Source organism: Zingiber officinale, chromosome 1A (assembly GCF_018446385.1).
Source record: "Zingiber officinale cultivar Zhangliang chromosome 1A, Zo_v1.1, whole genome shotgun sequence".
In the NCBI taxonomy this organism is placed as follows: Eukaryota; Viridiplantae; Streptophyta; class Magnoliopsida; order Zingiberales; family Zingiberaceae; genus Zingiber; species Zingiber officinale.
In genome coordinates, this window is record NC_055987.1 from 58945200 (window position 1) to 59011208 (window position 66009).

The following is a 66009-nucleotide window of genomic DNA, read 5'->3' on the forward strand; positions in this document are numbered from 1 at the left end:
GGTTAATCAAAAATATACATAGAACAATCGATTATCTTTGAATTAATTGGTACAAATTGAATATATAATGTCAATTATAAAAATTGATTAGGATAATTGAAGTGGAATATGTTCATTAATAAGAATAAGTATTCAGTTAAAATTAAATTAATTGAAAATTAAATAAATCGATTTTTTAATTAACAGAATTGATCAAATTTTTTAATAAAAATTAAATAAATTAAAATTAATAAAATATCGATTAATTTAATTAAATTTTCAGTTTAATTGTGTGTATTTTGATTTATTCAATTTCTATCAAATAAAGAAATTAAAAAGAGAAACTCATCCGAATAAATAAAAAAAATTATTATTTTCTTAAAAAATAAATTATCGGAATAATCTAATTAAATTCTTCCGTCAGGCTTCACGAAGGTCGAACAGTCGATGGGGAAAAATAAAAGGCCCCTCTGGAGCCCTTGGCATGAGTTGTTACCCGGTCTCCGATTTCCTCAGCTTCCTCTTGGCCGCCTCCTCCTCCTCTATCATCATCCTCTCTTCCTCTTCTTCTGCTATCTCTCCGCTTTCACCTGTCTCAACTTCTTGCTCGACCGCTCTCCTTCATAACTACGTGGTTATCTTTTTGGGTCACTGCAGTTGCCCTAATCCTTGAAAGGGGCCGTACGGATCATGAAATGATGACTTTAGCGGCCCATCAAAGCTTCCGAATGTCTCTCTATGGCCAGTTCGGCTCCCTGATAACTTCTTCATGGTAATTCGTTTGTACTGAACTTGCCTTTGTACTTTTCTTCCGAAAAAGTTTGTATATAAATTTTTTTGTCTCCTTTGGTCAAATAAGTGGAAAGTTTTTAGGAGAAATTACATGATTTTAGCATGTTCTTTGTATTTTGTGCTATTTTTAACTGAAAGAATGAATTTTGCAGTTCCTAAGTATTTTTTTGTTTTACGCTCATCTTGATCTAGGACGAAGAGCAGATGTAAGATGTTGGGTTCATTTATAATGGTTCCGAGGAAAGACGCCAAGATCATAAAAGCAGTAGCATTTTCATCAATAAGTACATGCAAAGGGAAAGAAAACAATCCAATCGTAAGAGGAACTTCCAGAGCGATAGAAGATGATGGTAGCTTTTATGAAACCGTTCATTTTGATGAAGATGACAGTGAGTTATTTATACCCCCTGGGAAAACTTCTTAGTTGCTAAAACATTTTGCTTTTGTATTATGGCCTTCCTTAATTGCTTAAATTTCTTCTTCTATCTTTCTTTTATCATTTTTTTTCCTATTCTTCAGATAGCATTTGGATATCTTTTTTTTTTTTTCTCTTAAAAGTAAAGTGCATATAGACTTGTGCTTCTTTTCTATCACATGAATAACCACCTTGGGTTGTTAGACAATAAACCATTTCTTTCGTGTAGAAGCTGTAGGTATAGTTTTGGCTTGCATGATTACCACCAGTAGCAGAACACAAGTGAATAATGTTGAGTTGATGCAAGTATGGCTTAGTATATTGTTCCATTTTAGTTGACACAAGCAAAAATTGCCACTCCTCTTATTGACTCAAATCAACAGAATCATTACAAGGTTGCACCAGCACAGCAACGAAAATGCTGTGCTATGTGTGGAGGACCAGACCACCACTCAAGAGTCAGGAGAAGCATGTGCCTCTTCTTCCTCTTGCTTCTTTCTCTCTTCTACCTTGTTGGTGAATGAGCATATTAATTAATAGAAGTGGCCATTGCTCACTTCACTTTTTGTAGTCAGTAAATGAGATTGCTCTTCAATACCGCTGGTTTGCTTTGTCATGCTGAGATTGGAGGTGATGGTTTTTAACCAACTCACTTCTTTCTAGCGTCTCTTCTATAATGGCATAACATTAATAGTTTGAATTTCATTAACCTCAACTTGTTGATACATTATTCCCAATCATCCTTCTTGTTCCTCCTTTTGTATCATTAGCTTCTTCTTTCAGCACAACTAATCTGAGTCTACCTATACCATGTGTCAACACAGGTTGACACCAGCACATAATCATTTTGGTGAGGGACTGAAACCAGTATTAGCAAGAAATACGAACTAGTGGTTTCGGAGCTTCTTAAGATGGACTATATTTTCGCTATGAATATGCTTTTGTTTGTTGTACACTTCTTCTGCAGCTAGATTGAGTTGGATTATTGATGGAAAATGAAGATAATCTAAAGTTTAATGATATCAAAAATTGTTCTCCAGATAGCATGGAGTGTGCTTTGGATAACAATTTTGAAGTATCCCTTGTTGAGGCTCAAGATTCTTCTGTGATGACCAACAGTGAGACTGTAATGGAGAGGCCCATTAAGCAAGAAGCTGAGCAAATGGCAATTGAATTACTTGCTGCAAGGTTAGCACTTCAAATTAGGCCTAGACATGAAACTTTTTCGTCAAAATGAAGCACCTAAGCTTGGAATGTTTTTCATTAACATCTTCACAAGTTTTTCTGTTCGTTACATATTAGATATTGTATCATAATTTTTTTTAAAATTTTTGATCAATTATTGGCAACTAGAGAGTATCTCTGTATTCTACTCTCTAGAAATCTGCACCACCTGTTTTATATACATTTTGTGGTCTTTTCTGCTCGAGAGTGCTTTATATTGCATTTCTACTTCACATTTTATCAGGCATGCTTAAGTTATAACCATGATATTATTATTAACAATGATGTTCCTTGACAGAGCATTTACGACACTTGAGCTGCGAAAGAAATTACGAGGCAAGAGGTATCCTAAAGATGTAGTTGCTGCAGTGATATCCAGTGCAAAAGAAAGGTAAGTTTCCAGTATTTTTTTTAACCTGTGATGTATTTGAGTGTATTCCTATTTAGTGCAACTAGGAATTGTGGTAACATTTACGGTTCTTGATTATCCTTGTTGAATGAGTAGTATTAAGACTAAGAATATTGACTATCTTATTTTAAATTTTTATGGGTAAAATCTATGCAGAGTTTTGGCTTATTTTTATCTTTTGACAACAAAGTTGATATAAGTAATAATTGAATGCAAGGTTTTTCTTTGCATATGTTTTTTGGCCTAATGGAAATGATCACATTTTGATCTTCTATCAATGTCAAATGGAAATGGCTCACATTGAAAATGTTAGTTGTTAGGACCAGATGAACTAGATGGTTCATGTCTTTCACCTTCCAATGTATATGATCTTTCTTCCTTGGTTACCCTGTCGACACAGGCTATGGTTCTTCTTGCAATGCTTTTCTTGAGGATTCATGCATTCTCAAGGAATTTTTATGGAGTTTAACTAGCTTGTCCCACAGCCCTTTTACATCTGCATGCTCACCAATCCTACACAACATTTCGTTAGATAAAATATTGACATATTTTTTTTCTATTTTATTTGCCTTATATTTTTAAATTTGTTTTTTTCTTCCACTTCTTTTTGAGTTATCTATTCCTTGTGTTTTGGTGTTTTGAATCTTTTCTTGATTAATTCAACATTCAAACTCTATCTTGATGTGATACTCCATCCCCATCTTCCACTGGTCGAAAGAGAACTTGCACACTACAGGTTGAAGAAGAAAAAAATGGTCCTATTTCTAGTGGATATTTAGTCCATTATCTCGGAGTAATTACTCTATAACACTTGTTAGGACTGATGACACTATTAAAAGGAGTGAATAGGAGCACACTTGAGGTCCAAAAATGCTTTTGATGCAAATTCAAGAGTTAGAAAAGGGAAACATAAGCCAGTAAGTCAAAGCTAATACAAATTGATTTAACGTGACTTAGAATCCTTAGGTTCTTTCAAACTTGTAAGGTGAGCCCACTATATATTTTCATTACTGTAGGCAAAAAAACATTTATAAAAAGTCTTTTACAATGATAATAATAACAAAACAAAAACTAAAGTTGAATTGAAAAGCATGAATGAGCTCACAGGTAACTTAAGTTCTAGAATAACAACAACAACAATCAAGTCTTTTCCCACTAGGTGGGGTCGGCTGTATGAATCCTTTTACGTCATTGAGCTCTATCTCCTACTATATCATTATCTATATTTAAATAAATTTTATCTTATTTTATTGTTGCTAATCAAGTCTTTTTGGTCTTCCTCATTTGATATGCATGTTTATCATAGTTTCATATCGCCTAACTGGAGCATTTATCGGTTATCTAAGTACATGTCCGTACCATTTAAATGTGTCTCTCGGAGTTTTTCCTCAATAGATGCAACTCTGACTTTTTCTCTAATTTTTTCATTTCTTATTTTGTCCATCCTCGTATGTTCACACATCCACCTTAACATTCTTATCTCTACAACTCTTATCTTCTGCTCATGTGCTCGAGTCATAACCAAACATTCAGCTCCATATAACATAGCGGGTCTAACTGCGGTTTTATAGAACTTACCTTTAAGTTTAAAAGGTAGTTTACGGTCACACAAAACACTCGACGCTCTCCTCAATTTCACCTATCTTACTTGTATTCTATGTAAGACATCTTTCTCAATCTCTCCATCGTTTTGCAAAAATAATCCTAAATATTTAAATCTCTCGGTTCCGGGCAACTCATCCTCTTCTATCTTAACAATTGTCTCATTACTTCTAATATTGCTAAACTTAAATTTCATATATTATATCTTTAATCTATTAAGCTTAAAATCTTTCCCTTCTAGTGTTTCTCGCTAAAATTCTAGTTTAGCATTTACTTCTTTTATGTGTTTCATCTACCAAAATAATATCATCTGCAAATAACATGCACACAGTACTGTGTCTTGATTGTGCGCAGTGAGTTCGCCCATAATTAGTTTAAAAAGATAAAGACTTAGAGCTGATCCTTGATGCTTCAGTTACTCCGCCTGAAGTCTTTACTCTGGTCGTTACATCCTCGTATATATCCTTAATTAGCTCAATATATGTTATGCTAACATCTCTCTTTTCTAGAATTCTCCATATAATTTCTGGACTCTATCATAAACTTTTTCTAAGTCAATGAATACCATGTGTAGATCTTGTTTTTGCTTCCGATATTTTTTTAATTAATTGTCTAAGAAGATGTATAGCTTCTATTGTCGACCTTTCAAGCATGAACCCAAATTGATTTTCGATCACTGTGGTCTCCTTAATCTTTTTTCTATTACTTTTTCCTAAAGTTTTATAGTATGACTCATTAGTTTAATACCCCCATAGTTTGCACGATTTTATACGTCTCCCTTGTTTTTATATAAGAGAATTAGAGTCGTATCCTCCATTGATCAGACATTTTTTTTTCATTTTCAATATTATGTTAAATAATTTTGTAAGACATTCAATACCTTGTTTCCCTAGGTATTTCCATACCTCTATCGGAATATCATTTGGTCAAACGACTTTTCCATTGTGCATCTTATTTAAAGTTTGTTTTACTTAAGTTTGAATTCTACGATAAAAATTAAAATTTCTATGCTCATTTGACCTACTTAAATTACCTAAGTTAAGTTGGTTACCTAAACCTTCATTAAAAAGTTGATGAAAATACCTCTTCCATCACTCTTTTATTTCTTTATCGTTTACTAATACCCTATTACTTTCATCTTTAATATATTTTATTTGGCTACTTGTTTTCCTTTCTCTCACTTTAGCTATTCTATAAATGTCTCTTTCTCATTCTTTTGTATCCAATTTTTGATATAATCGTTCAAAATTTTTATTTTTTTACTTCACTTACTATTTTCTTAGCTTCTTTCTTGGCTATTATATATTTTTTTAAGTTTTCCTCGTTCTTACAAATCTATAATTCCTTATAAACTATTCGTTTTTTCCTTCACTTTTTTTTGTACTTTCTTATTCCACCATCAAGATTCCTTATTTAGTGGTGCATGTCCCTTTGATTCACTGAGTACACTCTTAGCTACTATTTTCAACTTTGATATCATCTTATCCCATGCTGCATTAGAGTCATTGTATATTTCACCTAATGCTTGTACTTCTACCTTCTCCTTAAATATATTTTGCTTCCCATCCTTTAACTTCCACTATTTAATTCTAGAAATCGTATATATTTTCTTTCTACTAATACTATGTTTGAGGTATATATCCAGCACTACTAACCTATGTTGGGTAGTTAAGCTTTATCCAGGGATGATTTTGTAATATTTACAAATCTTTCTACCCTTTTTCCTAACCATAAGAAAGTCAATTTGCGATTTATTATTTCCACTTTTGAATGTGATTATGTGTTCTTCTCTTTTTTTAAAAAATGTATTAGTTAATATAAGATCATATGCTATCGTAAAATCATAGAGTTTTCCCTTCTTCATTTCTTATTCCAAATTCATAACTCTCATGTACCCTCTCATATTCCTCATTTTCACTCCGACATGTCCATTTAGATCATCTCCCATTAAAATCATTTTATTTGGTGGAATATTTTGTAATATTTCATTTAAGTCCTCCCAAAACATTGATTTGGTAGCTTCATCTAATCCTACTTGTGCATATACGCTAATTATGCTCATAGTTTCTTTCGTCACTATTATCTTAAGAGCTATAATTTTATCCCATTGTCTAATTACTCCTATAACTTCATCCTTTTACAAACTATCTACAATAATACTCACTCCATTTCTTGTTTTACTCGTTCTAGTGTATTATAACTTAAAATCCGAGTTCTTTATCATTTTTGCCTTCTCGCCTATCCATTTTGTTATACACAAAATACTAATTCTTCTAATCATCATATCTATTACGTCTATTGATTTACCGATGGGAGTTTCTATATTCAATGTTCTAAATCTTATATTATTAGCTTTCTTATCATATTTATTCTTATCCAACCTACGGTGTGAGAATTTTTACCTATTTAACACTATACCCAAGTTTGCATGGAGATGTAGTGGTCCTTGCTGAGACGTTACAGTCGGACCCTGCAACACAAACTCTTGCATATTTAGCATTACACTGAGTTCTGGAGATGTAGCAGTCCTTGTCGAGATGTTACAGTCAGATCTTGCAACGCGTTCCTTCCGGGGAACAACCTAGCATTAGCACAATAATTTAATGGATCCATTCATTGAATATTTGTCATAGTTTTGACCTTGGCTGACAACCTAATGCAACCCTCCTCCTTTATCTAGGCTTGGGACTGACCATGACCGGTTGTCATGGGCGGCCATGACTGGTCTAGAATAAAAGACTAAAAAAAAGTAGAGCAGGATAATGGTTGATTTTTTCGTTGTAAGAACAATTGCCAACAACCTGGATAAGCTTCACTTCTTATTAGTTGTTGTCTTTAGTTAATTCCAATTAATTTAAATCCCACTATCTCTTCGAACGGTCTAATTTTTAAATCTAAACACGAGTTGAATCCACTGCCCAATCAACTCAACTTAATCTAACCAACTAAATTCATGTCTAGTTGGCTAGCTAAACTCTAAATAAACCTTATTTATGAGTGGAACATCTTGAGTGGATTGCTTAGTTGGCTCAACATATGATATTAACCCTTGATTGAATTAGTGACTATGACTCTGGAACATCCTATTTCTCGGTTGAGTCTACCTAAGTAATCTCTCAAGACTCACTTAGATTTTATCTACTAAGAATCCTCGCCTTTGGGTCTTTCACTGCCAAGAAGCCTCGTTTCCAAGTTTTCCTTTACCAAGAAGTCTCACTTTTAGGTCTTTATTATCTACTAAGAAACTCGCTTTTGGGTCTTCCTTTGTCCAAGAAAACCTTGCTTCTTTGATCTTCTTTTGTGAAGGATCTTCACTTCCTAGTGTTCTTTTATTGAGAGGCCTTACATCCGTGTCTTGTATATCGACACCTACCTATCGATTAAAATCTTGAGTTGTTTCGCTTAATACAGGCGAAACTGTAAGGATATAGAGCACTAAACGCGCTTAAAGTGCAGCGGAAAAACTAACTAGATCTTTTTCAGAAGATCCTTGCGAAGGAGAAAATCACATATACTAAGTTTGATAATAGGGAGTTATACCTTTATTGCGTGCCCTGCACAATCCCGATAACAACTTTTCTTTGGATGCATATTTCAACGTGATCAAATGTTTGCAACCACACGAACACACCTTTCGTCTGTCTCACGAACTCTAGAAGTGGAGAAGAAAACCAACCAAGGTTGTGTTAGCAACCACAAGGATGGTTCGACTACGAGCAATAATTTTGCCAAGAGGAAGACGAGGAGGAAGGAGATGATGAAGAGTCTCTCTTTTTCATTATATGAACAATTCAATAAAAAAACCTATTTATATTCATCCAATGAATACCAAGGGTTTTTGTCTCTTTGTATTCCTCTTAATGGGTTGGATTATTATATTGGATTAACTATTAATCCAATAACCCAATGAGTCTAACCCATTAATCTAATATGTCTAATTTAGATTGGACTCAATCCAATGAGTGGATTCAATTGAGTCTAACTAAATGAGTAACCCAAAAAGCCTAATTATCTCATAATTGGTTCTTAGGGTTAATACTAACAATCTCCCACTAGCACTAGTGCCAATCACCATAAAGATGACATCAACACTTTGGATTAACTCATTTTTCTTAAGGTCCATAATATTTTAGTCAAACTAAAATACACTCCTTTTCAAATCAACATGTTCTTTGTGTGTGACCCAATAAGCTCTCGTAACGTTGAAAATATATCCAAATCAACATTTTAGATACATAAGTAGTGAGTGACATCTAACAATGCATCATTGCTATCCGAGTGACTAGAATGTCCAGATCCGACTTAACCTTTCCATGTCTATTATCTTGTATGACTCAATCCTTCTATCCTTGATATCTAGATTGATCAATGAGGCATAGACTGTGTTATCCTCTTATCAATTTTTGTGTTTCTTGATCTCTAAGTAGACGCATACAAGCAAATAAGCTCAATATCTTATATTGACTCATTTGAGCATGATCATGCATTCTTGTGTCATACTAATTAAGGGGCCCATAGATATCACTTTTGATATATGGAAGGAATAGATCTATCTACATCACTTACATCCCTCCGCATAACTTATTGCATACCCAGTGATTGACTTTATAGTCCATCTTGTTACATGTGATGTTTAACGATACTAAAGCACACAATTCCTTATGTAGGGAATCGTAGTGACTTCAGGTCTAATGACAATTCATACCAATAGTCACATGAGAATGTTTATGACACTTATATAACGATCCATGAAACATTCTCATGGCAGGACATTCAGTACATATTTTTTAATATATATCTATGTGTCAACCTGATATCTCTTAACCATGACATGTGAGATTAAGTCATCTATCGACCTACATACTAGTCTTAACACATTAATATTGTCCTTGTATATTAATTCTTGACTAGGAATAGTTGAAAGTAATGTCTATATATATTTACAGGCTCTCACTATCAATTCAACCAATTGATATGCTGTAGATTAGAACATACTACCCTAGGACATTATTATAATTATTCATTCGGTACTGAACTAAAATAAATGTAATAGTCAATTTTCCTTTTATTAATTAATAAAATATGATTAAAAAAATGCCATATCAATTATCTCATAATTGATACTAGGGTTATTACTAACAATCTGCTGTCATTAGTGCCAATCACTGAAATATCTAATATCCATTGACTTAGTGTGACCATCATGCTTCCTCTGCGTCAAATTCTTGGTCAAAGGATCCGTAATGTTAGCATTAGTTGGTACTATGCATATCCTCACATCTCATCTATCGATGATCTCCCGAATGAGATGGAACAGTTATAGTATCTAATATCTAGCACTATCATTTAAGTAAAATACATATCCTGACTGCGATATGAAATTATCCTTGTTAGTTTCAAAGCTAGCATCGGTGTAATCCTTTACAGCATGCTCTTCATCATCTACAAGATTTAATCTTGAGTTCTTCTTAAGTATTTAAGAATATTCTTGACTGGTATCTGCTCGTTATGCTTAACACATACAAAACATCTGAGCGAGTACAAAGCATGACGTACATGATAGACCCTATAGTAGATGTATAAGGAGTCTGATCCATGCGATTCCTTTCTTCCTTAGAAGAGGGGCATTGAGTCCGCGAAAGACTCATATCATGTGACATCAACAGTAATCTTTTTTTAGAATTTTGCAAGGCAAAACGATTAACCACCTTGTCAATATATGTACTTTGACTTAGACCAAGCAATCTCTTAGATCTATCTCAATAGATCTTGATGCCTAAATGTAGGCTGCTTCACCAAGTCCTTCATTGAGAAATAATTCCCAAGCCATGTCTTTACTGACTGAAGAGTAAGGATATCATTTCTAATGAGAAGTATGACATCTACATATTAGAAAGATGACTGTGCTCCCACTAATCTTCTTTTAGACACAACGTTCATCTTTATTCTTGATGAAACCAAATGCTTTGACTGCATCATCGAATCGAAAATTCCAGCTTCTAGAAGCTTGTTTTAATCCATAAATGGATCGTTGCAACTTACATACCTTTCCAGCATGATCTGGATTGACAAAACTCTCAGGTTGTGTCATGTACACATCCTTGAGTAGATTTCCATTGAGAAAAGCAATTCTGACATTCATCTGGCAGATCTCATAATCATAGTAAGTTGTAATAGCAAGCAAAATCCGAATAGACTTAAGCATCACAACTGATGAAAATGTTTTATCATAGTCTATACTATGAATCTGCTTGAATCCTTTAGCTACCAACCGCCCTTTATAGGTATGCAGATGACCATCCATGTCAGTCTTTCTTTTAAAGATCCACTTACACCCAATGGATTTGATCCCTTCAGGTGGATCAACCAAAGTCTATACTTGGTTAGTGTATATGGATTCCATTTCGGATCTCATGGCCTCTAGCTATTTCTCAGAATCTGGCCTGTACAGCTTCCTGATAAGATGTAGGCTCGTTGAGATCAACAGGTACTACATCACCGTGATCAGACAAGAGAAAAGAATATCTCTTAGGTTGACGACGAGTCCTATTAGATTTGCCTAGAGCTTGTGCTACTCGAACAATTTGTTGCTCTACAACTTCTTACGGTGTAACAAAATCATGATCCACAACATCTTGTGGCATATCCGAAGCGAAGCTTACACGATTGGACATTCTTCGGAGTCAGCTAACAAACCTCCGTTTCTAAAAAGATGAGACTGCGACTCAACTACACACGAAGATCAAGGAGCTGATCACCGGATTGATCAATCTCGATGAAACGGTAATCAACTGGGACTCAGTCCGCTACGTACTCAACGCCTTTCCCATAACTCCAGAGTGAACCTGGATCATAGACGCGTATTATATATCAAAGGATCTTGTGGTAAGTATGCTAGGTCTCTTTTCAACATTAGAATTAGATGAATCTAGATGTGCAAGTACAAGAAAAGAATCAAGTCAGAACTTGACACTGAAAGCCAACAAGAACTAACCCGCATTAGGCTCAGATCTTGATGCAGACACAAGATAAGACCAAGAAGCGCATATGGTAAGGAAATTTGAAAAGTTTTTTAGATCTAAAAATTTAATGTGATGTAGGCCAAGAAAAATCCAAGAAGCAAAAGAAAAGTTTGATGTTACATGAAGAAGAGCACATCAAGGATGACTGACCACAATAAGGAGAAAGACAAAGGGCTAAGGCGATCCAAACACAAGAATCTCAAGGCCACCTGAGACGAAAGTTCATCCGAATTCGAGATATAAGCGTATGTTGGTTTGACATTGATGCCTTGTCACGAAGAACCAAGTAACTCGGAAGCTAGCATCGATGAAGAGGGAGCCACATCAAAAGAATGCAGCGATGAAGGGGGAGAATCATGTTTCAGATCCGATATGGTAAATGAGGTATGTCTCTTATCTCTTGATCAATTATATTTAGGAATAAAATCTATGTTTAAGTCGCTTTATAAACTGAAAACGAAAAATGAGCAATTGAAAAAGGAAAGCCTAGAAATGAAAATACAACAACAACCAAGCCTTTTTCCCACTAGGTGAGGTCAGCTGTATGAATCCTTTTACGCCATTGAGCTCTATCTCCTATTATATCATTATCTATATTTAAATAAATTTTATCTTATTTTATTGTTGCTAACCAAATCTTTTTTGGTCTTCCTCGTTTAGTATGCATGTTTATCATAGTTTCATATCGCCTAACTAAAGCATTTATTGGTCGTCTAAGTACATGTTCGTACCATCTTAAACGTGTCTCTCAGAGTTTTTCCTCAATAGATGCAACTCCGACTTTTTCTCTATTGCTCTGATTTCTTATTTTGTCCATCCTCGTATGTCCACACATCCACCTTAACATCCTCATCTCTGCAACTTTCATCTTATCTTCTGCTCATGTGCTCGAGTCATAGCTCAACACTCAGCTCCATATAACATAGCAGGTCTAACTACGATTTTATAGAACTTACCTTTAAGTTTAAGAGGTACTTTACGGTCTTAGAAAATATCTTGTAAATCTAGTAGGTTACCTATATTGGATTTCAAAATTATGTCTTTAAAATTCTCTTTAAATTTAATTGATTTGTTAGACTAATTGCTTTACTTAAAAAAATTATTTTTACATGCAAACTCTGTTAGCATTTCTTGTTCAAAATTTTTATAGCGATAACTGAGTAAAGTCTCTATTTGGATAATTTTTTTAGAAATTTTTTGACCGTTAATGAATTGTTTACGATTTTTTTTGCTAAAATATTAATTTTTAATATTAAAAATTCAATCTTCGAAAATTTATTTTTTCGACAGGTATATTTTCTATTTTACATACTAAAAAAATTTACAAAATTTTTCGAGCTCAAGATTTATTTTTAAATATTTTTTTTAAAAATACATCTTTCTATATAAAATAATTTATTATTGCTTATATTAATTTTGTTTATTCATGAAAAAATTTAGCATTATTCTGGATTATTGTGTTTAACTTTGATAAAAATTTTCAAAATATTTCAAAGATTAAAAATAATTTTAAAATTATTTTTACAAAAATTAATTTTAAATCATAAAAATTTTGATTTTTGAAAAATAATTCCCATAATTTTTCTAAAAATTAGTCACTATAACCCTTAGAATTTATTTTTTCAATTTATTTTCGATCCTTACCCCTATTTTTAATGTGATCAAAGTGAGAGAAATAACATTAAGTATAGTGGGAGGTATAATTTTTTTGTATCAATTATTTTAATTTTCAAATTAAAAGTACTAAATTAAATATTTATTTAGTTTACTGTTTTAGTTTAACTCTAACTTAACTTGGGTTGATTCACATTAAAAAGGGGGAGATTATAAGTATCCCTCGTTGGTTTGATGTGGTCAACCAAGTTAAGTTAGACTCTGCATATTTTTATGTCTTGCGTTTGAGTGTGCAGAGACTTAGGAATGCAAAAAGTCGAGCGAAAGACGCGGCAGATGAGAAGGATAGCATAAGAATCGAGTCGATGGACTCGGTGCATCCAAGGGGCGAGAGAAGTTGCGGAAGAGTACACCGATGGAGTGAGAAGGACACGCGCGCGACACTTTTGAAGGACGAGAAACCAAAGCGGAAAACTGCTCAAGAAGAAGGTCCGAGTTAAGTTCGGGTGTGTTTAACTCTGGAAGGTCAGAGGATCACCCAAGCGACCGGAGAAAAAACTAGCGAGTGGAGAGGACGCTGGACGAGTCAGCAGTTGGCTTACTAGAATGGGCACCTGGACCGTCCGGGCCCCAGGACGATATAGTCTAGGTGCCCGGACCACCCTGGCGCCAACGAGGTTCCCTTTTCGGTCCGTTACACAATGGATCTCTTTTGGGTCCATGTGAGTAACGATTTGGGCGCTCGGATTAGTCCAGGTGCTTTAAAGTGGAAAAAACTTTATCTCAGCGCTGTTGCGAAGCCGTTGTGTAGATATAGAATTTATCACGCTGGAGTTGTCTGGATTACCATCTAGGCACCCGGAGTTCGTCACATCAACAATAGATAGATTTGACAGCGAATTATAAATAGAGCCCTAGTTCAACTAGTTTTGAACAACACTTTAATTGTACTCGAATTCTTTCCTGTTTTTTATTGTTCGTGAGTTATCAACGTCTTGTATGAGGTTTCTCTGCCTCCGACACGCGTCAAATGAGTCGACTTAAAGAGCTTCATTTGTCTTGGATTAGCAACCTCCCCGGTTGCAAACCAAGTAGCCTTCTTGCCTCGTATTTCTTTCAGTTATTGTATTTATTTTTTATTGTTGAAGTGAACACCGAAAGAAAGAAAGGTATTTCGATTGTAATTGCAGGGCTATTCATCTTCTTCTAGTCGGCTGTCAAGGGACCAACACGTAGTACTTGAATGAAGCACCCTTAAGCACATGTCTTTTCAGAGGTTAAGAAGCGCTTAAAGTGTGATTTTTCTCGCCTTATTGAAATTGAAAATTTTGTTTTAAAGCCAAATGCATACCTTTAATTACACTTTAAATTAGTTTGGTTGGATTAACTTGCATGCATGCAACATATTTTTCTTACGTAATTTTTTTTTATTTGCTAGAAAATGAACATCAATCTTCAATAGGGCATCTCCAATGGTTAAATCTTTAAATGAGTTTTTTTATAGTCTCCAATATGCCACATCAAAAGTATAAAAACTTATTATTCTTCCCTACTATTAAAAAACCTCCCTATAGCTTTTTTATGGGCTCTATATTATAAATAACATATATTTATTTATTATTTTTTCATTTAATCTCTATATAATTTTTATTTAATATTTTAATTAATTATGATCTTTAATTTAATTTATTTATAATTTATAATTAATATATTAATTAATTTATGATTTTTAATTTAATTAAATTTAATATTTTCATTTAATATTTAATTAACTTATAACTTTAATTTAATTAAATTATAGTCATTTGTATATTTTTTTAAACTTATGTATTTATTTTCAAAATAATAATTTGCTAAAAGTTTGATGGGTATTGTGGAGAAGAGGAAAGCTGAGAAAATTGAGAATTAGAAATTTTGCATTGTTGCATTTTCTTCAAGATTTTGTGAATTCAAAAAATTACTAAAAGATCTACTAGAATTTTCATCTATTTTGAATGAAAATTAGAATTGTAGGATCAAATGAGTAATTTGAATGAGAAATAAGAAGAGATCGATAGTTGTAGTTTGAATGGAAAAAAAAAAGTTCATCTTTATAGTGAAAATTTAAAAAATAAAATAAATGTATTGAAGTAAATGTATTAGCAATGGTTAGTTAATTAATAGACACACTAATCGAAGTGGCCACCCACGTTACCATTGCTTTGCAACGGATAAAATAATTCAGTCTTTGAGATAAAATAATTCATTTTAAAATTGTTTTGAAATGGTGAAATATGCAACAGTACTTTATCATTAATTACAGGTTTCACATTCAAGAGAAAAAAAATAGGTTTGATTTTTTACTACTGTGCTTAAACTAAAAAACCTCAAACTTTACCTCTACATTTTACAATGATTCAAGTTTTTTTATTCAACTTTATTGATTTTACAATCTCCCAAAAACCTTGCATTGGAGATGCCCTTAGTCCCTTACATATTTAATTTACTGAATTTCTTTTCGTGTGACTTTTCCTCTCCCCTAAAAAATAAGCATCAACCTCCCCTCCCTTTCCACTTATTTCACTTATTTTCTCAGTGGTGTTGATTTTCAAAAACAACACTATATTTTGAAAATCAGTACTACAAAGAAAATCAATGAAATAATTTGTAAATTTGAATGTTAGTGAATTTTATATTTACATTATTGTTTAATAATTTATGAAATATTTGAGTTTTGTTAATAAATATTTGGTAGAAATTTTTCATATATGTTTGAATTGTAAAAATTTATATCCAAAGCACCTTACTGCGCTTCATCTTGCGCTTAGCGCCTCATGTCCTGTAACACCTATGCGTTTTTGGGCACCTCATACTTTAAATGACTATGATCTGGTGTTGCTTGCACCAACATATTCCACTTCGTAGTAGCACCAAAGTTCAAAATCTATTTTGGGTCTTTGAATAAAAAGATATTGTTCTAGGATCGTGCTGACGATTCGATATATGGTTCTGGTGATAGATTGGAAATTGGAAGAAGGAAATGAAGCAAAGAAAAGAGATATTGTAGTGGTATCAAGTTTTGGTAATTTGTTGGAATGATATGTTTTGACCCGTTCGCCTAGTATGGTATATGATTTAAAATCACGTCTGACACCTACAATGTCTCCTTCCTATGTTTTATCTAATTCCTTATTCAATTCGTATCCATTACCGACATCATGCATCAAAATTTTACCATGACTCGAGATTTTGAACTTTGGATAACACTATTGCTGGCATGGGTTAAGGGTGGTAGTAAGAGCGTTAGAGTGGTGATTGTCTAGTTAATGGACACCGTATTCATGGACTTTAATAATTATGGGCTTTGCCCACAAATTCTATAAAACACAATGGATATAATAAAGGATTACGTGACAGTGACAATTAGATTTTATAAGTGTTAATGAATCATAAATTTATGGGAAACTTCATAACATAAATAAAGAAATTTGTCTAAGAATAGTAATATACATAAAAAAAGAATTACCAGCAATAGAAACAAGGTGGGATGTTAAAGAGTACAAATCAATTCACTCTGTCATGTGTAGATGCACATGAGCTGAGTAACCATGCAGTCTTGAATTTTGCTATAGAAGCAATACTTGAGGTGGAGATAGTTTAGGAAATTTAGATGAACTAAATGAGTTCTGAAACAAATCTTTAAAATTGTTCATATTTAAGGATTGAGTCCTAGATATTTAAGGATTGAGTTCCAATTGAGTCCTAGCTTTGGCAAACTAAAGGATGAATTTCACTTAGGCTCCGTTTGGTAGGGATGATAGGATTAGAATTGAGTTAGTAGGATAGGATTGGGGATATGATTATTAATCACTCCTCATGCCTAGGGATTGTGAATTCCACTCTTAATCAACCCTAATCCCACCCTTAATCAATCCTACCAAACGACATATTAGTAACTTTTTGAAAACATAATCCTAATCCTATCACCCCTACCAAACGCAGCCTTAATGAACAGTTGACCTAAGAACATTGGGTTGATAAGCTGCCCACTGTGAGTGCTTTTCGATTTATCCTGGTAGCCGATAGGAAACTTTTGTGGGTCCGGGCTGGTCACCCCTAGATTAGTCGGCATAAACCGGATACTTGGTGCTAACTAAAAAAAATGTTCATAGTTGACCAAATGAATAGTATTGCTGTGGATGTTGGCATCAGGAGATGAGGATGCTATGTTTATTTTAACAATTATGTGTGGTGGTTAGTTGTCCAAGACTTTGTTAGTATTATCTCTTAGAGCCAATTATGAAATGATTGACAAGGAAACTTTTGTATCATATTTTATTAATAAAAGACAAAGTTTATGATTATTATATTGACTTCAGATATGTGCTAGATGAATAATTATAATAATATCTTAGGGTAATAGGTTCTAGTCTACAATATATCAATTGGTTGAATTGATAATGGGGGACTGTAGATATATATAAAACGCTACTCTTAATTATTCCTAGTCAAGTATTAATATACAAGGACAATATTAATGTATTGAGACTAGCATGTAGGTCAATTGATAACTTAATCTCACAAGTCATGAATATAAGATATCAAGTTGACACATGAGTATATATTAGAGAATATGTACTGACTCTCCATGAGAATGTTTCATGGATCGTTATATGAGTGTTATAAATATTCTCATAATGACTATTGATATGAATAGTCTTTAGACCTGAAGTCATTGCGGGAGTTGTGTACTTTGGTATTGACAAATGTCACTTGTAATAAGGTGGACTATAAAGTCGATCACTGGGTATGTAATAAGTTATGCGGAGTGATATAGATGAAGATCTATCCCTTCTATATGACGGAAGTAATATCTGTGGATCCTTTGATTAAGTAGGACTACTAAAATGCATGGTCATGCTCAAATAAGTCAATATGAGATATTGAGCTCATTTGGCTAAGTGAGTCTACTTGGAGATCAATAAATATAAAGATTGATAAGAGGATGACACGGTATATGCCTCATGGATCAATCTAGATATCGATGATAGAAGGATTGACTTATATAAGATTATATATACGGACAGGTTAGGTCGGATCTCGACATTCTCGTCACTTGGGTAGTATTGATGCATTGCTTGTGTATCTAAAAATAGTTTTAGAAACACTGCTAACGTTACGAGAACTTATTGTATCAGCATGTCGATTTAGAGATTGATTTATTTTAGTTTTGACTAAAACTGTATAAGTTTGAGTCTTAATCCTGAAATTGGTTTTAGACCTTATTATGTCCCAACCTAATGAAGAGCCCATTAAGATAAACACTAATAGTCATTGGAGAAGATGAAGAGTCATCATATAAGAGTTCATTGGAGAAGAAAAAGAGTTGGTGTTTATCTTCCTTTTAATGTCACCTTAGATAACCATAAATAGGCTAAGAAGATAAAGAGGTTTTGGGTGTCTCTTGGATTGCCAATATATATGTCATCTCTAGCTAGATGAGGGGTTGACACGAATCCTTTTCTCTTCTTCCATTTTCCGTGTGAAAAGAGAGAGCTCTAATTCCGAAGTTCTTGGAGAAGAACCGAGGGACTTGCTCGTGTGGATATCTACCGATGAACCAAAGTTGCTGTCGGGATTGTACCGTTCACGCAACAAAGGTAACAACTCGATCAAACATGTATACTCTATTCGCATGAATCTCTGGAGGGATCGGTTTTTCTACTACATATATTTATTATTTTTTGTGAAAGATTCCTACAGACTTATCTTAATAAGAATCTTATTGATGGTTGGTGAGACATTGATTGACACAAGAAGAATATGAAGTACATCAACATCCACAATCTTGCCCTTCATCACCACAACCTCGTCTAGCAATATTGATGATTCAGATGGAGAAAGGGAGGCAACATGTGTTGGTAGCATGAAAGATCCAACTCAAGACATTTGATAAGGATGGTAGTATAGCATGGGAAAGTAATTATGAGTGGATTGTGTTGTGTTAATTATCTAGGCCAAAAAATCATTCTACCTATTGAAATATTTCAAGTGGGCATTTGAAAACGTAAGGCTTTATGGAGACTGGATGATATAACTTAGCTTATCTTACTTGCCTTAGAGATCAATGAACTATTATGGTATTGAACAACCATCTTATGCCAAATTAAAAATATTTTCATATGCATCATATATTTAGGAGACATTTTGTTCTTGAGAGAATATTTGCCAAAGAGGTGTCCATTTCATTTGAAGTAGAGAAACACATCACTGACGAATCAATTGTTTGTTCCATACTGTTGAGAAGCTAAGGGAAAACTGTAAGAGTATGCCATGCTAAGTTTGTTGCATCTCTCTAACTTGGATGGGGAGAAGTGAGATGACTATCAAGGTAATTGGAACCTTTGATTTTAATATTGGATTTGATAACATTATTGGCTTTAGGATCGATGGTGGAGGCCACTATGGTGGTTGAGAAGATAACAAAGACAAATAGCTATGCAGGCTTTAGATGAACATAATGGGAAAAGAGTTAGAAATGAATTTTACATTAGGAGAAGAATATAGAAGTGAGAGGCTTAGTTTCTATGCGAGGGGGGCATGGAAAGTCAGTTTGTAGGAAAGGAGCATTTTCCGTAAAAATCCACCTATAGTCGAGGAGTCTACACAAAAGGAATGAGTCTACGGAGAAGAGGGGAGGGGAATTAGTCTCGAATAGAGAATCACACGGCTTCATAATTCAAGATCAAGAATAGGCAGGTCTGTCAGAGAAGCAAGCTCTGCAAAAGAGAAGCAGTCTCAGCGGGAGATTTCATGTGGTTTGAGAGAGAAGGGACGGGTCTATTTGGAAAAGTAACATTGCAAATGTGAATACCAATGGGAGGGAGGGTGGGGAGCTACGGTGTTTTGTTATGCCAATGGAAGAAGGTTGGTGATGAGTACATGGATAAAGGGAAACAGCGGTGGGGGACTGGGAGAAGAGAGACAGAACAACTGTGAGTTTGGGTGGTGTGGGCAGAAATGAGTGAGGGAAGCTTGATCTTTTGATCTCAACATAAGAGGCAAAGAGAGCATAATTCAGAACATGCTGGAAAATAGGTGAGAAGGGATGGGAAAGCTTTACAAAAGGGACAACCTTGTTAGGAAGTAAGCACTGAGGAGGCAATATGATTGGTAACCAGGTACACTTTTATATAAAGTTTAAAAAAAAAAATCTATTCTATAAAAGATAGATATACACTCTATTTGTAGACTGTAGATTAACTAACTTATTTAAAAATTTGCTTATGTACATTAATGACATTCATGCAGTTTAAAATTAGGAAATTTCGTATGCTTGAATGTTCTAAACCAGAAGCTTAAATTTTGTAAGGTTTTAAGAAGTTTTTATTTTGAAGCAGTCAGACAAAATAATAAAATTTATATCGTGGGAATCAATTAGCCAATTGTTTATCAAATGAGTAGATTTAAGTTTAAAATTGAATCATAGTTGGACCTTTAAAAGGTTGCCTAACCCCAACTTATTAGTTTATCTTGTGAATTTTCTTTTTAAGATCATTTATATTTCTATATGAAATTGTTGATCTTCTGGAGCTGCTTCAAGTGATACCAGAGTACGATGAAAGACTCCTATTTTAACATGTCATTTCCTTGAATTATAAATTTTCTATATATTATTTACATGCACAAATTGACAATTTTTTCACTTGAGTCATCTAATTTCATGCTTAACTGTTGAAGGGGTTTATTAAATGATGGTCTCTATGCGGAATCCTTCTCTCGTTCTCGCTGGCTGTCATCAACTTGGGGCCCAAAGCGTATCAAATGGGTTAGCCTTCTCATTTTCATGTCATTTGATCTCGCAAATGCATTTATTTGCTAATCTTTCAGCAAGGTCTGCATGCTTGTGCAAATTCACTTCTGATACTTGATATCTTTATTCCAACTGGAAGGTTTGCCCAAAATATGGATGAATTGTTGAGATGACAACAGCATTCCTTGACATAATTGGAGTTTCTGTTTAAACTTGTGAACTGGCTTAACCACAATAGCCAAGTGCTTTTAAAGTTAATTATAAGTAGCTAATGTTTATTTCTAGATGATTAGATATGTGTACTTTCACCAAGTATTTGTGGAAGTACTTTTGTTTTTTTTTTCATTTTGCTGTCAAAACGTTACGTAATGGTTCGGAGCTCCGGCAGGTGCTTGTTCAGAAAGGAGTGAGTGAAATGGAAGTAGACACAGCAACAAGACAGGTATTCCAGGAGGATGACTCTGGTGACAAATCTAGAAGCACACAACACGGAATCTCTGAGCCTGCATTCAAACGCCTCTATGTTAAGGCCACCAAGCAGTGGCTCCAAGGTCAAAGCTCATCTCTTGAAAACCGAAAGGCAAGGATCGTGAGATGGCTGCAGTATCGTGGATTCAGCTGGGGAGTGACTAACATCATTCTGAGGAAGCTTTTATCTGAGTATCCTCTATGAGTGTGCACTTGGTAGAACTAATTCAGTAGTTTTTGCTCAGATTAGTTTCTATTGCTGCATTTTTACTTGCTGATGGTGTGCATGATCCAGATGAGCAAATGTTTTTTTTAAAAAAAATTGTTTTTAGCAATATAAATTACTTGAGAACATGCAAGCATTGCAGTTTTTCTAATACAAACTGCTGTTGGTTTATAAACTGGAGCTGTATTGAAGTGATGAGAAAACCAAAAATGTGTTCATTGAAATTGTACACGAGAATGATGTTGAATATTTCTAATCCAAAATTACTATAGACGAAACCACGTATAACTGCTCAATAAAACAAAACGATGTCTTGCTCACTCTCCAACTTATTTTCGAAAACATACTAGCAGCGTCAGAGTCCATTAACTTGTGTATATTGATCGATATTTCCCTCGTATGCAATTTTTTGAAGTGGTTTGAAGCCAGATTCGACAGATGAGTGCAGGGTTTTTCAATTGCTGCCCTATGAGTGAAGAATACAGACTGTTGGATGAGGTTTGAAGAATGTCAGATGAAAACCGGCAAAATCAATCCAAGTGATTTGTTTCTTGTCAAATAGTATCATTGAATGCATAGCTCGATTTCAATCGGAGGCGGACTCTTTAAATTCTTGACACGCTCCTTTAATAGTTGAGACGCATTTTGGTGGAATGACTCACCCCTCTTAGATTAATAATTACTAAATATTTCATCAACACGTATTGAGATACCCATTGGTTTAAGATTTTTCCAAAAGGCGCATTCAATTTCTAAATTTTTTAATGGGTATGTTGATGCGTGTATTTTATATAGATTTTTATCATGTTTTGAAACCCATCTTATCTCATTTTATATACATATATTTCATGTTTTCATCTCTTTGGATTTTATTTTGATATTTTCCTAGTTCTGAGAATCGCTCCCGTGTATTTCTTTTGATAGGGCTCGAAAAGGAGCAAAAATAATGCTAAAAAGCCAACTTCCAAAACTTTCCAGCTATCACAAGGGGTCGTGCCAATCTGCACGGCTTGTGTTGAACTCGAAGAGAAGTCACAGCGCCCACCACGGGTGCTCATGCCTACCGGCACAACCCGTGACAGACACATGGGCATTTGGGATCTTGAAGCTACAATGGAGCATAAAGTCCTTGGAACGTGGAGTTGGAATAAGGAGCACGCTCTACTTGTGTTCCATGACATGGCGTGCTTCTATGACCAAGAAAGACGATGAATGGAGCGGAAAAAAGTCTCAACATGGGTTAGCCATGTCTCATCATCGAGCCTCATCATCAAGCCAACATATGAAGTGTTTGGGAAGAAAAAGAGATTCAAAAGACTATCAAAATGCTTAGGCCGTGTCCCCATGACACGAGCATGCGAAATTAGGCGCAAAACAACACTAAAATGTCCACTAATAGAGTCCACCATGGGGGATCATGCTAGTGGCACGACTCATGTCAAATTTAAAGTCATTTCCAAAGTGTAACGTGCCAAATTTAAAGTCATTTCCAAAGTGTAACATGACCATCTGCGGTCGGCGGCCACGACCCGTGTTAGATTCAGATTGCACTGTGGACCAAAAATAAAATGACCAAAACTTTCAGCTCGGTCAGAGTTATGGGTCGTGCCACATATCAAAAGTTATATAATTTCAAGACCTACAACTTTGATTCAGGGTTAAACCTGAGAAAACTGGTCTTAAGGGTAAAAAAAATCTATTTTGGCGGAGTCTAACAAATTTATATATCCAAAAATTTGAGGGAGGTATAAAAGGGCACGCAAACCCTTGCTTGAGATATTTTGGACCAGGGGCTCCATCCTCTTCCTTGGGAGAAGATTTTCCCTTCTTGGGAAAATTCTAGAGCAACCATCTTCATCCATTTTGACGATCCATCCACCTTCTGATAAGGATTTCATCTAAGAAGACCGACAAAATATTGATAAACATTCTCTTCTTTTAATTTTATGTATTGAGTTGTAAACTGTAATTTTCTTTGTTCTTGATTATATTTCCTCCTCTATCGAGTAGATCTCCGAATTCTAAGATTAGAGATTAATCCTTTGACATGTAAATACTATTTTGTTTAATATATTAAGTTTACATATTTCTTATTTGATGAAATATGTATTTATGATCCAGACCTACTATAAACACATGATCTCGATGCCAAAAGCAAGAAATTCACATCCCATGAGGATTTAGGGAAGGACTGAAAGGAGAGCCAAATCTTCCAACTTGTAAAAATCCGAGATGTGGAAAGTTAGCTACGATAGTAGATCGGTATGCCACAAGGAGCAATAAGTTGTCATAGATCTTAATGGATATAATCTAATTTGTCGCCACACAGTTAAAGAAGGCAACTTAGGGGTTGTGGGTTCACGTGGTAGAGTCTCCTTAGGAAAATAATCTCTTAGCTCTGTCGCTTTGAAAGTAAACGATGAATTGGAATGGATACACTGGTGTAATTTCAAAAGTTCACATCATATACAATAGAATAGTATACCTATATAAATAACCATTAACGATAGGAAACCAAACATACATTAGATGTTTACAAATATTTGGGTGAAATTGAAGTCTTAGAATGACTTTTGCCCTTAGTTCACTTCCTCTCTCTTAAATGCTCTCAGCCCTCACAACTCTCTCTCGATTGTTCTCAAACCCCCAACTTTATTAGTTCTCTCTCTCTCTCTCTCTCTCTCTCTCTTAATTCACTCTCACTCTCTCAACTCACTCTCATTCTCTTAAGCTATCTTGTTAACTCAACCACCCTTGATTATCTAAATAACCTATTTTTCCATTCTGACTAGTACTTGATTCACAATTCTCGTGGGATCGATATCTTTTTATTACTTGACAATATTTTCATGCACTTGCGAATTTATCACATCAAGTTTTTGGCACTATTGTTGTGGATTGTGGCAATCAATATTAGTTGGATAACAATGTAAGATATAACAAATTAAATAATAAGTGTTATTAGAGAAATAACCTTATTAGATTTTTAGATATTTTTAGAAATTTTCTGGGATTTAAATAGTGTCCATATGACACGTTTAAGGGGATGAATATATAGGTTAAGAGAAAGCATGTTTGGAGTAACCATTTAAATGAGAATTGATTGAGGAATTAACTTATGGTTTAATTAACTAAACCTAAGTTTATAAGTCATGCCCTAATTCCATTTACCTTCATTCTGATCCCTGCCCTCTTCACCCGATCTCTTTATTGTCGATTGCCATCGCCGACCCTGAGAGCCACCGATCATCTTCTCCTCTTCGTTGCTAGCGCACTATCGTCGATCGCCAATCATTTTCTCCTTTTTATAGCCGACGTGCCCTATTGCCCACCACCAGTGAAATTGCCCTAACCGGCTGTCCACTTCACTGGTGTGGATCCCCCCATCACCGTCAGATCTTACCGTGGTTGTAGATGCGAATCCACGCGATGCCATTGCAAAGTTCATCTCTATGAGCCACTGTCTGATTGTATCGGTGCCACCCGATCTTGCCGGCTGAGCTTCTCATCTCCTCCACCGATCACCCCAGATCTACTCCGAACTCGCAACTTGTAGGTACGATCAAAGACACACAGTTGTGCTCTAGATATTTGTCTATAACTCATCCTCCATTGTTATTGCTTTTACCATTTGCGGTCGAGATTTCTTCTTTCCCTCGTTGTGAGCCATCATCCTGCTACTTGCAGCAGATCCATCCTCTAAGTTCGTTGCCGTGTTGCATGGATGACGAGAGCTGTTTCCTTGCTCACCTAAGTTGTCAGTCGAATCCAGCTTTAGGGAGGTCGACAAGCCATTGTGACACCATCTTCCTCATCATATTCGAAGTGGAGAGCTTCCTGTTCATCACAGCTATGATTGGGATCCCTACTGAGCTGCTGCAGATCAAATTGAGGCAACATCTATATCTGACTGCATTGATAGGTGGATTAATTTATGCTTGTGGTTAGTTGGGACTGATTTAGATTTTTTATTAGATTTAGAGATTGTTAATCTATTGTCGATGGAGATTCGATTGCGATCTCTTGTGGTGGTTGGGTTAATTAGATGATTTCATGGTCATTATTAGAATCATCAAATTCATATTATGATTGGTGGATTAGGAATAGGTATTATCTAATTAATTATGTGGGTGAACTATGTATATTGGATTTATGATGATTAGTAATTGATTTATAGATTATTCATAGGAAGAGTGGATGAGAAGAAATAGAGGATTAATTGAAGTTAATCATTAATTATGATTATGATTTTTCCTAATTAGATTGGGTTTTGGGTTTAGCTAGTTGTTGTATATGTGATTAACTAAACTGTATATCATGTGATTTGCAGGACGTTGATTCAAGACGAGCGTTTCGACATGAGATTGTTTAGCATGATTGACAGATAAAGGCGGGTATTTCTTCCTTGGCCTCTTTAGTTCTTTGAACTCGGTCCATGGTTGTTATTGGTTAATGGATTAGGTTGTTTTACCTTAAATCTGTTCATTTTGTTATCCTACTTGAGACCTATCTGCTTGACCTTAGAGATGATCTAGTTATTTCACATATAGTCTTGGCTTTTGGATTTCTATACTTTGTTGTGTATATACATGTAGAGTATGTATAGTAGAGGATATTTTGTTGACTATCTTAGCTTACTGATTATGCATATGTTGTTGGGCATATACTTATTGGGTATGAATTATAGGAGTCACCTTGTTGATTGTTTATTTACATATTGTGTGTGTACACATGTCCGATATTTACAATTGGAGGAATCATATCAATAATGTTGGTGCAATATCCCTAGGTCAAGGCTGACTTAGTTGACTAAGCTTGAGTTGACTCAAGCTTGAATCTTGATGTTTGAGTTTCGATCTTTGACAATACATGGAGATTGTAGATGCAATCGTCCGATTGGGGAGATTGTTAATACAATTCCACTCTGGTCAAGGACTGACCAGTTAGATGTGAAGAAGAGTCAAGTAGGTCAAGGTTGATTGGATACTTGACTGGGAAAATCCTAACTGGATGTTAGGCAAGGGAAAATCCTGGTGAGTGAAGCCAGGTGAAAGACCTAGTGAGTGAAGCTAGGCAATTGGAAAATCCTGGTGAGTGAAGTCAGGTGAAAGACCTAGTGAGTGAAGCTAGGTAGGTGAAAGTCCTGGTGAGTGAAGCCGGGCAGTAGGAAAATCCTGGTGAGTGAAGCCAGGTGAAAACCCTAGTGAGTGAAGCTATGTGAAAGTCATAGTGAGTGAAGCCAGGCAGATGGAAAGCTCTAGTGAGTGAAACTAGGCAGAAGGAAAGACCTGGTGAGTGAAGCCAGACATGTGGAAATCCAGGTGGGTCAAGATTAACCGGACACCTGGTGTTTGGGAAGCCCAAGTAGGTCAAAGGATTGACCGGATATTTGGCATGAGGAAATCTAGATGAGTCAAGGTTGACTGGACATCTGGTGGAAGTCCAAGTCGGTCATGGAGGATTGGACAATTGGCACGAGATGGTAAGTCCAAGTGGGTAAAGGTTGACCGAACACTTGGTACGAGGAGAAAAGTCCAAGTGAGTCAACGGATTGAACAAACACTTGGTGAAAAAGTTCCAACAGGTCAAGGTTGACCGGATACTAGGCACGAGGAGTCCCAACAGGTCACGGTTGACCGGATGTTGGATTTTGGGACCTTGGACTTGAGTTAGGCAAGTCAAGGGGTGTCAATCGATCAGTTGATCAATTGAACTGAAGCCCAATCGATCAGCCGTTCGATTGGGAGAGTGCTGCGACAAGCAGTGACCCAATCGATCGATCGATCGATTGGGAGCAACTGTCGTGAGCACAGAGAGTTGCCCAATCAATCAGTCGATCGATTAGGCACTGCCAATCGATCGATCGATCGATTAGCAGTTGGTTTTCTCGCGCGATTGCAAGGAAGCTTGAATCAATCGGTCGACCGATCGATTCAAGCATCCCCAGTCGATTAGCCGATCGATTGGGATATGACCGTTACGCAGGTAGCCAGCGATGGACGACTGGGATGGCGTGGATCTAATGTGGCAATCGATTGGAAGTATGTCCAATCTATTGGGAGCCTTAGGAGCGCGAAGTATATAGCCGTTGGCGAGCTTCTTCTCCGCAACTCTTCTCCCCAATGCTTCACGTGATTTCTCTAAGCACTCACCGCCAATTCTTGGAAGCTCTTGGGAACAAGTGTTGTTTCACTTCCAAGGTTCAAGAGGCGTTCTTCAACAAGGTCAAGCAAGAAGAGGTTTTACTTTTGTATTTTTTTATTTTTCTTCTTGCGTGTGTTGTATCTTATTGTATGGGTTTATATAGGGCTTCTCCGCCTTCGGTAGTTACCGAAAAGGAGTGTTTTTCTTAGTGGAGAGTGCGTCGTGTGTGGATCCTTGGATTAGTCACCTCTTCTTGAGGTGGATACCAAGTAAATCCTAGTGTTAGCAGTTGTGAGTGTGCTTTGTGTGTATTTTTGCTGCATATCATCATCACGAAGCAAGCAACCGGAGCGCGATGAGCTATTCACCTCCCCTCTAGTTACAAATCGACACTAACAAGTGGTATTAGAGCAAGATCGCTTTTCACTGGAATCATCGTCAGAAAGGGCAACAAGCTAGAGGGAGAAGAAGTTGAAGTAAATTTCAACAATTTAACAAATTTATCAAAGGCTCAACTTCAAGATGGAATTCCGAGATGGACTCGGATTCGACACAAGGGTGCCTCCACCATTCGCATCCACAAGTTTCGATTCTTGGAAATCAAGAATTGCAAATTTCCTTATGATGGAGATAGAGCAAGGTTTGCTCTAATGGAAGGCTTCGAAGCTCCAAAGAATTCAAAGGGAAAGATCCTCAAGAAGAGCAAATGGAGTCAAGAGCAAATCCAAAGGTGCGAGACGAATGATAAGGTAACCAAATTATTGGTTAGTTTATTGCCAAGCCCAATTCTATGCAAAATAGGAGAATTTGAAGATGCCAAGGAGCTATGGAGCAAATTGGCTAAAATCCATGAAGAACCCTCCACTGCACTAATACAAGAGGAATCCAAAGAGGGTGATTCATTGGAAAAAGAGGAAGAAGAAGAGGACTCGAAAGTTGAGAGATGCTCAACATCCAAAGAAGAAGTCCAAGAAGCTTCATCTTCAAGGGAGTGCAATGAAAAAGGTAAAGAGGGAGCATACTCTTTGTTCCATGTACAAGATGAAGATGAAGAAGTCTCCACCTCTAGGATTGAGGGGGAGCGACATTCGGTGACTTCGGACCAAGAGGAAGGAGAAGCTTCTACTTCCGGGTCAAGCGAAGAAGAAGAAGATAGGGCATCCTCCAAAAATCAAGAGACATCAGATGGAGGATCAAGTGTTATCCCTACACGTGAAGGTATAAGTGTTTCAATTAAGAATAAAAATCATATTATATGTTTTGAGTGTAGGGTACATGGGCACTACAAGAGTAAGTGCCCTAAATTAGCCAAGAAGAAGGGTCAAGTGGCACCTAAGGGCAAGGATAACCCAAGGAGACCACTCCCACGACTAAGAAGAGCAAGAAGCACATTGTGTGTTTCCTTTGCAATAAAAAAAAAACATTACCAGAGTCAATGTCCTAAGGGGAAGAAATCGGCCAAAGCAAAAGGAGGAAGCTCAAGTCAAGGGGGAGCTTATAAGAGCAAATTCAAGGTATCATTTATCAAACCAACTCCTTTAAATAATGATAAAAAGCATGCTAGTTCTAATTTTTATCATTTCAATTCTATTTATCATAAAAATAGGAGGCATTTAGCAAAAAATATGTTGCTCTTCATGCCAAGACTACCACACCTAGGGTGAGGAAGGTAAATAAAAACTTAGGAAATAACTCTAAGGATCTTAGTTATAGGTCTAAAATTAGAAATGCTCATAGAAATCAAGAAAGATCAAAATCTAAAGATTTAAGATTGGAAAATCAAGCCTTGTGGTTAAGGCTTAACAAATTAGAAAAGACCGTAAAGAAAATGGAAAATATTATTAAATGCCAAAATGAGCATATCCTAGGGAGAGTTACACAAAAGCCATCAAATGACCATAGAGGTTTGGGATACAAACCAAAGTCCAAGAAAAATGTGGCTTCTTATCATAGGATTCCATATAGCTATGGAACCAACCCTAGGTCTAGGGGTCAAGTCAAAAATACAAAAAAAGTTATCCCTAGAAGTATTTTTGCTAAGACCAATGTGACTAAGACTTCTAAGAAGTCTAAGCAAGTCACTAAGAAGGTCACAAGAGAAGCTATCCTTAGAGTTGACCTAGAGGAAGTGACCAAGGCTTCTAAGAAGCCTAGAAAAGTCATTAGGAAGGTATCTAGGGAGGTTATCCCTAGTGAATACCTAGAACACTCAAGGAGCACCAATAGGTTTTGGGTTCCTAGGAGTATATTCTCTACACTCTAAATGGGTTAGAGAGTGTCAACTCTAATTAAAAAGGTAGTTAACCCAACCTTGATGAAGTTGACACTTGGAGGCATTTTCAAGGTTTTTGTTGACCTTTGAAAATGAAATGGATTAATTGTTTACTCTTTGGAAGAGTAAAATGTACCAAAATTTGAGAAATTAGAATTAATTTAAATTGGCACAAATTAATAAAGGATAAGAAATGCCAAGTTAGGATTTTGGTATATTTTTAGGGAGTTAAGGGAAATTTAGGCCTTAATTTAAAATGATTACTCTTTGAAAGAGTAAAATATGCCAAACCTTGAGGAATTATGCTTAATTTAAATTGGCACAAATTAAGAAAAGCAAAAGAAATGTTAAATTGGGAGTTTGACATGTTCTTGGGAAAAAGTGGGCAATATAGGATTTAATTTTAAGTTAGCTAAGGTTTAAGGATACTTAGATAGGTAATTTAGGTATATTTTATTTATGCTAATTTGTCATGATTGTTTGCCCATCATATGCCATGACATCATATTCTGCATTCATGCTCTATTATGAAAATTACAAAAATACCGTGTCATATCATACATACATCATGTAGTTATAGTAAATTTTCTTTTGAAACATAATTTATTTTGATGTATGCCATAAACTATCATGCATTATTTTAATTTCCTTGAAGTTAAGGATAATGACATTCACTAACAAGTAACATCCTAGATGGATGTTTATGAATTAAAATGCCTAGATAGATATGCATGATCACTAGTTTAGGGCAAAACCAAAATCTACATCTCATAAAGATTATAAGGTGACTTGTATGTGTTTTAGTACACATTAGATACAAGTGAGATGTTAGGATGATGAACAAGACTCAAGATGTTGATTTAATGCATCTACTTGAGTTTTGATTTCATCAAAACACATAGTTATGGGTACTCCAATCATTGGGGAAGCTAATGTACAAATCCTATGCATTGAGCCCAAAGAACATGGCTGGAAATTGATTTTGAAAATCATTTTAAATATACTTTGGAAAACCTTGGTGAAGACTATCTTTTGATAGCAATCACAATTGTATAGTTAGATACAAACTTGGATGAAACATTGAAGTTTTTATAAGTTTCTAACTTTGTGTCAATCTTTAAAAATGAGATGTATTTTATTAGAAAACTATTTTCCCATGATAGTATATGACCTAAATAATGTCTACAACGAGTTTCATGATTTTTAGAATTTTATAGAATTTTTAGGGAGTTTCTGAATTTCAGCTGAAATTCACTTTCAGAAAATCAGAAGTTCAATCGATCAGCCGATCAATTGAGAAGGGTTTTCTAGTGAGCAGAAGTTCACTGAATCGATCAACCGATTGATTCACTCAATCCTGGATTGATCAGTGGATCGATTCAAGCACTTTCTCCGTGAAAAGAAGCTCGTGGAATCGATCAGGAAATCAATTAAATGTTGGTTGCTACTCGGAATACCGTCCTAGTTCCTCTGTACAAAAATTTGTACAAGCATAGAACTATCCTAGCTACCCATGTGTTATACTAAAGCTAAATTTGGATTGCAAACGATGCTTAACATTATTAATCCAAATTTTTCCTTTAGAAGTTAAACTTGAATTGGGAACAAAACTTAACATTCTTACTTCAAGTTCAACCGATGTGATCTTCCTAAGTTAAACCATATTACAGAAGTTGATCAAATATCTATTTCAAGGATCGACTTCTAGGTCAAACATGGTGAGACACTAGGCCTTCTTGGGTATAAGATCATCCACCACTGCCTAGACAAAGCCTTTCAAAGAAATCGAATATTTAAACTTCTCATAGTAAACAAGGTTTAACAATAGAGACCTCAATAGAAACACATTATCGAAACATGAAGTCGAAACGAAAATCGATAAAAAAAATAATAATTAAAATCAATAACCTCTTGTGTTTGGTTTTTTAAGATCTATACAAAAGATGAACTAGTTATGATGCGGAAACTAATAACTAGTTATACCTCTTGTAACTTATAGACCTCTTGATCTTCTATTGTATTCCTCTTTTTATCTCGGACGTCGTGTGGGCGACGATCTACCAAGACGAGAATCCACCCAAGCCTTCTTCTTCCTTTCAATTTTCGGTCACCAACTTTCTCCAAGAGATGATGAAGTTTGGCCACCAACTTTCCTCCAAGGGATGCTAGACAAGAGAACCTCCTTCTCTTCTTCTTCTCCTTCAAGCAACCGGCCATCAATTGATCTCCACACCAATATGCCGTTGGCCACCAGGAGGGAAAACAAAGGAGAAGAGAGAAAGAGTAAGGGCCGACCACCACCAAGGAAGATAGGAGAGGAATAAAAGATGTATTGTTGTAAGGTGAGGCACCTCTACCCTCTCTTTTATATTCCTTGGTCTTGACAAATAAGGAAAGTTTTAAACATAATTAAAACTTCCTTATATTCCTTGCCAATGACTAAAAAGGAAAGTTTTAAAACAAAAAATTAAAACTTCCTTTTCTTCTTGTCATGGCCGGCCACATGCTTGTTCTCCAAGCAAGGAAAGATTTTAAACAAAAAATTAAAATCTCTCTTTTAAAAATCCCTTTTGTGGATAGTTCTAAAAGGAATGTTTTATAAATTAAAATCTCTCTCATTTAAATCCTTTTATGGATATCTATAAAAAATAAGATTTAAAATAAAACATGGTTTCAAGAAAGGAAAGTTTTATCAAAAAATTAAAATCTTTCTTTCACATTATAGATAACTACAAATAAGGAAAGATTTTAAATCTCTCTTTTATTCCTTTGTAGAAATCTATAAAAGGAAAGATTTTAAAATTTAAAACTCTCTTTTAAAACCAACATAAAAGAAAAGTTTTTAACAAAATAAAAACATCCTTTTATTTCCGTTTATGACTGATCTAAAAAAGGAAAGTTTTATATTAAAATCATTCTTTTAAATCCTTTTAATAGATCTCTATAAAAGGAAAGATTTTACAAAATAAAACTTCCTTTTGAATTCAATGTGGCCGACCACCCTTGCTTGGGTTCCAAGCTAGGGCCGGCCATAACTTGAACCCATCTAACCTTGGCTTGGCCGACCCTAGCTTGGGCTCCAAGCTTGGCTTGGCCGGCTACCTTAAGGTGGGTAAGAAGTTGGGTTTGGGTGAATATAAGATTTTATAAATAAGAGGCTACAATAGGGACCGAGAGGAGGAATTGGTTTTGGTCTCCCGATGAGCTTGAGCTTCTTGTGTTCGCCCCGAACACCCAACTCAAGTTCATCAATAATATCTCATTCCACTAAAGAGTTATTATTGCACTACCGCACCAATCCCATATTACTATATGAGTTCCTTCTTATCATGAGTGTGTTAGTCTCCCTGTGTTTAAGATATTGAATGCCCACTAATTAAATGAGTTACTGACAACTCACTTAATTAATATCTAGCTCCAAGAGTAGTACCACTCAACCTTATCGTCATGTCGGACTAAGTCCACCTGCAGAGTTTACATGACAATTCTTATGAGCTCCTCAAGGGGGTATCATCAACCTAGATTACTAGGACACAGTTTCATTCTATAATCAACAACACACCATATAAATAATATCATTTCCCAACTTATCGGGCCTATTGATTTAACGAGCTAAATCACACCCTTTGATAAATCAAAGAAATAAATACTAAGTATATGTGTTTGTTATTATATCATGATTAAGAGTACACACTTCCATAATAATAGAGGTATTGCTCTTTTATATAGTCAGTATAAAAAGGTACTACCTCAATTGGTCCTGCTCAATACACTCATAGTGTACTAGTATAATTTATTAGTCAAGATAAACTAATACCTAATTACACTACAACCACTCCAATGGTTTGTCCCATTCCATCTTGGTTATGAGTAACTGTTTGTAATTTATAAGGATATGATAACATGATCTTCTGTATGTCTCCTCACACTATGTTATCTTCAATATAAATTCAATGGACAACTACACTTTGCATAAATGTAGACATTTGAGCAATGTGATTCTTAAATGTTTATACAAAAGCTAGACTTTTAGTATACACTCTAACATTAAAATGGTTTCAATCGATTGAGGCCCAACCCAATCGATTAAAAAGGCTAATTTTAGTTGGGAAAGCCTGATTTCATCACCTTAAGCCATTCTTAGTCTAGGAAATTATTCCTAACCCCTTGAAATACATTTGTACACACTTATGGGGAGTTTTCATCATGAAAACAAGAGTGGATTGGTTAGGGAAGACTAAGTTGAAGTTTAGGATGAGGTTTGATTTCAATATTGAATTTTTGAACCTCAGAACTTCGAATTTTAGATTTCCTAAAAGTTTAGGGATTTCAAGTCATTTTAGGTGCAATGATAGAAGTTTGGAGCATGTCTTTAGGGGGGTTTACTCTTTAAGGACATGAAAATTAATTTTTCATAAAATTTGGAAGGTGGGTAATCTTCTTTAGAAAAAATACTCAAGGTTGAACATTGAAGAACAATGGAAGATTGGATATCTTCCTTGTAGAAAAAGAGTATGCTCAAGGATGAGCATTGAATACAATGAAGGGTATGAGACCTTACTTGTGAGTGTGAAGCTGGTTAATGCTCAAGAGTGAGCATTGAAGACAATGAAGGGCATGAAATTTTCATTGTGGTGTTGTGAACAATATGTGAGGTTGTGAACAACGGTGAGTAACTCTTCAGGGGGAGAGTTTTTGATGTGTGCCAATAGGGGAAGAAATGTAGGGTTTAAGTTAGGCCTTTGCCCCTCAAGGAATTGGGGGAGAATGTAGGGTCTAAATTATGCCTTCATTATCTCAAGGGCATTGGCATGAAGAATAAGTTGAGGCTATGAGATTAGCCTAACTTAAAGGTATTGTCAAATATCAAAAAGGGAGAAATTGTTGGTACAATATCCCTAGGTCAAGGCTGACCTGATGACTAAGCTTGAGTTGGCTCAAGCTTGAATCTTGATGTTTGGGTTTTGATGTTTGACAATACATGGAGATTGCAGATACAATCATCAAATTGGGGCGATTGTTGATACAATTCCCCTCTGGTCAAGAACTGACCAGTTAGATGTGAAGAAGAGTCAAGTAGGTCAAGGTTGATCGGATACTTGACTGGGAAAGTCCTAACTGGATGTCAGGCAAGGGAAAATCTTGGTGAGTGAAGCCAGGTGAAAGACCTAGTGAGTGAAGCTAGGAAGTTGGAAAATCATGGTGAGTGAAGCCAGGTGAAAGACCTAGTGAGTGAAGCTAGGCAAGTGAAAGTCCTGGTGAGTGAAGTCAGGCAGAAGAAAAATCTTGGTGAGTGAATCCAGGTGAAAACCCTAGTGAGTGAAGCTATGTGAAAGTCACGGTGAGTGAAGTCAGGCAGATGGAAAGCTCTAGCGAGTGAAGCTAGGCAGAAGGAAAGACCTGGTGAGTGAAGCCAGACACGTGGAAATCCAGGTGGGTCAAGGTTAACCGAACACCTGGTGTTTGGGAAGCCCAAGTAGGTCAAATGATTGACCGGATATTTGGCATGAGGAAATCTAGATGGGTCAAGGTTGATTGGACATCTGGTGAAAGTTCAAGTGGGTCATGGAGGATCGGACACTTGGTATGAGATGGTAAGTCTAAGTGGGTAAAGGTTGACCGAACACTTGGCATGAGGAGAAAAGTCCAAGTGGGTCAAAGGATTGAACAGATACTTGGTGAAAAAGTCCCAGCAGGTCAAGGTTGACCGGATGCTAGGCACGAGGAGTCCCAATAGGTCACGATTGATCAGATGTTGAGTTTTGGAACCTTGGACTTGAGTTAGGCAAGTCAAGGGGTGTCAATCGATCGGTTGATTGATTGAACCGAAGCCAAAGGGAGCCTTAGGAGCGTGAAGTATATAGCCATTGGCGAGCTTCTTCTCCGCAACTCTTCTCCCTGATTCTTCACGCAATTTCTCCGAGCACTCATCGCCAATTCTTGGAAGCTCTTGAGAACAAGTGCTGTTGCACTTCCAAGGTTCAAGAGGCGTTCATCAACAACAAGGTCAAGCAAGAAGAGGTTTTACTTTTGTATTTTTGTATTTTTCTTCTTACGTGTGTTGTATCTTGTTGTGTGGGTTTGTATAAGGCTTCTCCACCTTCAGTAGTTACTGAAAAGGAGTATTTTTCTTAGTGGAGAGTGCGTTGTGTGTAGATCCTTGGATTAGTCACCTCTTCTTAAGGTGGATACCATGTAAATCCTAGTGTTAGCGGTTGTGAGTGTGCTTTGTGTGTATTTCTGCTGCATATCATCATTACGAAGCAAGCAACCAGAGCACGACAAGCTATTCACCTCCCCTCTAGCTACAAATTAACCCTAACAAATAATACCTATGTTGGTGCTCTTATAGATCTGGTGTAATATTGAAGGTATTATGATTATTACCTATGATGTAGAGTGCATATGTGGTTGGTGTGTACTATATGTGTCACTACTTGCTATATTTGTTATTTAGTGGACACCTGTTGAATCTGTAAGTACCTCGTGGTAGTTTTGATGTGATCAACCAAGTCAAGTTAGGTCCTATTATGATTTGATGTCCTTGTGTTTAAGTATGCAGGAACTTAGGATCATAGGAGGTCGAGCAAAAGACGCAGTTAGCAAGAAGGACGACATGAGAGAGAGAGTCAATGGGCTTGGTGCATCCGAGGGATGAGGTGCTGTGAAAGAGTACACTAGCGGACGAGAAAGAAGTGCGTGATGGTTCTGAGGGACGAGAAACCAGAGCGGAAGGTTGCTTGAGAAGGCCAAAAAATGAATTTGGGTGAACCTTATTCTGGATGACCGAAATCACCCAAGCGAGCGGAGCTGTAGCAGAAGACCCAGATAAAAAGTCAACTGGATGTTGAATGTGGTCCGGGCGCCCGAATCTGGTCCGAGCACCCAGACCACCCCGGGTGTTGAGGGTGCCCCTGGAGGCGACCTCGAATGCGGATTGGGTTTAAGCGGGTTCGAGTGCCGGGAGTGGGTCCAGTCGTTCGGACTAGAAAGTTTATCGCAAAGTCAACTGTCGAGATCCGTTGCGACAGGGATAAAATTTTATCCCCCTCCAGGCGCCTAGAACCCTTTTAGGCGCCCTGATCAGGTCTATAAATACAACCCTAATCCTAAAAGCTAAATACAACACTTCAAAATAATTTCATTTGAGTTTAGATTTGTAATTGTGAGCTTTAACTACTATAAGAGGCTACTTCGCCCAAAGGAGATTTTTAGTGAGCTTTACTTTCCTTGGATTAGCAATCTGTTAATTTCAAACCAAGTAACTCTTTATGTGCCTCTTCCTTTTAATTAGGTTCTTAATTATTTAAGAAAGTGTTTATCTTAATGAAGCTATAAGTTTCGAGGAAGGTGTTTTGTTTGAATTTATTGTGTAGGTTATTCACCCCCTCTAGCCGACCGAAGGGACCTACAATTGGTTTCAGAGAAAGGACGCTTCAAGAGGACTAATTGTCGATCGAAGCACAAGAGATGGCCAGACAAAGCATCTATCCACTGAAGTTCGAGGGGAAATTCGCTATCTGGAAGAAAAAGATGGAGGTATTCTTTAAGACAAATTTTGATTTATTACTAATTATGAAATTTAGTTTTATAGCACCAGAGGCCAAAAAAGAATACCAGATAAAAAAGGAGTAAGTTGACTTCGTGGCAAACGACAAAGCAGAGTTTCATTTGCTTAGCGTTTTACCATCTCAAGAAGTCAACAGGATCGGAGCCTATGATTCAGCCAAGGAGCTCTGGAGAAATTTCTGGAACTACATGAAGGAACCTTGGAAGCAAAATTAGTGAGACGGGATCTGCTCCAGAACTAGATCAACAACCTCCAATTAGAAGAAGGCGAAAACGTTGCACACCTCCACTCAAGGATCAAGGAACTCATCACCGGACTCACGAATCTCGGAGAAAAGGTAACCAATAGAGATTCACTAAGGTACGCACTTAACGCCTTTCCTAGGACTTCTGAATGGATATCCTTAGTAGATGCATATTACATCTCCAAGAATCTAGAGGTAAGTACTTTAGAAGAATTATATTCTACATTTGAAGTTCATAAAACTAGATGTGCAGATCTGAATAAGGAGCCCAAGCACAACATGTTAGAATGTATACTAAATGCCAAGCTTTTTATATGAGCATTTATTTTGAAATGAGAATCACATTGGTCAAATGTCTGCAATTAGTTAAATGCAGTTGTCCATTTAATTTATAAAGTAGATAACATGGTGTGTGGTGTCACACAAAAGATCATGTTATCAGTTCCTTATAAATTTTAAATAGAAGCTCACAACCAAGATGGATTGGGACAAACCATTGAAATGGTTGTAGTGTAATTTGGTATTAGTTTATCTTGACTATAAAATTATACTACTACACTATGTGTGTATTGAGAAGGACCATTTGAGGTTGTTCCTTTTATACTGACTGCATAAAAGAACAGAACCTCTGTTATTATGGATCTGTGTACTCTTAATGCCAATATAATAATAAGCACATGTACTTAGTATTTATTTCTTTAATTTATCAATGGGTGAGATTTATTCATTAAATCAATAGGCCTGATAAGTTAGAAAATAATATTATTTATATGGTGTGTTGTTGATTATAGAAGGAAACTGTGTCCTAGTTATCTAGGTTGATGATGCCCCCTTGAGGAGCTCATAAGGATTGTCATGTAAACCCTGCAAATGGACTTAGTCCGACATGACAATGAAGTTGAGTGGTACTACTCTTGGAGCTAGATGTTAATTAAGTGAGTTGTTAGTAATGATAGATCGAGTAGTGAGATAGAGGGGGGGGGGTGAATATCGCGCTTTTCAAAACTCTTCTTTTCGTATTTTAAAACACAAAGTTAAGCAGCGGAAAGTAGAAAGAGGCACAATTCGTTTACTTCGTTCGGAGCCTAGCTCGACTCCTACTTGAAGGCCCGCGGTCCTTGACCGCACTGATGGGCAAAGCACTATAATCCTTCTTTCCGAAATCCTCGGAAAGAAGTGAATCATACAATGGAGCAAGATAGTAACACCCTACTATCTTGCTTAAATAAAATTACAATGCAAGCTTAAATTAAATTATACCGACAAGTGAATTACAGATGAGGCTTAGGTCGGTACTCCAGATGATGTTGCTTGCTGAGCTAACGAAGATGAGTATGTGAGCAGCTTGCAGAGGAGCACAAGATTTGATCAGAAAGTTCTATTTGACCTCTGTCTTCGAGCCTGTTTTTAGAGGTGTACTGGAGGTTCGGTCAACCGATCCCACTATTCGGTCGACCGAACCCGCTCCCTTCCTTCCTGGCTAAAGTTCGAAGCTAGCTCGATCTTTTGCATTTACTGGTCTTTAGTGGTTCAGTCAACCGATCATGCCTTTCGGTCGACCGAACAGTTTCCTTCCCTGTTCGTCGTGATTTTGTCGAGATCATCCTTTAATGCTGAATAAATGCTGATTAGATCGGTCGACCGATCCCCAGGTTCGGTCGACCGATCAGCTTATTTCCTTTGCTACTGATCGGTGCTGATGATATGTCCTGTGCTGAGTCACTATGGTTCGGTCGACCGATCTTACGGTTCAGTCAACCGATTATGCTTTGATCCGACTTAGACTCAGTTTTGATCTGATCTAATTTTTGTGCTGATTCTGTTTGGTTCGGTCGACTGATCCTACTATTCGGTCGACCGATCAACTCAGATATGCAAAACAGTATTAGACAAAAAGTCTCCTACAAAACAGATGTTATAGGAATAATATAAAGCAGGAATAATATGTAAGACAGTAGGACTGTCTTGATCTCAACTTTTGAAACCTTCCCGGTTTCTTCAGTTGGATCAGCGACCTAAGGTTGTTCCCTTCGGGAACCCGACCTCACTGTCGCTCCTCCAGTTGTTTACCTCAACTTACCTACCAAACATTGGTCCTCCAGACCTGTTTGGACTTTTGCCTGCTTAGTGTCTGATCGCCCGATCCACTAAGACTTTTCCTGCAATACTACATTAGCCAACAACAATAATAGTAATATAGAATACAATGGTAAATCTAAACCTAGATTTATCGAGATCCGCTGGTCCGGTCGACCGTGTGTGGTCGACCGGAAACTATCCGATCAACCTTGCTTGGAGTTCACTCCTCCAAGACTTCTCGTTACCTAAGGTTACCACCCCCTAGGATTTTCTCCACTTGGCTTCACTCAGCAAGACTCAGTATTCGGCTACCCAGGGATCAAGTCCTCCAGACCTATCCACCTGGCTTCCACGATATACTGAGATTTCCCTCCTTGTCTACTCTCCAACTAGGACTTCCCTTGCCTAGCCTACAACTGGGACTTCCTTAGATCAAGCTCCATACTTAAACATACTTAAGCATACTTAAACATATTTATCTGACATTAAAACCTTGGAGGTCGATTGCACCAACAATCTTCCCCTTTTTGATGTTTGACAAATATGTTTAAGTTAGGTCAATTCAAAAAGATTTAGATTTCTAACTTTAACCTTTCTTCTCCCCCTTTTGTCATACAACAAAAAGAACCCTTCATAAATGGCTTTAATTGCTAAGGATCCCTAAGTTTTGCACCAACAATGATGGAATACTTTTAAATATTTTCAAGATATGCCTAAGGTATTTCCTCACCCATTCGATTTATAATAGAGTTTTTAAAAATGATTCATAGAGATTTTGAAAAAGTCTCATTCCATGTACAAATTGAGTAAATTTGTAGTATCTTTTTGAAAATAATTTTGAAGAATGCACTAAGTAAAATCTCTCAAGAATATGTTTCAAAAGGTATTTCAAGACTTAAAGTATTTTTGCAAAACCATGATATAGAAGTTTTAATGCTTGCAAAATTTCTTAGAATTTCTTTCAAAGATATTTTTATAGAATACTTTTCAAAAATATTTGTAGAGAGTTTTTATCAAGCATCCTTGTTAAAGCTGTGTTCAAAAAAATATTTTCAAGTAATTTTCAAGGAAATTCTCTAAGTAAAATTTTATTTTCAAGGAATTTTCAAAAAGTTTTCAAAAAGTTTGAAGAATATGATTTTGAAAAGATAATGCTTGAGCTAGGTTTAAAAGATAGTATTTTGAGTTTTGTAAGCAATTTTTCAGAAATATTTTTTAAGTTAATTTCAAAACCAGATTTCTTTAAATATGTATGTAAAGATAATTTTCAAAAAGTATTTGATTAAGAGATTTTAAAGATAATTTTCAAAAAGTTTTGTAAATAAGTTTTATCAAGCAATTTTTTTTTAAAAAAAATGTTTTGAAACATTTATTCAAAATATGTTTTTAAAAGCAAGATTTTTAATGATATAAAAAATATGTCCTTCAGTCAAGTCTCTCCCCCTTAATCAGACACTCCTTTTAGATATCCTTGTTACCCACAAGGAAGACTTTTCTATGTGTATCTAAGGATGACGATTGACTTAAGGTTCTAAAGACTTAGGCGATGAACAATAATAATTTATATATATAATACACCCAATCAATCATCAATCAAAACAAAATCTTTTAAATTTTAATTTTCTTAGCATCTCACCCATTCTAAATTTTCAAGTATGGTAATCCTATAATTGTGTGAGATGACTTTATTGATTTTGAATTTGTTAAAATTTAAATTGAATTTTAGTTAAACTTTGATTATTGTAAGTTAAATAGATGGTAACATTTATTTTGTGAATTAATTGAATTAATGTTTAGTTTAGAAATTGTAAAGTTATTAAGTGAATTTGGATAAGAATTGTTTTTAATAGCTATGGTTACAGGTTGATTGCTAGATTATTGATTGATTTAAACATAATTTAAAGGTTAGTTTCAATTTAATTTAGTATTATTAATAATTAGGTTAAGAATTATTATTAATTTCTTAGGAATTAATTAGGTAAAGATTTAGGATTAGTTATAAAAATTTAATTTTGTTTAAGGTTAAAGTACTTGATTTGTTGATTAAAGTTAAGATTTCAAGTTGAGATTTATTAAGAATTAATTAACTGTATTAAGTTAATTTAATTAAGTTAAACTAGTTAATGATTATGGTTAATTAATTGAGTTTTAAATTAGGTTTTAATTAAGTTTTAAAATAATTTTAATTAAGTTTTAAAATAATTTTAATTAAGTCTAAAAATGATTTATGTTTTAAATAATATTAATGAAGTTTTTTTAAAAAATAATTTAGTTTTAAATTAAGTTTTAAAATAAGTCTTAATTAAGTTTTAAATTAGGTTTTAATTAAGTTTTAATTAAGTTTTAAAATAATTTTAATTAAGTTTTAAAATGATTTTAATTAAGTTTTTAAAATGATTATTTTTTTTAAAATTAAGTTTAAAATAATTTTGATTAATTTTAAGTTTTTAATTAAGTTTTAAAATAATTTTAATTAAGTTTTAAAATAATTTTAATTAAGTTTAAAAATGATTTTAATTAAGTTTAATTAAGTTTTAAAATAATTTTAATTAAGTTTTAAAATGATTTTAATTAAGTTTTAAAATAATGTTAATTAATAATTTTAATTAAGTTTTAAAATAATTTTAACTAAGTTTAAAAATGATTTTATTTAAGTTTTAAAATAATTTTAATTAATAATTTTAAAATAAATTCAATAAAGTTTAATTAATTAAGTTTGAAAAAAGGTTATTGAACCCATGTTAGATTCAAACTTAGCTTTGGGTTAATCAAGCAGGCTTTATAAGGATAAGCTTTCAGTTCAGTGGCGAGGCTTATGACCTTCTTGTGTATCAACGGTGGACCACTTGCTGAAGACTTCCAAACTGTTCTCGCCCAAAAAACTTAATACTAAATTTTGGTCCAACTAGCCCATGTTTGACTGGGGTAGCTTCGGTCAGATCCACTAAGTCTAGTGCACCAGGTAGAATTCCATATTCAGCTTAGACATGCCTTGGACAAAGTTTCCTTGACGTACTATCATCCCAATCCATTCCGATGCTATGTTGTTAGGGTTTGGTAAACCTTTTATAACTAACCGTTCTAACAGCATAAAGAGAAGATGCATGACAAGGTATTTAACAGATAAATATGCATGATCATAGCAAGTCAAACAATTCAAACAAGTCATATTATTATTATTATTGTTTTTATTTATTATTGTTTAGTATTGTTTATTATTACTTTGTTATAGTTGTTTTATTTTTATTGTTGTTATATTATTATTTATTATTGTTATTGTTATTATATTATTTGTTATAATTGTTATTATATTATTGTTGTTGTTGTTTTATTGTTATTATTATTATTGTTGTTGTTGTTTTATTGTTATTATTATTATTATCAATATTGATTAATTTCATAATTAAAGGGTACATGATTATAATTAAGTTTATGAAAGTTTTGTTTCAAATTTGGTTTTGATTTATAACTGGAATCTAGATTTTGTGAGTTGATAAAATTATTAATAATGTTTTCTAATTTATCAATTTTATTTTTCAAAATATTATTTTATTTTTCTAGTTTTCTAAAATTTGATTTTGTATTTAATTTATAGTTTTGTTTCTTATTTTTATTTTCTAAATTTTTAGTTTGGTTTTGTTTATTGTTAGTTAATTTTAGATAATTGTTATTTTGATTTAAATTCAAATTATCTTGAATAAATAAGTTTTGATTAACTAGATGTAGGTCTTGATTAAAGTTTGGGTCGAATTGATCAATTTTGGTTATATTTAAAATTCTTATTAATTAAATTGGTTTTGTTAAGTAATGTAGGATTTTCATGATTTTTAAAATTCTTAGCACAATTCAAACAAGAAGAATCTAAAGCATGCAAATTTTCGTATAAATTAAATTTATTTACCATATTTGCTCCCCTTGAATCCTTGGGTCTTTTCTCCAGACATTGAAATTTGTAGTGTCCCATTTTTTTGCACTTGAAACATTCGATGTGATCCTTCCTTTTCCAGACTCTAGGCATCAGTTCCTCCTTTGCCTCTGGTTGTGCAGATCGACTCATCGGACATTTATTTTTGTAGTGTCCTTTTTCTCTGCACTTGAAACATGTTATGTGTTCTTTAAATTTTAAATTTACAATATTACCTTCTGAATCCTTATTAGGATTCTCCCCCTTGACCATTGCCACTTCAGATTCAGGCTCGAACATTTGGTCGGGCTTGGGTTCGAGTTTGGACACTTGTTCTGACTCGAGTTCAGATCCATCAGCCTCCTCCTCAGCCACCAGTGCGATGAAGCTGATTTCATCTTGTTCTTCTAGATCTGATTCTGAGGATTGCTCTCTGAATTCGGACTCAGATTTGAACTCACTTTCGCCTTGATCTTCTAGCCTCGACGGAGTCTCGTGAAGCTCAATCAATTTGGTCCACATCTCGAAAGCATTCTTGTAATTTTCTGATTGACACAAAATTTTGTTAGGAAAAACACTAATTAATATATCTATTACCTTTGTGTTTGCTTGTGGGTTCCAAGAAGTTTGTCTCAGTGCGATCCAATTGTCAAAACTCTCACTTCTGATGAAAGATTCCATCATTCGTCTCCAGATATTGAAATAAACTTGATCGTATAGTGGAGGTTCATAGATGCTTCTTCCTTCTTGATAGGATGTCGACATTCTTGCAAGAAAAAAAATAGAAAACAAATTTCCAAGACTTGCGTCTTGGGATTAGCAGTGCGAGAGAAATAGAGATAAGAAAAATATTCTAAAAGAAAAGAAAAAGTTTTAAAAATGCTTTGAAAATCGGTTAAGAACTTTCAGAACTAACGAGGCTCTGATACCAATTGATAGATTGAGTAGTGCGATAGAGGGGGGGGGTGAATATCGCGCTTTTCAAAACTCTTCTTTTCGTATTTTAAAACACAAAGTTAAGCAGTGGAAAGTAGAAAGAGACACAATTCGTTTACTTCGTTCGGAGCCTAGCTCGACTCCTACTCGAAGGCCCGCGGTCCTTGACCGCACCGATGGGCAAAGCACTATAATCCTTCCTTCTGAAATCCTTGAAAAGAAGTGAATCGTACAATGGAGAAAGATAGTAACACCCTACTATCTTGCTTAAATAAAATAACAATGCAAGCTTAAATTAAATTATACCGACAAGTGAATTGCAGACGAGGCTTAGGTCGGTACTCCAGATGATGTTGCTTGCTGAGCTGACGAAGATGAGTAGCGTGAGCAGCTTGCAGAGGAGCACAATATTTGATCAGAAAGTTTTATTTGACCTCTGTCTTCGAGCCTGCTTTTATAGGTGTACTGGAGGTTCAGTCGACCGATCCCACTGTTCGGTCGACCGAATCCGCTCCCTTCCTTCCTGGCTGAAGTTCGAAGCTGGCTCAATCTTTTGCATTTACTGGTCTTTAGTGGTTCGGTCGACCGATCATGCCTTTCGATCGATCGAACAACTTCCTTCCCTGTTCATCGTGATTTTGCCGAGATCATCCTTTAATGCTGAATAAATGCTGATTGGATCGGTCGACCGATTCCTAGGTTCGATCGACCGATTAGCTTATTTCCTTTACTGCTGATCGGTGCTGATGATTTGTCCTGTGCTGAGTCACTGTGGTTCGGTCAACCGATCTTACGGTTCAGTCGACCGATCATGCTTTGATCCGACTTGGACTAAGTTCTGATCTGATTTGATTTCTGTGCTGATTCTGCTTGGTTCGGTCGACTGATCCTACTATTCGGTCGACCGATCAACTCAGATCTGCAAAACTGTATTAGACAAAAAGTCTCATGCAAAATAGATGTTAGAGGAATAATATAAAGCTGGAATAATATGTAAGATAGTAGGACTGTCTTGATCTCAACTTTTGAAACCTTTTCATTTTTTTCAGTTGGATCAGCGACCTAAGGTTGTTCCCTTCGGGAACCCGACCTCACTGTCGCTCTTCCAGTTGTTTACCTCAACTTACCTACCAAACATTGGTCCTCTAGACCTGTTTGGACTTTTGCCTGCTTAGTGTCTGATCGCCCGATCCACTAAGACTTTTCTTGCAATACTACATTAGCCAACAACAATAATAGTAATATAGAATACAATGGTAAATCTAAACCTAGATTTACTGAGATCCGCTGGTCCGGTCGACCGTGTACGGTCGACCGGAAACTATCCGATCAACCTTGCTTGGAGTTCACTCCTCCAAGACTTCTCGTTACCTAAGGTTACCACCCCATAGGATTTTCTGCACTTGGCTTCACTCACCAAGACTCAGTATTCGACTACCCAGGGATCAAGTCCTCCAGACCTATCCACCTGGCTTCCACGATATACTGAGATTTCCCTTACCTAGCCTACAACTAGGACTCAGTATTCGGCTACCCAGGGATCAGGTCCTCCAGACCTATCCACCTGGCTTCCACGATATACCGAGATTTCTCTCCTTGCCTAGCTTCCAACTAGGACTTCCCTTGCCTAGCCTACAACTGGGACTTTGCTAGATCAAGCTCTATACTTAAACATACTTAAGCATACTTAAACATATTTGTCTGACATTAAAACATTGGAGGTCGATTGCACCAACAAGTAACTCATTTAATTAATGGACATTCGATATCTTAAACACAGGGAGATTAACACATTCATGATAAGAAGGAGCTCATAATGTAATATGGGATTGGTGCGGTAGCTCAATAATAACTTTTTAGTGGTATGAGTTATTATTGATGAATTTGAGTTGGGTGTTCAGGTCGAATACAGGAAGCTCAAGCTCATCAGGAGGCCAAAACTAATTCCTCCTCTAGGTCCCTATTGTAGCCTCTATGTATAAAGCCTTGTATCCAACCAAGTCCACTTCTTACCCAAGTAATGGGCCGACCACATCCTTCCTTGGTGCCCAAGCATGGGCCGACCAAGCTTTGCTTGGAGCCCAAGAGGTGGCCGGCCAAGCCTCGCTTGGTACCCAAGCAAGGGGCCAACCACAAGGAATTAAAAAAGGGATTTTTAATTTTAAAATATTTCCTTTTATAATCTTCCCACAAGGAATTTAAAAGAGAGATTTTAATTTTAAAACTTTCCTTTTATACCCATCCACAAGGAATTAAAAGAGAGATTTTAATTTTAAAATCTTTCCTTTTTTGTAGGCATCTACAATTGTTTAAAAGAGAGATTTTAATTTTTAAACTTTCCTTTTATAGCCATCCACAAAGGGATTTAAAAGAGAAATTTTAATTTTAAAATATTTCATTTTATAGTTATCCACAAAGGGATTTAAAAGAGAAAATTTAATTTTAAAATCTTTCCTTTTATAGCTATCCACAAAGAGATTTAAAAGAGAGATTTTAATTTGAAAGTTTTTCCAGTTTTTGTTGCCCAAGCTATGGCCGGCCATGTGTAACGACCACCCTTCTTACTATACTATACTACTCTCTAAGGATGGCCGTTACTTATCTACTAACCCTACTTAACCGGTGTGATCAAAACCATGAGGAATCCCTACCGAAAAATTTCGACAGAGTCTCCCCTGTACCGGTGACTATAAACATTAATACATACACAGTATACACAGCCACAGGCGGCTGGAACATATATCAAACACCCATGCAGTTTAATAAGTGACAAAAACTATAATATCTACCTATTACATAGAAACTCATCACAACATGCAATCTAAGACACGAATAAATCCAATAAGACAAGGAATAAAAATACAATCTCAAATGACATAAACCATAAAGTACAACTCAACTATTTCTTATCCACTAAACAGGAAAAACTCAAAACTTCCCAGATCTTTCCATAGTCCTGGCATCACACATCTCCATCAGACATTCTCCTTGTCGCCTTCCTCTTTACACTTTAACTTTTCCTTTATCTGCAGTAGGAGGAAAAATAAATCTATAAGCGAAACGCTTAGTAAGTACTAATCTATCTCACAAAAACTCGAAAGTGCATAAGATGCATAGGATACTGAAATTGAAAATGCTAAAAAGAAAAACTACACGTGCTCATCTAATAACAAAACACTAAAATAAACTGCATACTCATGATATACAAGAATAAATCTGTATGCTGGAAATAAAGCTAATCATGCTCAATAAACTCATAAGGAAAGTAAATGAAAACTAATACTGTATGCTTAGCATTATAAAAGAGCTAAACTTTACTGGTTCTAAACACAGGTGATACTTGTTTCATTTACTTATAACCTTATACTTGAAATTAAGGTTTAACTTTCTTCTTTTCTTTCTTGGGCCCAGGCTTAGTACCATCTTATGCGCGCTCTCTAATAGTGACTGAGGTAGTGAGCCTCTAGTCCTATGAGGATAAAAACCTTGGTCTTACCAGGGCCAAGACCTTGGAATTGGTCACCTGGATTTGTTTAACGACAACCTTGGAAGTCGGGTACTAGCCTCTTACTTTAAATTTATTTGTTATCTTTTCTAACTAGACCTTGATCTTTTTCTTACTTGTAGTTACCCATAATCCTCAAAAGGTTTAATAGGGCACATAATCATTCCACTAAAATACATGGCTATTCATCTTATTAAAATAGCAAAAACAACTAACTATATGCTTCAGATTAAAGAGCTATTAAAAGCTAACTAGCACATATATGTATATGTATCAAAACAAGAAACTAGAAACTAAATTATAATTCAATACTGCTCATGCTATTCGAATACTGCAAGTGTATCTAACAAGTAGAGAATTGCAACTAACTGTGCATGCTATAAAAAAAATAAAGCAAGCAAATCAAACTACAAGATAAGCTTAATAGCTGTTTATGTTCAAGAAATTCAAGAAACTAACACTGCATACTTTAAATGAAGGTTGTTCTTGCCTTTCTGAGTAGCAAGGAAAATGTTAAACCCATTCTAACTAAATAAAGGACTGTTCTTGCCCTTTTTAGTAGCAAGGAAACTAAGCTACAAGGTACACTATATATATATGTTGTTCGTCTAAATTGAAATCCTAACTAATAGGGGCTATTCTTGCTAAAACAAGGCTATTCTTTCCATTGGAGCAAGGAGAAAAACAGTAAGAGCTATAAATCTACAGCATCTCATACTCTAATAATTCAACAAAAGGTCTATAACTGATATGGATTCAAAACGGGCTTGTTCATCTTGTTATGTTCCATGGCACAGACCAACCAGTAAATTACTGTTGTATAGAAAAACTGAGGCAAGGAAAATGCTAACTCATTCTAACTAAATAAAAGGAAAACAAGTCTGAACTCTCTAAGCATGCTACAATAAACATAAATCAAGGAAAGCGAATCTGAACTCTCTAAGCATACTATAAAATAGAGCAAAGCTGTGAAATTCTAAAACTGAATTGCATGTTGAAATGCAAAGGAAACTAAGCAACTGAAATGCAAAGAAACCAACCAACCTTTCAAGCTATACAATTCCCAACCTTCACAGAACTATAGAACCAAATAAAATCATTTACATAATTGGAAATAAGAACCTTTCATGGAAACCGAAATATAAGAAGGTTACTGTTGCTATCAAGCATCTACACGTGATATAAAGCATGCATCACTAAACCTACCCATGTTGAATTATTTCCAACTATACAAAGTGTAAGAAAAGGTTGCTTCTACTGACAGTAAAGGGAAATTCTGCACATGCTCTCATAACAACAGATCACAAACTTCTCATGTTTATAAAATAACCAAGCAAACTAAATTTGCAATGCTATTAAAACAGAACTAAATCATAAACAAATTTGCACTTGCTTAAAGAAGCCAGACTAAATTCGCACTTGCTGATAGGAAAAGGCATAACCTGGTTCTGCACTTGCTAGTAGGAAAAGGCAACTAAATCAAATCCAACAATACAAATGGCATGTGCAACCTCTAATTTCTCTAGCAATTAAAAGAAAGACTCCTATTAAACTCTTAACAACCTTACTATCCTTTCAAATTCCCGAAACCCAGCATGAATCGTGCATTCCCTTCTAAAACAGATCTGATGTCTAGCAACAGCAACAGAAAACAAGCTAAAATGACTACAATTCTTATACTTTTTTAGAGCAACATGATCTTAAATTTTTGCTACAACAGAAATTAAGAGGAAAAGCCCAAGAACGCATGCTACCCTTAAACTTCCGGCTATCCCAATTCTGTACACTATAATCTGAAAGCAGAGAAAACAAATCGAAGCTCGGAGCAACTCCTACCACAGGTGAGTAGTACTTACAACCAAGAGGGAGATCTAGGGTTCGGATGAGCCCCCAATCGAAGGAGGAAGGAGGTTCTAGGGTTTGGAAACTTGCAAATTTCGGCCTCTTCTTGTGCCCGCGCGCTCTCCTTGCCGAGAGAAGCTCGGATTTGTGAAGAATCCGTGGAGGAGGGAGCTCGCCGGCCGCCGGAGTTAAGCCCTAAGCTTGCTTCTTCGTTTCCGCCGCGAGAGAAAAAACGTCGTCGAGAGAGAGAGGGGAAAAGATTTCCGGGTTCGGGAAGGAAAGAAACCTAAGTCCTCTTTTAAACTAGGGTTTTTATTATTAACTATACCTTAAATATAATCCGTTCTTTCCTTAATTAACATAACCCGCTGGCACATTTGGTTGGCTGCGTTCTGCTTAAGGCGCAGCTCACGGGTTCGAGTTTCGGCTGCAACCATTTTTTCTTCCTATTTATTCCCTATTCATTAACTACTGCTTAAATAGAATATTTCTCCTTCTTTAATAAGAAACACCCGCTGGAATAGTTGGTTGGCTGGGTTTTGACCGAGCCAAAGGCCTGGGCTTCGATCCTCAGCCGCACCCCTTTTTATGTCAATTTATTTTAAATGTTCCAACTATAGCTTAAATACCATTTGGTTCGGGTTTTACTAAGAAAAGTTCGGCTGGTCTGTTGGTTAAGCGAATCCCTGCTTAACCCGAGGTCTCCGGTTCAAACCTCGGCTTGGACAATTTTTTGCCAAACTTTCTTTCGTTTTGTAAAAATATCAAACGACTTCCAAAAATTACATAAAAATAATCTAAAAATTTCTAAAAATCGCTAGAATATTTTAAAAGCATTTCCAAATATTTTTGAGGACATTTAGAACTCAAAATAGGGAAAATTGGGTCATTACAATCCCCATACCTTATAAAAAGTTTGTCCTCGAACTTAGAATAGTTCTGGATATTTCTGTCTCATACTGTCCTCATGTTCCCAAGTGACTTCCTCGTGCTTCTGGTTTTGTCAGATGACCTTCACTAGTGGTACTTCTTTGTTCCTTAGTCTCTTAACTTCTCTATCCACTATCTGTGTAGGTCTGCTCTCGTAGCTAAGATCCTCTTGGATCTACACTGTCTGAGGCTGAATCACTTGGCTAGGGTCGTGGAGACACTTCTTTAGCATGGAGACATGGAATACATTATGTATTGCTGACATGTCTTGTGGTAAGTCCAGCTTGTAAACTACTTTCCCAATCCTCTCTATGATCAGGTAAGGTCCTACGTAGCGAGGACTTAATTTGCCCTTCTTGCCAAATCTCATCACTCCCTTCATAGGAGCAATCTTGAGAAAGACTGAATCCCCTGATAAAGAATTCCATTGTCTGATACTCGAAACTCTGTATCTTCTTCTTTTTGTATCCCTTGCTTGATCTTCTGGATATCTGGATCTTCACTTTGCTTTCTCTGTATATCCTCAAGCAAGGTAGACTCTAAGGTCAATGCAGAGAGTTGCCCATAAATAATTTCCATTCCAAAGTCTGACAACTCCTTCTGCAGTGGCAGGGCTAATGATGACAAGAACATCAGGGATGCACTGGATTTTCTGCTTAGTGCATTTGCCACTTTATTAGCTTTGCCTGGGTGGTAGAGGATTTCCCAATCATAGTCTTTGACCAGCTCTAGCCACCTGCGCTGTCTCATGTTTAAGTCCTTCTGAGTGAAGAAGTACTTAAGACTCCGATGGTCTGTGAAGATTCTGTACTTGACTCCATACAAGTAATGTCGCTAGAGTTTCAGTGCAAAGATCACAGCTGCCAGCTCAAGATAATGAGTGGGGTAATTCTTCTCATAATCTTTGAGTTGTTTGGAAGCATAAGCTATCACTTTTCCTTCTTGCATGAGAACAGTTTCTAGACCAATCTTGGAGGCATCACTGTAGATGTCAAAACTCTTGTCACTAGCTGGAACAGTCAGAATGGGCGCACTGGTTAGTCTCCTCTTCAGCTCTTGGAAACAATACTCACATTTGTCTGACCACTCAAACTTCTTGTTCTTTCTGGTCAGGGCTGTCAGTGGAGAGGCTATCTTGGAAAAGTCTTCCATAAATTTTCTGTAGTACCCAGCTAAACCAAGGAAGCTTCTGATCTCCGTGGCGTTCTTGGGTCTATGCCATTTGTTGACCGCCTCTATTTTGGCTGGGTCCACTTGAATACCTTCTTCAGAAATTATGTGACCTAGAAATGCCACCTGCTCTAACCAGAACTCGCACTTTGAGAATTTAGCATACAACTGCTTTTGCTGAAGGGTCTGCAATACTATTCTCAAGTGCGTGTCATGCTCCTCTGGGGTTCTGGAATAGACTAGATTGTCGTCGATGAACACAATGATAAACTTGTCAAGGTATTTTCTGAACACTCTGTTCAATAAGTCCATGAAAACTGTAGGTGCATTAGTCACTCCTAAAGGTATGCCTACAAATTTGTAGTGTCCAGATCTGGTCCTGGATACTGTTCTGGGTGTATCACTTTCTTTCACTTCCAACTGATGATACCCAGAGCGTAGGTCTATTTTAGAGAACACTATTGTCCTTTTTAGCTGATCATATAGATCATCTATTCTGGAATGAGGGTACTTGTCCTTAACTGCTACTTTGCTCAGCGCTCTAAAATCTATGCACATTAGCATGGATCCGTCTTTCTTCTTAACGAACAACTCTGGAGCTCCCCGGGGTGAATGACTAGGGCGGATGAAACCCTTGTCAAGTAGCTCCTGAAATTGTTCTTGTAACTCTTTTAGCTCTGCTAGAGAAATTTGGTACAGAGCTTTTGAAATTGGGCTGGCGTCAGGAACTAATTCAATTTCAAACTTCGCTTCTCAATTTCAAGCAAATTCTAACTTTAAAATGCTTAAACCAAAAATCTGCCTACTATGCTAATGAAATTCTGCATATTAAGCATAACAAAAATCTGATCTAAGATTAGAGTTCTGCATGAAACACTTATCAAAATCTGCAAGCAATACTTGTGAAAGTCTGCATATCATACAAGCGTAAACTAAATCTAAAACTTGTTGGAATTAAAACCTATACTACACAACTATTCAAAACTAACAATTTGAATTGAGTTTCATGGCAGCAAAGGAACTTCAAAAGAAATGCCACTATTCTGCATCCAATAAACACTCTGCAGCATGACTCAATCAAGGCATTTAAGATAATTAAGTAGATCAACAATAACATGGTTTAGTCATAACATGTGTGCGTAGAGGGTATATAATTCCTTATATCAACAGTCCAAAGCATAAGACCTTAAGACAGTAAAATTATCATTCACGGAAACAATTACTACAGCTTCACAAATCCTGACCACACGTATAGCTACAACAGATACAAATAACAACATGAACTTAGAACTAAACTTGGGTATAAACAGTTAGAGCTTAAGGTAAATCATGTATAGGAATATGATGGACTTAAAGCTATGCATACCAGAAGCAATAAATTCATATTAAAATAAAACCTATGTCATGCTTAAAGAATTCAAAAATCTGCATTGCTTCTACAGGCTGTTCATGTTATTCCAATAGCAAACAAATCTAGAAATCTGCTCGTGCACATTTAATAGTAAGGAAACTAGAAATAAAGGAATCAAATGCTTAAGGAAATATAAGTTTCTGCACTGCTACTGCAAGGAACTAAAACATGAATAATCATCTTGTTATGTGCCATGGCTATAATGGAAAAACACAGAAAAGTGCCTCTGCCTCAATCCACGGCAGAAATGGAAGAAAAGAAAACAGAAAAGTGCCTCTACTTCAATCTACGACAAGGAAGGAAAACTACAATACCACCCATGGCCATTCGTCATTAAACTATTTGTTAAATTCTAAACCTAACAATTCTGTATCAACTTCATGGCAGCAACTTCAAATCTAACCGAAATTCGAGAGACTTAATAGGAGCAGATGGTACACTTTGGGCTAGCAATAAACAAAACAATCTAAACATGAAAACCAGATCATAAAAGCTGGGGAGCCTAACTGCATGATCAATTCATTCAAAATCTCTTCTCTTATTCCTTATAAAACTTACGGTAGCAGCTTCAAACTTATTAATCTTTACAGTTTATTCCGAAAATCCAAAAGAATCTCAATTCAAACTTGGAACCTTTGAATCCCACGGCAGCAGGTGAGTAGCGACTTACCTCTTCTTAAACCTACAACCGAATGAAAGGGGGCTTCTAGGGTTCCCGGAGGAGTGAAGATCTCGGCCTCTTCCTCGTGCCTATAGCTCCTCCTTGCCGAGAGGATCTCGACGGTGTGAAGATCTCCCAAAAACACCCCTTGGCCGGCGCCGGAGACGAAGCCCTAGCTTTGGCTGCGGTTTCGCTCGAGAGGAAGTCGACGCAGCGAGAGAGGAGAAGGAGTGGTTAATTCCCGAATTTCACTTAAGTCCTCTCTTTTATAACTAGGGTAATTCGGTTAAGGCTTAAGACTATTTCTCTCCCTTTTTAAACAGAACCGGCCGCGTGAGCACTTGGTCAGCCGCGGCTTGGCTCGTGGTTGGAGTTGCGGGTTCGAATCCTGCCCAACCCCCTTTTTATTTCCTGTTTTAAATCATTGCTTAAATAAATTTCAGTTCCTATTTTATCAGCAACGACCGCCAGCACACTTGGTTAGCCGGGTTTTGACCGAGTCAAAGGTCGCTGGTTCGAACCTCGGTTTGGACATTTTTTTATCAAAACTTCCTTCGTTTAGTAAAAATACCAAACGACCTCCGAAAATTACATAAAAATACTCTAAAAATTTCTAAAAATCTCTAGAATATTTCTATAGCATTTCTAAATATTTTTAAGAACTTTTAAAACTCCTAATGGGGAAAATTGGGTCGTTACAATCCCCCATACCTTATAAAAAGTTTGTCCTCGAACTTAGAATAATTCTAGACAGTGGGCACTTGTTAAATTTGGCAAAAGAAATTGACACAAAAGAGTGGGTAGCACCAGTATCAAATAAGACGGTAGCTAAATGCTAAAGGGTAGGTATTTGACCTGTGACTACCGTGGAGGTACCGGCAGCTTCTTCCTTAGTGAGAGAAAATACTCTGGCATTGGTTGGAACGGGTGGGGCTTCCAACCTTTCCTAACTGAGATAGGGTCCCTCTAGTGATGTTGTCATGTGGTGTAACTGTGCAGGCTTGCCTTCATATTGCACTAACTATTGCTGAGGTGCCTTAAACTTATTAGGACATGCTCTAGCTAGATGTCCTTCTTGGCCACATGAATAACATCCGGTCATACCCAAAAGACAGGCTCCTGGATGCGATCTCCCTCATTTAGGGTAGAAAGGGAACTTAACCTGCTCGTTTATTGGACCTCCCTTTTGGCTGCCTCCTGTATCCCCTCATTTCCTTTTGTTACCCTTGCCCTTCCAATTCTAATCACTTGACTGAGGTTTCTGGCTTCCCACTGTCTTGTTTTCGATCTTGACTGACTTGTGTTGCTCTCGTTGCGCCTTGATGCTGTCCAGATAGTGCTCAGCGACTAATGCTCTGCTGACCAGCTCTTCGCCAGTCTGGGGCTGGTGAGTTCCACTACTCACATTAAGTGCTATTATTGGTCTCAGCATCCTGAGCATCATTCTGACTCGTTCCTTTTTCATACTTACTAGCTCTGGACAGAGACGGGCTAGCCTATTGAATTTCATTACTGCTTCTTCCACCGACAGGTCTCCTTGTCTGAATTCTATAAACTCCTCAAAATGCTTATTGGTGATCCGTTGACGGAAGAATTCTTCGTAAAACTCTGTCTCGAAGTCAGCCCAGCTCATCTGATTGACCAACCTCTTGCTCTTAACTCTCTCCCAACACATACGAGCATCACCTGATAGGCAGAAAGAGGCACACTTGACCTTCTCGACTTCTGACCAATCAAGAAGCTCCATGGTGCTCTCCAGTGTCTTAAACCAAGCTTGAGCATCCCAGGGCTCAGTCATGCCTGAGAAACTTTCTGGCTTCAGCTTCAACCACTGTATCAGGTATGCTTCTTGTCTTCTAGGTGCTGTGGGGACTTCCAGAGTGGCTGGTGGAACCTCAGTCACTACTGGAGTCTCCACATTAATAATTGGAGGAGTGGGAGGGACTGGCTGCTGATTCGCCATCAGATTAACGATCACTTGTTGCTGCTCCGCCACTTGTCTCTGGAGTTGAGCAACAACTTCAGAGAGATTTGGTTCAGCTATTCTGGGCTCTTCGTCTTCCTGTGCTCGGTCCTCAGTACGAACGGTATGGGGACGTCCTCTTCTTGACATCTAATTATGTAGGAGAGAAACAAAACTAAAATCAACTCTATTCTTCCTAAGCATATGTATCCAAACATAGAAAAAATAAAACAAAAATTTTCTTCTTACTTAACCGCATATAAGCAGATACTCTATACCGTAATTAATAAGCATAAAATAAAAATTAAATACTTTCTTACTTGAAGACGACAAAGATGGTGTTGATGTGTGATGCTGGAGAATGGGGACTGCTCTGATACCAACTGTAATGACCACCCTTCTTACTATACTATACTACTCTCTAAGGATGACCGTTACTTAACTACCGACTCTACTTAACTGGTATGATCGAAATCACGAGGAGTCTCTACCGAAAAATTTCGACAGAATCTCCCCTGTACTGGTGACCTTAAACTGAGATACAAACATAGTATACTTCAGCCACAGGCGGCTGGAACATTTATCAAACACCCATGCAGTTAAATAAGTATCAAACACACAAATTTCTATTTACTAAACTGAACTCATCCTACATGCAACCTAGAACAAGAATAAACTCGAATGACACGGAGTGTAAAGTACAGTCTCAAATGTTTACAATAACTAAAATGCAGAAACAAGAAAAAGAATAAGGAACTCCTTTCTAGTCCCAAGACTTCCATAGTCCTGGCATCACACATCATCTGTGCCACCTTGTCGCCTTCCTTTATCTGCAGTAAGAGGAAATGCAATCTATAAGCAAAATGCTTAGTAAGTGCTATCTAACTCACAAAAACTCGATATGCATGTGAGTATACTGAAAGAAATCTAAAACTGAATGCTCAAAAGGAAAACTACTCATGCTCATCTACTAGTAAAAGAAACAAACATACTGAAATGCTAAACATGTAAAGCTACTCATGCCCTTCTAATAGCAAAGAACAGTAAACTAATCTAAATAACATGCTAGCATAAAAGGAAACTAAACTTGCTGATTTTAAAACAAAGTGAAACTTAATTCATTTGTTCTAAACTTATTCTTTTATACTTTTATACTTATGTGAAACTTATTTTGTTTGTTCAAAAACTTATACTTATAATACTTCAAAATAATAATCAACTTTCTTCTTGGGCCCGACAACTGTACTTGCTATGCGCGCATCCCTAACTAGACCTGAGATAGCTGGTCCCGAATCTAGTAGGGTTTACTAGGTTATCTAAACCTATGGACGACTATGGGAGCCCAACCCAAGGACAACTAAGAGTCCTACATACTAGGTTATCTAAACCTAGGGACGACTATGGGAGCCCAACCCAAGGACAACTGAGAGTCCAGTACAGTGCCACTGATAAAAGTAAAATACTTGTTATCTTTTAATATTTCTAATATATAATGCCTCGACATCTTCTTTAGCACCTTGTGTGCCAAAATCCCTAAAGTCTTGACTTTGGGATCTACTTAAGGCCTTGGCCTTTTTCTTGCTTTTCTTTATATTTCTTATACTTGTTAACACTTCTAAAAGAATGCTTCTTTAAAAAGAAACTGAAATGTTTAAGCAAATTCTAACTTTAAAATGCTTAAACAAAAAATCTACCAACTATGCTAATAAAATTCTGCATATTAAGCTTAACAAAAATATGATCTAAGATTAGAGTTCTGCATGAAACACTTATCAAAATCTGCAAGCAATACTTGTGAAAGTCTGCATATCATACAAGCGTAAACTAAATCTAAAACTTGTTGGAATTAAAACCTATACTACACAACTATTCAAAACTAACAATTTGAATTGAGTTTCATGACATCAAAGGAACTTCAAAAGAAATGCCACTATTCTGCATCCAATAAACACTCTGCAGCATGACTCAATCAAGGCATTTAAGATAAGTAGATCAACAATAACATGGTTTAGTCATAACATGTGTGCGTAGAGGGTATATAATTCCTTATATCAATAGTCCAAAGCATAAGACCTTAAGACAGTAAAATTATCATTCACGGAAACAATTACTACAGCTTCACAAATCCTGACCACACGTATAGCTACAACAGATACAAATAACAACATGAACTTAGAATTAAACTTGGGTATAAACAGTTAGAGCTTAAGGTAAATCATGTATAGGAATATGATGGACTTAAAGCTATGCATACCAGAAGCAATAAATGCATATTAAAATAAAACCTATGTCATGCTTAAAGAATTCAAAAATCTGCATTGCTTCTACAGGCTATTCATGTTATTCCAATAGCAAATAAATCTAGAAATCTGCTCGTGCACATTTAATAGTAAGGAAACTAGAAATAAAGGAATCAAATGCTTAAGGAAATATAAGTTTCTGCACTGCTACTGCAAGGAACTAAAACATGAATAATCATCTTGTTATGTGCCATGGCTATAATGGAAAAACACAGAAAAGTGTCTCTGCTTCAATCCACGGCAGAAATGGAAGAAAAGAAAACAGAAAAGTGCCTCTACTTCAATCTACGGCAAGGAAGGAAAACTACAATACCACCCATGGCCATCCGTCACTAAACTATTTGTTAAATTCTAAACCTAACAATTCTGTATCAACTTCATGGCAGCAACTTCAAATCTAACCGAAATTCGAGAGACTTAATAGGAGCAGATGGTACACTTTGGGCTAGCAATAAACAAAACAATCTAAACATGAAAACCAGATCATAAAAGCTGGGGAGCCTAACTTCATGATCAATTCATTCAAAATCTCTTCTCTTATTCCTTATAAAACTTACGGTAGCAGCTTCAAACTTATTAATCTTTACAGTTTATTCCGAAAATCCAAAAGAATCTCAATTCAAACTTGGATCCTTTGAATCCCACGGCAGCAGGCTTCACAAGAAATCAACCTCACAGCATGCTCCAAAAAGATCAAGAGACGCAAGGAAAACTCTAATTCGAATTCGAAACTACTCTACTGCTGGTGAGTAGCGACTTACCTCTTCTTAAACCTACAACCGAATGAAAGGGGGCTTCTAGGGTTCCCGGAGGAGTGAAGATCTCAGCCTCTTCCTCATGCCTATAGCTCCTCCTTGCCGAGAGGATCTCGACGGTGTGAAGATCTCCCAAAAACACCCCTTGGCCAGCGCCGGAGACGAAGCCCTAGCTTTGGCTGCGGTTTCGCTCGAGAGGAAGTCGACGCAGCGAGAGAGGAGAAGGAGTGGTTAATTCCCGAATTTCACTTAAGTCCTCTCTTTTATAACTAGGGTAATTCAATTACAGCTTAAGACTATTTCTCTCCCTTTTTAAACAGAACCGGCCGCGTGAGCACTTGGTCAGCCGCGGCTTGGCTCGTGGTTGGAGTCGCGGGTTCGAATCCTGCCCAACCCCTTTTTATTTCCTATTTTAAATCATTGCTTAAATAAATTTCACTTCCTATTTTATCAGCAATGACCGCCAGCACACTTGGTCAGCTGGGTTTTGACCGAGTCAAAGGTCGCTGGTTCGAACCTCGGTTTGGACATTTTTTTTGTCAAAACTTCCTTCATTTAGTAAAAATATCAAACGACCTCCGAAAATTACATAAAAATACTGTAAAAATTTCTAAAAATCTCTAGAATATTTCTATAGCATTTCTAAATATTTTTAAGAACTTTTAAAACTCCTAATGGTGAAAATTGGGTCGTTACACTAAGGATGACCGTTACTTAACTACTGACTCTACTTACTCGGTATGATCAAAACCACGAGGAGTCCTTACCGAAAAATTAAACAGAGTCTCCCCTGTACCGGTGACCATAAACTGAGATACAAACATAATATACATCAGCCACAGATGGCTGACACATATAACAAACTCTCAGGCAGTTAAATAAGTATCAAACACTACTCACAACAAAAATAACCCAAAAGTACATACATACTAAACTAAGTACATCTTTGCATGCAACCTAGAACAACAATAATCTCAAATAACATGAACCTTAAAGTACAACTTCAAATGGTTCTTAATCACTAAAATGCGGAAAACTCAATAACATCCCAAGTCTCTCTCATAGTCCTGACATCACACATCATCGAACACCTCCTTGTCACCTTCCTTTGCTAAATCTTTTTCTTTCCTGTATCTGCAGTAAAAGGAAATGCAATCTATAAGAAAAATGCTTAGTAAGCGTTATCTAACTCACAAAAATCTCGATATACATGTACATATATCTATAACATGAACTAACTGAATTCTTACTGAAGACTACTCATGTTCATCCAATAGTAAAGGAATCAAACAGGCTGAAATGCTAAACATGTAAAGCTACTCATGCTCTTCTAATGGCAAAGAACAGTAAGTTAATCTAATTAACATGCTAGTATAAAAGAAAACTAAACTTGCAAATTTAAAACAAAATGAAACTTATTTCATTTGTTCTAAACTTATTCTTTTATTCCACTTGTTTACAACTCATACTTTAATACTTTTATACTTATGTGAAACTTATTTTACTTGTTCAAAAGCTTATACTTATAATACTTCAAAATAGTAATCAATTTCTCTTGGCAACTAGCATATACAAGCATTCAACTTCCTAAACATAAACAAGAATTTACTTTCTTAAACTTGTTTTTCTTAACTTAACTTGAAACTTGTAAATTCTTTAAATTTGAAAACTTTTGCTAAAGCATATACTTGAAAATAAATAACTTCACTTGGGATCCCCTGAGGCGTAGTACCATCTTATGCGCGTTCCCTAATAAGTTGGGGTAGCGAGCCACCAATCCTAAAAGAGCAGACCTTGGTCTACCAGGGCCAAGATCTCGTAATTGGTCACTTGAATTTGTTTAACGACAACCTCGGAAGTCGGGTACTAGCCTTTTAAAAGTAAAATATCTTAATTACTTTTTCTTTAAATGCCTCGACATTTTAATAAGCACCTTATGTGTCAAAATCCCTAAAGTCTTGACTTTGGGATCTATCTAAGGCCTTGGCCTTTTACTTTCTTTTCTTTATTTTTCTTATACTTTTCTTAAACCCAAAATACTGTTAGGGTATTTTTCCATATGCATCTATAAGTGAAATCAACAAGGTAACACACAATCATGCATATTTAAGGGAAATCTAAAGCCTTGTACTACAATGCTTTCCATAAACTATCTATTAGCAAATCTGTACTGTTAAAGAAACTAAATACTTAAAGAAAATCTGCACAACGAAGGGATCTAATCTGCACTAAAATTCTCACATGATAATTATAAACCTAGAATTTCAGATTCTTGTAACCGGCTAAGACCAAATGGAATCCCTAATATTGGCACATCCAAGTACTTTAAGTCTGAACATCAATTATGCCATTAAACTATAGTCAGAAAGGAATTCTCAGTATAAGATCTATATTGATCAACATGTAAATCTCTTTTCTCATCTTCTAAACTAAACTTCTACTCTGAACTTATTACTTGCATATCTAAATCACTCACATACTTCTCACCTGTTAAATTCATTACATCAATTCAAATCATCTTTAGTCTTGATATATGTCACTCACCAAAACAACATATTACTTATGCTCATCTTCACTCTTTCATCCATACTTCTGCACTAAAGAGATAACACTATCATCCATAGCCTAATGTACCAAAGATCTATTCTGACTTTTTTTTAGAAACCCAATAAAGAGGAGTATTAGCATCATCAATTGAAACTCAATCCATCAAAACCATTCTGCCAAATTCTCCTAAGACTAGGCTGTTCATGTCAAAAACATAGCACAACCAAAACTAAAACCTGTAGGGTTCCAAAATGATCCATTCGTACCCATTAAGGTAACAACAAATAAATATCTAAACATGAAACTCAAATTATAAGGATGAGGAGTCTAATCTACATGCCTAATCCATTTAAATTCCTTTTCATCTTCTTTATGAGACTCACAATAGAAAGCTTCAAAAACAACACTCCTTGAACAAACCTTCATATAAACTGAGATGCTACTTATACAAGCTATATACATGCCATTTCTGCTACATATACTTATACATGCCTTTTCTCAAGAATCTAAATTGAGATGCTAAATATATAAACTGAGATGCTAAATATCTAAACCTCAAATCTGTATACTTGAATGAAAGTAACATATCTAAACCTCAAATTTGTATACTCGAATGAAAGTAACATATTTAAACCTCAAACCAAGATTTGCAAGGCTACACAACCAAATTAAGCTTACTAGGCAAACACAAATTCTGCACTATACTACTAAATTCTGCATACTCTAAGCTTAACAAATTCTGCATACTATGTTACTAAATTCCACATAACATTCTGCCCTATCATGCTTAACAAAACTGTACTATATTCCTAATCAAAAATCTGCAGTACATTTACTTACATTCTTTAAGAACTAAACTACAATCAAGTATCTCACGGCATATTCACCAACATTGTGCCATCGTACACACCTTGCAACCAAACAAAGATTTGCTACTGAAAACCTAGGAAAACATGGCTGATCTTCATGTATTGTAACATAACATACCATTCTACAAAATCAAACTACATGCTTTAAAGGAAACTAAATTCTTCCTTGTTCCTTGCCCAACAACATGGATCCGAAATCTGTAACCCTTCTAATTTATTGATCATGCCCACAAGAATTCATGAACAAAAGGATTTGAATCCACATCTGAATTCCCTTAAGCTAGCTACGACAGCAATGACAAGGGAAAGCAAAAAAAAACAACTATACTACAACACTAAATTCCGGACAGCATTCTTTAACAGGAGGAATCTAACTACAATGCTTAAGGTAATACTGTGGTCTTCTAATCTGTTCGTGCTCTATACCTCAGCTCACTTCATGCTCATTGTTAGCACAACTTCAAAATCGAAAGGCCCAAACATAAATCAATCCGAAAATTGACCAAATCTGATGTACGATTCCTAAAGATGGTGGGATTTAAATTACATGTCTAATCTATACAACTTCCCTTTCTTTATCCTCTTTTGAGGCTCACGGCAACAACTTCAAAGGCCACATACTTTACCGAAAGCAAAGAATGAAATGGAGATTCGAAAACCACTCTTACTGCAGGTGAGGAAGCTACTTACCTTCGTGTTCTTGGACTTACAACCGAAGAGGACCTTTAGGGTTTCAGAGAAACCGCAGAACTCGACGTCCTCTTGTATCCTCGTGCTCACTGCTTCCCTTCGACAATAGGAGCTCGTATTGATGAAGAACCCCCAGAGTTAGCCCCTTGCCGGCCGCCGGAAATGAAGCTAGGGCTCCGTTTGTTTTCGCTTGGGCAGAAAATCACCCACGCACCGCGAGAGGAGAAAGGATTCGGGAGAGGGGTTAGGTCTCGGGTAAGTTCCTAAGTTCTTTTCTTATAACTAGGGTTTTTATTAAATACTATACCTTAAATATATTTTGTTGCCTACTCTTTCTCGAAATATTTGTGGAACAGTTGGTTGGCTGCGTTCTGCTTAAGGCCCGGCTCGTGGGTTCGAATCTCGGCTGCAACCCATTTTCTTCCTATTATTTCTTATTATTAACTTCTACTACTTAAATAAAATTCTTCCTTTATTTGATCAAGTAACAACTGCTTGCCCACTTGGTTAGCCGGATTTTGACCGGGTCAAAGGTTGCCGGTTCGAGCCTCGGCTTGGACATTTTTTGTCAAAACTCCCTTCGTTTAGTAAAAATACCAAATGACCTCCAAAAATTACATAAAAATACTATAAAAATTTATAAAAATCTCTAGAAATTTTTTATAGCATTTTTAAATATTTTTGAATTATTTTTGGGGCTCGAAATGAGGAAATTTGGGTTGTTACAGCAACCTTAGGTCCTAGGGGGTGGTAACCCTAGGTGGTGGAAAATCCTAAGGGGGGGGGGTAACCTTAGGTCCTAGGGGGTGGTAACCCTAGGTGGAAAAAACCCTAGGGGGTAACCCTAGGTGAAAAGTCCAGTCGGTCTGGAGGACCGGACTGACATCAGGTAATCTCTCCTGAGGGGAGTAGGTGAGGACGCGTTCCCCGGAAGAGGGAACAGTTAGGCGTCGGTTTGACCTAGGGTTTCCGGTCGGAAATCCGAAGTCAGACCCGGACAGTCCGAAGACTATCAAAATATTCTATTCATATTATTGTTTTGTGCTAACTTTGTTTTGCAGGATATTTTTGGGACTAACATACTTTGCAGGTACAAAAGAGCACCTTAAGCCTCGGATGAACAGTGTCTGAGGTGCCTCCATGGAGTTTGGAGGCGCCTCGGATAGAGCTGGAGGTGCCTTGGACCAAGGCTTGGAGGCGCCTCGGATAGAGCTGGAGGTGCCTTGGACCAAGGCTTGGAGGCACCTTGGAGTGGCTTGAAGGCGCCTTCAAGCTGATAAGGTGCGACGGGTTTAGCAGTGATCCACGCGAGTGACTCAGAGGCCTGGAGGCGCCTTGGATGGTCTTGGAGGCGCCTCCAACAGGATTTAAAAGGAGGCTTCGAGCAGCAGGTTGAATAATCAATTAAAAAGCTATCCTTTGACTATTGGCTGCTCAAAAGACGACCCTGAAGTGCTGTAGCTACACCCCGATAACCAGGAGCTGCGATTCTACTATTCTTTGTTGTCGGCATCATTATTTCTAAGTACTCTTAGTTGTAATCTCAAATTGTACTGAATTTATGATACTATAGTTGTTGCCCACCGAAAGCGATCAACAATCGCGGGCCTTGGAGTAGGAGTCGCCACAGGCTCCGAACCAAGTAACTCATTGTGTCTCTCTGTGTGATTATTTTCGCTGTGTCATTACTCAAGTTTTACGAATCCGAAACGCATGAAAGCCATGAGCGCTATTCACCCCCCCCTCTAGCGCTTTCGATCCAACATAATTAGACTTAGCGCTTTAGCGAGAAAATTAAATGTTTGAATTTTCTTAAGAGGCTTTGTCTAGAAAGTGGTTGTTGCTCCAATAACCAAGAAGGCCTAGTCCTTACCATAGCCTGGAAGTCAATTAATGAAATAAAATATTTAATTGACTAACTGATAAAGCATTTAATTATAATTAAATAATACTTGAAATAGTTACTCAATTTTTTTTTGTATTTTTAACTTAGATTTTTTTTTTAAAGACTTACTTTACCAAAATTATTTTTACAAAATTAGATTTTGCAAACTTAGGAAATTATTGATGTTTTTTTTGGTGATATCAAAAATATTTTTTACTTAGAAAATTTCTTCTAAAATTATTATAATTTTTTTAAGTGCTATCAAAAGTATTTTTCAAAATTTTTAAAAACTTGATAAGTTTTTCAAAATGTTGAAAATTAATTTTTTTAAAATAAAAACTTTCCTATTTTTTGAAAAAGTTACCCTTAGATTCTTTTTTGGTACCCCATTTTTTTATGTGATCAAAGGGGGAGAAGGGAAGATTAAGTCTAGGGGGAGGTAGATTAAACATTTTTCAAATTTTGTATTTTAACTGCAAATTTATTGCTTTTACTTTATGTTACTTTACCCTAACTTAACTTGGGTTGCTCACATCAAAAAGGGGGAGATTGTTGGTACCCAAGGTAGTTTTGATGTGATCAAACAAGCTAAGTTAGGTCCTGTTGTGTTTAATCTTGTGTCTAAGTGTGCAAGAACTTAGGAGTACAAGATATCGAGCAAAAGACACAGCTAGCAAAAACGATGACACGCGAGAGAGCCGACGGGCTCGGTGCGTCAGAGGGACGAGGTGTTGCGGAAGAGTACGCTGGCGGACGAGAAGGAGGCACGCGGCGTTTCTGAGGGACAAG

General features: G+C 36.2%; 1 protein-coding gene across 2 annotated transcripts; it reads left to right on the forward strand.

Annotated features, from left to right (window-relative positions):
- The first annotated feature begins 418 nt into the window (after positions 1 to 418).
- Positions 419 to 21746, forward strand: LOC122025357 (regulatory protein RecX-like). 2 transcript variants are annotated; one of them, XM_042584166.1, is made up of 6 exons: positions 419 to 751; positions 964 to 1160; positions 2227 to 2374; positions 2709 to 2801; positions 20777 to 20864; positions 21238 to 21746. In XM_042584166.1, exons 1-6 carry the CDS (start codon positions 675 to 677, stop codon positions 21520 to 21522), a joined length of 888 nt encoding a protein of 295 aa, XP_042440100.1. In that variant the 5' UTR covers positions 419 to 674; the 3' UTR covers positions 21523 to 21746. The 2 variants fall into 2 exon arrangements, with proteins under 2 accessions (XP_042440100.1, XP_042440106.1); XM_042584172.1 differs by having other exon boundaries at positions 21250 to 21746.
- Positions 21747 to 66009: the final 44263 nt, after the last annotated feature.

Coding starts and splice junctions, on each gene's coding strand:
- LOC122025357 (XM_042584166.1), top strand. CDS start 675: ATGATGACTTTAGCGGCCCATCAAAGCTTCCGAATGTCTCTCTATGGC. Junction 752..963: donor TCCCTGATAACTTCTTCATG/GTAATTCGTTTG, acceptor ATCTTGATCTAG/GACGAAGAGCAGATGTAAGA. Junction 2,802..20,776: donor ATATCCAGTGCAAAAGAAAG/GTAAGTTTCCAG, acceptor TAACTGTTGAAG/GGGTTTATTAAATGATGGTC.